The sequence below is a fragment of the Anoplolepis gracilipes genome, chromosome 4 (genome assembly GCF_047496725.1).
Source record: "Anoplolepis gracilipes chromosome 4, ASM4749672v1, whole genome shotgun sequence".
In the NCBI taxonomy this organism is placed as follows: domain Eukaryota; kingdom Metazoa; phylum Arthropoda; class Insecta; order Hymenoptera; family Formicidae; genus Anoplolepis; species Anoplolepis gracilipes.
Genome location: NC_132973.1, coordinates 16,917,747 through 16,989,835, shown reverse-complemented (window position 1 = coordinate 16,989,835; position 72,089 = coordinate 16,917,747). Strand labels below are relative to the sequence as shown.

Genomic DNA, 72,089 nt, shown 5'->3' with positions numbered 1-72,089 from the left:
ATAATGTCTCGCACGTGCTCGAGCACAATGTCACTCGCATCTTCCAAAAATTGACGAGGTTCGATGTGATTATAATTTATAACCGCACCAGTCAAGATGCGGCTCTCAAACGCCGTATCAATCTCTCGCCATATGAGTCTCTCCGAGTTATTTTCACTACTATAATCACCACCACTGGGTATAAACTGTCTCTGCAATCGAGTTTTTGCACCCTCGAGTCGCGCAATTCTTGTCACCAAAGATTGTCTATTTCCGATTGAGAGTCGCGGACGCTTGACACGGCTGCGTTCTTCAAGCTCTTCGATAAACTCCTCGCAATGCTGCAGCCATCCAAAATATTCACCCAATGTGGTGACTTAGTGGGAACGCTCCAACAAGTCGCGTTCTTTCTGCTGCACGTTTTCCATTTTTCTCTTTCTATTTTTGTGTGCAAACATAACACATATTACGCGACATTATTATATGTAATAAAATTTGACAGCTACTGCACCATCGCATATCCACCTCATCGGGCGATGTAACTTTATGTCTCCGTATTTCGTATATTAATCCGATGTCATCTCGAAAGGTGTCCATACACGAAGCACAGAGAGCTAGAGCACCACCCGTTGAATAATAAAAGTGTATGGCGCAAATCTTACGTTGATTTTGCGCACGGAGTTGTTCATTTTCTACTACGTTGTCGTCAAAATCGGTATTACTGCAATCACTAATATAATTACTATCGTCCGACAACGCATGCTCTTCGTCTGACGACTCGTCTATTATCACTTCGAAATTAATATTTTCCATTTATTCACTATTCACTGTCACTAACAATTCTAATGCCTGACAGTAACCACTCAATTTTTTTTTTTTTCCACAGCTTCCTCTATGCCCTTTCAAATCGTACTATGGTTTGATGGGGCTCTCATTCTTCTTATATTTCGCCTAATGCTGTCTTAACACATCCTACCGAACGTCAACGCTTTTGCATCTATAAAAACGTTCCGACATGTTCGTCGCAGCGTCGGCCAAAATTTCTATTGTTTTCCCACGACTTTTATCCCTTCTAAAATGTCCCCCGGCTATAAATCAACCACAAAGATAAACACCTTGCAGTTGCAGTTCTTTCCCTAAAAATTTCGGAAGATGTTTTGCTCCAGTTTTATGGAAGATTTTCCGCGAGGGTACAAAGCTGCCGAACGTCGGCGCTTAAAATCTCTTTTTCCATAATATTCTAATGGTCATAAAATGATCATAAAAATTAGAAAAAAAAGAAAAAAAACACTTTTATGGTTTCTAAAATGTCCCCCGGCTATAAATCAACCACAAAGATAAACACCTTGCAGTTGCAGTTCTTTCCCTAAAAATTATGGAAGATGTTTTGCTCCAGTTTTATGGGAGATTTTCCGCAAGGGTACAAAGCTGCCGAACGTCGGCGCTTAAAATCCTAATGATATAATGACCATAAAATGATCATAAAACTAGAAAAAAAAACAATTTTATGACTTCTAAAATGCCCCCGGCTATAAAATCAACCGCAAAGATAAACATCTACTTTCGAACGTGTGTAGGACCCTTCCCCCCCCACCCCCACCCCCTTTCCCTAACATCAGACCCCTCGCGCCTCCCAGATACCCCCGCCCCCGCACCCCCCTCAGCGCCCCATGGCTTAGAATCCCCACTATAACACTACTTATACATATATTTACGAAATCTCATTGTGCATTAATATCAAAACGTACTTGAATCCAGTCCGCATTTTTTACGTTCGGCGTCATATTAAATTTCAATCCGACCCTCAACAGACTTGGTTTCGACCATTAACCAAACCAGCGACGTAGCGGTGCAAACAATTGCACGCTCGTTACTACCCCTACCCAGCCGATATCGTGCTAATACTCTGCACATACGGCACTCCTACCCTAAGACCAAACTTATATCTTCTCCTGATAGCATCGTGCTAATATTCTGCACATGCCACCTCCCTATCTCAAAACCAATGGTCGAACCAGCGAACACGCGAAACTAATTTGATCTTTTTGTAGATGCCAAAAATAAGAAGAGGCGGACACAAATTCCACGCGCGACGCTTATATTACGAATACAAATACGCCCCCGTCAGTGAAGCAGATAGTGAATTCCTCGGGACGGATCATCTATATTTTGACTTAGAATACGAGGCGTACTTTAACCTGGCGTTACGAACAAAACAGGTCAAACCTCCGAGGATGGACATCCGCACAAAGTCTATGGGATATTTTCCGTGGCCGCGCAAACTGATACCGTTGGACACGCAGCTACTGTTCCTCCCTCTGCCGCCCGCGAATTACCGGGAGATCCGAGGAAGACCCGCTACCTCCAAATACGTGACGAAATATTATACCTAAATTACGGGTGTCCACCCCCGAGCACTGGGGTTCCGCGGAACAACCGATAATAATAGATTAATAAAATTATATAAAGAGCTCCGATTAATAAATAAGTAAATAATAAAGAGGCAATAGGAGCGAGGAGATGTGAATATAAAATTGTAAGTTTGTTATATATAGATGATATGTCGCACTTGTATTGACAATAAGTACATTAGTAACATTCTATAGAATGACGGAAATTACAATAAAAATTTGAACGTTTCGATTCATGTTTTGAATCCTCTTCAGCATAATATATGAATTAAATAAATTAATTATAAATAAAAAAAAAAAAAAAAAAAAAAAAAGACGAAATAAGTTGGATCGTATTATATATATGTAATTTTATACAACTAACATGCGATAAATATGTACAGCGGTTCTGAGGCAGTGACCCTTTTAATCATGCGAATACGATCACTGATTTTATGTTCACACATGTCTTACGCCTTTATTACACGATGTTTTATCATTAATTTAGTTTTTTATTACCACTTTTTTATTTTTATTAACACTTACGCTGACTTCCTCAGAGGTTTGAGAAATAGAAACATCTATTACTATTCGTTAGCGGAACCATTCCCGAGGAGTTCACATCACACGACTTCCCTTAGTCGGTAATCGCCATTTCCCTTTTCGTTTGATACTGCCGCAACATTATATACACAGTAACACCACCGCCATATCCCTATTACTTCACCTTTGGTAAGGGAAAACATCCATCATCCGGATAAGCCTAGTCGCGGGGAATCCCCAGAAGCTTAGCTTCTGAAATACGCAATCGGTCAGGCGAAGGGTCCGACCACTCTTAGGAGCCGCGACCCCGCTTGACGTAACAATATGTATAATTTATTTATGTAAAATTTCTATATGTTCGGATTGTTATGGATGGGAAAAGTCTATTGTAAGAAAGTTTGGAACCCTTTGATATGATATATGATCTCTTTTTCTGTCGCCGCTTTTTACTCTGTTTCGCTTTCATACTCGGCGAGTCGCGGCTCGGAAAGATATAAGCATCAGTCCTAAGAATTTATCGGCTTTCGGACAAAATTTCGGAACTCTTTGATGATAGATCATTGCGCTGTGTACCTGTCGCTCTTTTGTGTCTAGCGACTTAGCAATCAAAACAATTTTAATACATTGCCTTTAAATACTCTGCCTGTGAGACGAGTTATATCAGTCTGTCCGAGACCGTGAAGCAGTATCGACAGCGAAAATTTAGAAAAAAAATTGACAGAAGTTAAGTAAGTAATATTCATTATTAATTTAGTAATACATCATTATATACTTATATAATGTTTGTTATATATTTATTAATATTTATATATACACGCACAAACACACTCGCACACATTTATAAATGCAAATAATCTCTATATCTGTTGACATTTTTATTTTTGATATTCTTTGAGCGATAATGTTGCAACCGTCTTCAAATCAAATACTTTTTTAATTATCAAGTTTTTCATTTTCAAAAGCAATTAAATTATTCTTTCTTTATAAAGAAGAAAAAATTAATTAAAAAATAATACACATTGAATATTAAGAAACAGATATCAATTAACAGATAATATTAACACTTAACATTCTCAAATCATATATTGTTTCTTACATATTTGTTCATATATAGAATATATTAATTAAAAGTTCTATGAAATCTTTTTAGTCTTACATTATTTTTGTATATGCTTAAATCATTATAAATAAAATATCAGTCTGACGACATGAATGATTCCCGAATAATTTTCGAAAAAAGAAAACAATATATATATGCAAAAAATTTTGTTGAACAAAATTTTAATAACGGGTTTCATCTTTCTCAGAATATAGTAGTTTTATAATTTTATTTTAATCTAATGTACGAAGTTTAAACGTCACAAAGGTTAAAAATGAAAAACACATTTTCAGTTTTGTATATTCAAGAGATGTTTAATATTTTATATATTATCTAATATTATAGTTTTCTCAAGTTAAAATATGTGTATAATTTTATATTTTAATGTGGAATAATGTTACATGAATTACATTTAGTTTTTTCAACTTTTCTACATTTTTACATATTGATTAATAACACCAGATCATTAACCAGATTATTAACTCTATCTCGAGAACGTATTCCAATCAATCAAACCTTCTTTTCATAAAAGAATTCTTATACAAACTTATATAACAGTAGCTTTATTATCAGCGTTTCATAATACAATACATATGTATGTATATGTATGTATATGTATAAATAAGTTATACAAATACTAGTAGAATTATAATAAGTGTTTTTAATTATAGAATGGATAAGAAGGATATTAAAAGAAAATTAGAAGATTTGATGGAAAGGGAGGAAAAAATAAAAAAAAGAAAAAAGGAATTAAAAATCTTATTAAATGAATATAGCGCCGATGACGAGGCAGACGATATCGAAGAAAGGTATTTATGCTATAATTATATTTTAAATATTATTTATTTTTTATCTATATTTATATATATAAAATATATATATATGAATATATTTTTTACTTGAAAATAAAAATATTAATAGTATAATTTATAGTAAAAACTATGCCCAGTTTTCGCCCCGAGTGAATAGTTATGAATTATACATATATTAATCGATTAAGAGACGTAGTTACAAAGTACAAAACAATAGATTTTAATTGTTTAACTAATGCAGAGAAATTGAGCGAGATCAGTGGTAAATAGTCATAATAACGAACTTTAGACAGTTCTAGAACTCAGGAGATTCATTTTACAAAATTATGCTCATAGAACTTTTTAATTTTCTTTTGATGCCCTACAATCATAGCCATGTCTAACGCTGTTGATCAGAGATCCCCAAAAAATTGGGTATACTTTATAAAACTTTGCAAAAATGGTTATCTTATTTTTAAATAAATAAATAAATAAATAAATATATATATATTTATATTTATTTATGTATTATTTATGTTTATTAATAATTTTTTTCAAATTTATTGCAACAGTCAATCACAAGGACAGGAGCCGGAAGAACCGGAACAGCATCAGCAGCAGCAAAACAACAGCCAACATCGGGCTGGCGTAAGACGCGCCGAACGTGATGCGAGGTATATTTATTAAATTTCGAATTATATATATATACATATATATATATGTATATATATGTATATATACATATATATCTGAATACATATCTTTCAAGATTTTTTAAATAATTATATGAATGAGCTTCAGATTTATACACATACTAATATTTCTCTTTTTAATATATTTGTTTGTTATGTTTTATAGATATAAGTGGTCAGCACGCAGAAAAGCGTATGATTTGAATAGAGAAAGAGAAGAAGGAAGGGAAAGAGGACAAATAATAAGAAGAGGAGGACGAATGATGAGAAGAGAAGGAAGAGAAAGAGGTAGAGGAGGAAGGGGAAGAAGAAATGGCGGAATGAGAGGAAGGGGAAGAGGAAGTGAAGAAATGAGAGAAAGAGGCGGAGGAAGAACCAATTTCATTTTTTATAATTTTTAAGTTTATATTATATACAATATTTTTTTACGTATAATAAAGTATACATGTATATATATATATATATATATATATATATATATATATATATATATATATACGTATACATATACATATATATAATGTTAATATATATATATATATATATATATATATAAAAATATTTTAAACTAAAATTCTCCCTTATTGTTTTTTTAATGTACCTTTATTATCTTTTACTTTTTATTTTTTATTATAGATTACTTGTAGAAAATGACTTATTTTTAAGTTCATTTGTGATTTATTATAAATAAATAATAGTATTATAAATAAATAATTGTGTTGCATCCGCGGATCCATCTTTATATCTCGTTTTCACTTTCAAACTTCTACACTCAACTCGTGCACAAGCAATTATAATTGATACTTTCTAAAAAAGCCAACTAACCTTGTGCAAATAATTAATACAGTAATTCATAAAAAGATACACTTTAGAATCAAAATCTTTCTTATTCTATCTCAACTTAATTCTCTTATATATTATCTCATCTCCCCGCGATGATCGCTCTTCTGTCATCACTTACTATGGGGACCTTACGACGTGATACCTATCGATTTCAATGAAACTTATTGTATCGATAGGTCATCATGTGAAGGGGTTTTGGGTAAAGGAAGATGCAGTTCTCAAGCGGTCGCGAAAAAATCGAAATTAAAAAATTCCAAGCGTTTTATCTACCTATGGAATAATCCGTATTTTCGAAGAGCGCGTAGCGTAACGGCAGAGCGTCAGACTCGTGTTAACAATGTTGCTGGTTCGAGTCCCGATGAGTAAACTTTTTTTTCAAAGTATATTTTTTTTGTAATAAAATGCAATCTGTCAATTATTATTACAAATATATGTATTATTATTACAAAAATGCATCTTCCTGTTTGCATTCTTTAGAATTCCTAGAAAATTAGTTCATAGAATAGCTATACTGTAGAAATAAATAAATGTAAATATTGATTGTAATATATATCATTTAAAAATTATATATATTATATTGTTTGCGAGACGCGGCGCGCTTCGATATATCGCAGGGTTGTATCGCGGATGTAACAAATCTACATATATATTAATATTAATATATAATATGTTTATTTTACATATGTGTGTGTGTGTGTGTGTGTATATGTGTGTAAATATATAAAATAATTATATCTTTATCTTTATCAAGCTATAATATATATGTTTCTCTCTATGTTTTATAGATATAAATGGTCTGCGCATAGAAGAGAAATGAGAGAAGAGAAGTAGGAAGAGGAAGAGGTCGCGGACCGATAATTTTTAATTTTTTTAATGTAAATAAAATGTTTTTAAAAATATTATGAAAAATTTTTTATAATATATAATAAAAGTAAATTATATTTAATAAACAAAATATATGTAAAAAATAAAAATTATATATAATATATTAAAATATAATAAATTTATTAACATTTAATAAGAGTTTAATTTTATTTTATATTATATTATAATATTTAAGACTGTTACTGATTATTATAGTTATTTTATTTTATTATTTTATTGCACTTAATATTATTTTATTTTAATATGCATTGTAAAACGTTATTTTTACAAATATATAAAAATGTGATTTTTTAAATTAAACAATTTATTTTATAAATACATAAAACAAATCCTTACTTTCTAAAATTACATTTTTATATATTTATAAAAATAACATTTTATATATTAAAATAAAATAATAATATTAAGTATAAAGAAATAATAAAAAAAGTAACTAAAATATAATAATGTATATATATATATATATATATATATACAGGGTGGACCATTTTAATCCATCCAGTCGAATATCTCGAAAACCAAGTCTGGGAGAGAAAAATGTTTCAGACAAAAGTTGTATGGTTTCGAAGGGACCATAAGATGATACCATTGGTTTGACCTTGAAATGTCATTTAAAGGTCACGTGAAGGTCACTTCAAGTTTTTTAAATGGAACACTCTATATATTTTTACATATTCTTTAGCTCATCTCGAGAGCTTTCCAAAACACTTATGACTAAGTATTTTTCATTAAGTATTTTTTGAGTTATAAGGCTTCAAAGTTGCAGTATTTTGACATAAAATACAAAATATCTCGTAAAATATTCATTTTTTGATTATCTTACTTTAATACTTTTATGCACAGAATAATGAGACGAATCAATTGGTGTAAAGAAAACACATAATTATGTTAAAGTAAAAATGTGTAACTGTTAGTTGCAAATTCAGATTTTTACTTTAACATAATTATGTGTTTTAATTATATCAATTGATTCGTCTCATTATTCTGTGCATAAAAGTATTAGAGTAAGATAATCAAAAAATGAATATTTTATGAGATATCTTGTATTTTATGTCAAAATACTGCAACTTTGAAGCCTTATAACTCAAAAAATACTTAATGAAAAATACTTTGCCATAAGTGTTTAGCTCTCGAGATGAGCTATAAGAATACGTAAAAATATATAGGGTGTTCCATTTAAAAAACTTGAAGTGACCTTCACGTGACCTTCAAATGACATTTCAAGGTCAAACCAATGGTACCATTTTATGGTCCCCTCGAAACCATACAAATCTTGTTTGAAACATTTTTCTCTCCCGAACTTGGTTTTCGAGATATTCGACTGGATGGATTAAAATGGTCCATCCTGTACATATATATATATATATATATATATATATATATGTCCAGGGGCAGTTTCCATGACACTTTTTTATATAAAAGGGTAGTTTTGACGACCGTCGTCAAAAGTATTGCGGTATTGAGGCAGCTCTGACGACAGTCGTGAAATCTACCTATATACTGTTAAAATATTGAAAATCTAATTTTTCTTATGTATACGTAATATTATTATTCGTATACTATTATTTTTGTTATTATATAACAGAATATATCTTTTGATGATTAATATAAATAGGTTTATTGTCAACAGTAATATATTTGTTACTTTGTCGTCAAAACTACCAATCTGTCAAAATCATTGTGATATAAAGGTTGTTATGACGACAGTCTTGAAATCTACTTATATACCATCGGAATATTGTATATTGAATTTCTTTGTTGCCAAAATTATTAATCATTGTAATATAAAAATTATTATTTTGACAGTTATCGTAATTCAGTGTAGGCAATCCATTTTGCCACCATTCGTGCTGAAAATATACACAGAGAGAGACGTTTCTTTGAATTTAAAATATGTATTTGTTTGACTTATATTTATTTCATTGAAATAACATTCGTTTAGAAGGAACAAAATTTTATTAAATAGAAATTTGATTGTTTTGTTGCATTAAATCATATTGTTTAATGAAAAAATAACCATTATTTGAAAAAATACTTCAAATTTGTTCAATTAAAAAAAAGCGTGTTTTGTTTCAATTAATTTATTATTTGGAATGATGCAACATACACACTTAAATTATTAAGTTCATATAGACTTATATAAATAAATTATATTCATAAAGATCATAGCATATAATAATATTTTACCAATAAGCCTTAAGCTGTTCGAATTATTTTTCTTTAAATATCCTATCATGTTTAATTGTTTCATAAGTAAATATGTCGTATACATATATGTGTATATATATATATGTGTATATATATATATATATATATATATATATATATATATATATTTTACTAATAAACCTTAAGCTGTTCGAATTATTTTTCTTTAAATATCCTATCATGTCTAAGTATGATTGTTTTTCGTTGCCATGCAATCCGCGTGACACTCGCCGCTGCAATGCCTAGAGAGTACGGTCTATGGTCTACCTGCGAAAAGCGCGCGCTTATTCGCCAATCTTTTTTAATTAATATTTCAATAAATATTGCGAAAATTGTAAAATAGTAAAGAACTTTTCTGTTCAGTTTAATGCGCTCTACCTGTTCACGAACGTTGATTCAATCTTTATGGGACACTCTGTATATGTATGTCACATGTTCGTAAGTAGGTCAAGTCACGAAAAGTCGGTCATGATCAACTGCTGTGAGTTGAGCGCATGCGCACATAGAAAAGTTGGCTGTGCTATCATCGGTTAGCGCCTAGGCCCCGGGTGCCGAGTGTAGTCTCGCGATCCACTGTTATCGTCCACCTAAGTGTCAATACCAGGGTTGCTCTCTATTTAGTTTTTTAGGGCAACCTGTTTAAACCGGCTATACCCAGGGAGTCGCCGAGAGCTAAGTCTTGACCTTTTTGATAATCAGGAGATTTTCTTTTACTGATCGGGAACTACTACAATTGAGGCTTAGTTCATAAGCTCAATAATAATATCGTCTAAATTATAAATAATGTTTTCTTTATTTTCTTCCAAAAATTGTATTAATATTTCTAGTATAGTGTCAGGTTCTTGGGAAGTATTCTGTTGTATCTCAGCGTCGGTTACTTGTGGTTTCATTAATTATCAATTTATTTGAGGCCAATATAAAGAGATAGAGATAAAAATTTTATGTTTGTTGTGTGTACGTATTGAGTATATTGTAGATATTGAAATTTTAAATTTCTATAAAATCAATGATTCTTAGACACCCGGTATATATATAGTGGCTTTAAAGTAGGATTTTGTCTTTATTATTTAGTAATGACTGTTAAGAATTATCCTAACTTATTATTTAAGAAATTTTATAACTCTTATAATTAATTCATTTAATTAATTATTATAGGGACTGATTTGGAGAGGCGAGATTAAGGACAGATTATCACCAGTTCAAGTCTTTTATAATGGAATTAGTCTGGTCTTCTCAGGATGAACCAGTAAGAACAAGATGGCTGACGTCTTATAAGCAAATAGAAATATTTGGTAACCGATTAGGGGTGAGTTTACGAAATTTTGGTTATAAGATCTACAGGGAATACTGCATAAAATAAACTAGTTAAAGTTGTACCCTTACAGGTGCAAAATTGTGATCTATTGAATAGCAAAATTCTAAAGTTGTCTTTGTTACGTCCTGGATCGTGAGCGAGGTGCGGTTGCGGTGGTTGGTGTACGCGGATCGCGGTGGCCGAGCGGTAAACCTGTCACGATCAGCGTAGCGGTGCACCGAAAGCTAGCGGTCGGGAATAATGGGTAATGGGGAGGATGTGAAGTGAGTAGACAATGAGTACAGATTGTTTACGTATACTAATTTTTATGTATTTATCATTATTTTATACTAAACATATATGTACAGTGATAATTTATTATATTTTACAAGACGATTAGACAACTAAATCACGGACGAGTATCGGGAGGCGAATTGATAGGTGCTTCAGCGGCCGGCAGGATGCATACTCGCCCGAAGAAAGGCCGGAAGGAAATGATCCTCGGTTGCGTAATCCCGAAGTCTATCAACGGCGGGGGTACGGGCCACGGACGGTATTCGATAGGCAGTAAGGGCCTATGTGAGGAAGCGATGGCCCCGCTACTGGATGCCGGTGGAGTGACAGCGTCGTGGAACGGGTCAGGAGCTGACGACTCCGATGTATGGTTTCCCGATGGAGGGTATGTGAAGTACCCGACGGATGCTGGGCTCTGACTATCTGGTAGAGACGCAGCCGTTCGGACCGTTAGATAGGAGCCGCCTTGGTATAATGACCGGATGAGGCGCTTCAATTGATGAGCACGCCCTGCTCGACGTGACCTACCCATGACGCAGCTAAAGAGGTAAGCGAAATTATAATCAACGCCATAGTTGAATACGCGGAGGGATATAGACAGGGGTTAGCAATAGTAACGCGAGTGATGAAAAAGAAAAAAGAAAGAAAAAAGAAAAAAAAAAAACATATAGGCGTTAACGTAAATTGCTAAACGAGTTGACCTTATCTGACGGGTTGCGGGGACAGGGTGAGCCTTAATGAGTTTACTTTAATGTAATATTTATTTTATATTTTAGACCGAGAAGAGCGATCAGAGGAATTGTGAGAGACGCCCTGAGAGAGGCACGGTTCGTGGACTGAGAGAAGGCAGATCGCCCTGAGAGAGGCGCGCTGCACGCTAAGAAGCGGAATGCCCTGAAAGAGGCGCTCCTCGGAGATAAGAGTCGTTCGCCCTGAGAGAGGCGTGCGACGTAGATAGAGGTAGTCCGGCCCTGAAGGAGGCGCACTACGAAAGATGAAGGCAGAACCGCCCTGAAAGAGGCGCACTGCTAGAAGGGACGTAGAGTCGCCCTGAAAGAGGCGCACTACGTAGGAAGGATGTAGATCGCCTGGAGGAGGCGCCCTACGGTGTAGGTAAGGATGGTTATCGCTCTCTGTCTAATGACACTCCCTATGAAGACGTCGATTGCTCGGTATCCGATCCCGAGCATGTCTTTCGATTTTGCTTTGGCATCCATCATCTTCGACGTACTCTTAGCACCCTTTGGGATCACCCGGGGGTTGTGGATCTTAAGACTCGACAACCACATCGGGATCTCCCTCCAGGTGAGCCCCCTCCACCACATCAAGGTGGTGCGTCGTCAGAGGGGTCGCACACCCAACTTAACCTTGCAACCGACAGGTGGTCGCAGCCCGGATTGGCGGAAATCGCCGAGAGATCCCGATCCAGAAACATATTCTTATAGCTTACCTCAAAAGCTTTCCAAAACGCTACAATAAAATATTTTTTTATTAAATACTTTCCGAGTTATAAAGATTCAAAGTTGCAGTATTTTGACGTAAAATACAAGATATCTCGTAAAATATTCATTTTTCGATTAACTTACCTTCCCAGATAGCAAAATCTGTTCTAACAGACGTCTGTTATAAATTTTTGTCGGCAGAAAGATTGCAGATTTAATACAGAACCTGTTATATCAGACACTGATAACAGAATGTCAGCAGAAAAATTATAAAACCTGCTGACATAATTGATAACAAATTAGTAGCAGAAACCGAGCAGAATTTGTACAAAATTATAAGAGCAAATTGATAGCAAAAAGAGGATAAGATATGCATAATTTAAATTAAGATAAGATATGCATAACACAGATTTGATGTCAGATTGTCACCAAAAATCGAGCAAGATCTGCGCGCGCGTAATTTGACGTCAAATTGGCAGCAGAAACCGAGCAAGATCTGCTAACATGATTTGATTTCAAATTGTTACCAAAAATCGAGCAAGATCTGCGCGCGCGTAATCTGACGGCAGATTGGCAGCAGAAACCGAGCAGAATCTGCTGCTTTAGACCATTTATAAAAATGGGACATTTAAATATATTTAAAGGGTTATCCTCTAGATTATTTTTTTTTATTTAAATTAAGATAAAATGCAAAAAATTAAAAATTTATTACAATATTTTTATTAATAATTTTTATAATATATTTTACTATTATATATTCTACTGCGCTCTCTCTATTTATCTATCTAATTTTACTAAATTATAACTATATTTACAAAAGAGATTATACAATATAATAAATATAAAATTCTCACGTACAATTAAAATTAATATTAATTAAAATAAAATATAATCTAATTAATCTAATTAATCTATAATTGAAATTAAATCTAATTTTAATTGTTTTAGTGTTTAAAGAACGGGAAAATTGTTTATGTGTATTGAATGCTTATGTGCTATTTATATATAGCAAATTCGGTTGGATTGCACTAATGCGCACTGATACACACAAAGATTATCATACAAAAATTTACATTAACAATAAGTAATTAAAAAAACAAAACAATTTTTACAACTATTATTATTATTATTATTACCCAATACTAAGAAGAAAAATATGTATACTACTACAATTATCTTAATGTATTTTAATTACTTATATTTATATTGTAAATTTGTGTACGATAATGCTTTAATGTGTACCAGTGCGCACTAGTGCATCCAACCAAATTTGTTCTAATTTAAGTGTATATGCAGAGACGATGTGTGACAGCCGGATTGTTGGATTTTCCGATGAGCGCATTTTGATAAACCTAAACAGAACAGAAAATTAAAAATTAATACGGTACACAATTCACATAATTTCACGCTGTAATATTTTTTTATCGCGCGTGTCAATATTTTCAAATAAATGAGTATATATTTTTAAAAAAAAACTATACTTATTTATTTGTATTTGCGACACACGATATAAAATATATACGAGAAAACTTTGATAATATTAATATTATAGTCGTAGAACACTATGAAGAGCGTTACGATTATAATATTAATATCGAGAAAAGAAAAGTGTCTAGCACTAAAAAGTACCGATTTATATATGTGGGAGATAGTTCCTGTTAAAATTTTTGCGCTGAAAAATGCCGATTATTGCGAAATCTGGATGATCCAACTTGGATAAATAAAAAAGGTACTGAAAAGTACCGTTTGCTCTTCTTGGGAGAGATGTGACCTACTCAACGACACATATATATATATATATATATATATATATATATATATATATATATATAGACTAAGAATTCTATCCAGCAAGTGAAACCGAATAAAACTGAGATAGATAGTTGTTTTATAAGTGGAATGAACACATAAAACAGCTATTTATTTTAATCATATCCGGCTTCACTTTTTTACAGTATAGAAAATATAGAAATGTTATATATAATATATGCCGTTGAATCCACTAGTCACGTAAAGAATATATTAATAGGTCTTCAATTGCATCTTCTTCGTTCTTCTTTCCTTTTCGATCTTATTTTTTCTATTTGCGTTCGATTTGATGCTACAAGTGTTTTTGAAAGCGCTTCAATTAGTTAAAATAAAGTCAGTTAAAATAAAAGGAAAATTCAAATAAGAAATTCATAAAAAAATAAAATGCAAATAAAAAAATTCATGAAAATAAAATTTAAAATAAAAAATAAGTAAAGCTTACGTAAGTAAATATAAAAAAGAGAATTATTTATTTTAAATTAAAAAATCAAACGCTTTCCAGCACTTGTAGGACCAAGTCAAACCTATATCCTCGATCCTTCGTATGACAGCATCTTGTTTCAGTTTCTGTATTATCTAAAGATGTACATAAAAAGTTATACAAAATTATGACAAAATTGCAAGAGAATTAAAATAAATAAGGACACCGACATTATTTTAGATTTAAGCGAGAATTAAACATGTGTCTATCTTTATCTTTCTTTCTAAATAAATAAAGACAGACATATTTAAGTCTCGTTTAAAGCCAAAATAACGTTGGTGCCATCGGACCTAAGAAATAAATAAATCAAAGTTATTACATACTTTTTCTAATCGTTTAAAGGTTCTTGATCCGTATTTTCTTCGTTCGACCACTCGTCGTTCCATAGGTTTCGTCGGTCCCGCTGATTCTTTGCGCCGCCGTCACGTGCAACAATATTCTTGCGTGATCTGCTCCTATGTCTCTCCTTCGACATTCTCAGCGCCTCCCGCATTTGCGCTTGAAATTCAGAACGCGTTGGCTTCTCAAAATGTTTGTTTTGGCACACACCCTCTAAAAAAATAAACACAAATTGCATCGTTAACGACATGCAAAGTAATACCAACAACTATGCGGAAATAAATATCTTAATCGATTTCGTACTCGTACCATAAATCGCCATGATAAGACGAGTATCATATAACGACAGGTGTCCTGCACGTCTCCACCAAATAAAAGACGGCGTAATGGAATCCTTTAAACTTTCCTTCAGACAGACGTTCACAGCTTCTCTCAAATTGAAAAACCACCGATGTAGCAGAAATAATTTACCTATGTATCGAAGAAGATAAATGCAGTTGTATATAAAAATAAGTACAATTTCTCTTTTCACTTACGGCGTTGGAATATCCATCTTCATCGATCCTTTCAAAAGCATCCATGTTCGGAGTGATGCTATGGGGAAGATAGCCGGTTTCCGTGGTGCGCAATGACGATCTTGGACGCATCTTAAGATTTTGTCTAGATTAGAATTCACTCGTCTGTAAATAAAATGTGAAAACAAATCAGTATACGCATGCGCGCACGCACGCACATACAATGAAAATGTCACTGTATGCCAGTGTATTAATAAATATGATATTAACATCTTGACAGCATACATACCCAAAAGACGGCCTCTGTGAAGTTGGCATCGCATTTTTTAAAATCGTAAATTTCAGCGAGAGTTCCGTTTGCACCCCAAGTAGTTCTACAGTTCTTGATAGGTTTTAGAAATAGTTCCGGCGAAATACCATAAAAAATGGCATTTTGAAAATATGAGGTGGTGCTAACTTCTCGTGGCACCGCAACATGCGAAAAATAGCATTTATCATCAATCATGCTATCTTATAATTCTCGAAGAGTTCTATAGTTCCTGATACTTTTTAACAGTGGTTCTGACCGTTAAATATTAAAAAAAATTTTTTTTTAACTCGAAAACGGCACCTCATTTTTCGATAAAAGTGGTCAAAACTTTTTTGTTCTTGGTTCTACAGATTCGAGCCTTAATAACTTTCGAGAGAACTCGTCGGGGTGCAAACGGAACTGTCATCAGAACGCCAGAAATGCGAAAAAAATTTCACCCCCTTAGGGACTTAGAAATTTTCGGACGCGTATAACTAAAAATGGTCATAACTTTTTTGTTCTTGGTTCTACAGCTTCGAGCCTTCATAACTTTCGAGAGAACTCGTCGGGGTGCAAACGGAACTCTCATCAGAACGCCGGAATTGCGAAAAAAATTTTACTCCTCCAGGAACGTAGGAAATTTTTGCCAATCTTAGGTACTACATTTAAAAAATAAACTAAAATCTATCTTTAAATCTTAAAAATAATATATATCAAAATAATGAAAATAAAAATTTTTAACTAAGAGATAACATAGTTATAATCTAAATCTATATTGCGTACTACTCTTACATGCTAATTTAAAATATTAAAATTTATTTATCTAATCTTTGGTATTAAATTTAAGAACTAAAATCTATCGTAAATTCTTTAAATCTTAAAAATAATATTAGTTAAAATATAATAGAAATAGGAGTTAATACTAATTATGAAATTTTTTTAATTTTTTTTAGAATTTTGAATATTATAAAAAATTTTTTTTAAATTTTATGTTTGATTGGTATCTATACCTACTGAAATGTTATGGTTTTAAAATTAAATAAAACTTAAATTCTGCAATTTTAAACAATCAAAATAATAAAATAAAATCGTAAATATTTAGTCACATCTCACATATAGAATCACATGAGGATTTATTATCTGGGTAGATTTTGCAATCATGCGCTTCTTTTGCAGATCATCATATTCGTACCATCGCGTACCTGCAAGTGCAAAAGCGCTATAATGTCCATTTTTATCACTGTATTGTATGTAGTTTACTATACCTATCAAAATATAATTTATGTTATTCAAAACAATAGTTTTCGCTAATGAATTTAGATCATGCCTAATGTCCAGTCGTCGATTAGTATATTTATGATTTGTAAATATGGATGTGTCAATTATTATATGTTTTCCGTAGGTAATATTATATTCTGCTGCGGCATTACATGTACGACATTTTGATTTCAAATCTTTTGCGTCGTCAATAGCTTTTTGTATATATTGTAAACCTTCTTGTAAGAGTACGTCTACGTTGATACTGCACGTAATTGTCTGACGAGTATTTACAACATTGCAAGAGCAAGATTTGTTGTAAGTACAACTCGGTTCGTTATTGAACAGATATTCTGCTAAATGAGCAGCGTTACAATTTGCATTTAATCGTTTAATACCACGAGTGTACGTCGTTAAAGCATCGTTAAAGAGAGATAAATGTTGTAAAATTGTAGCGCGTTAATTATAACGTATCGATAATAATCTGCCATGTTCCAATATAGATTTTGCGAATTGGAAAATATCATTCGAGGATGAATTAATTGTATCGCGATATGTTGCATGGGTTACGATTCCACTGATAACAAGTTGTAAAATGGAATCGAAAGCACATGTTTCTTGAAGATTAATAATTAATTTTCCTTGTTTTACAGGCTTACACTTGCTGTCGTTAATAATAAGTGGTAGATTTAAAGGAAGACTTACTGTTTTTTATGAAATCCCATTCAGAACATTTGTCTAAATAAGACGGTTTGGTCCGTTTCTTTGGAACATTTTGTTGCGAACATTCGACAATATTAGATGAGCTTGTCAAACCGTGCCAGTTCTCACATACATTCCAAACATCATCCTTTTCATTTAAATTATTTAATTTACTGAGATTTATTTCAGATAAACTCAGGCTTGTCTCGTGTAAATCTGCGACGTATTCAGTGTCAATACTTTTTACTGAAATTTCTGATGTACTTTTAAAACTGTCAATTATGTCTGAAATATTTTGTAAAGGTGGTTCTTTATATTTATTATTTTCATCTTCAGATTTTTTTGTATTCTTTGTCTATGCTAAGTGTACTTGAATTAGTTATATCATTTTTACTAAAATCGTCATGTGTGATGTTTTGCTCACTTGACGTGAGTAATGTGTTATTTGATATATTTATATTTGATATATCTTTTTTATTAGAGGCTAAGGTAATTTTTGCATCCAGAAGATCCAAATGTTGTATGACAAATTTGTCGACTCTCATGGGAAGTTGACCCTTAAACCCTCGACTTTTCATATCTGAGAATTCTGCCTCGATTGCAGAAGAAGTAGCAATTTCGCCAGATCTTTTAAAAAATGGTCGCATTACACCGATCCATACAGGTATATATGGCAATAAACGTATTTTCATTTGTTTCGCAAATTCTGGGTTGTAACACGCATTTATAATATTGCCATATGCCGATTCTTCGGCGATTTTTTATGCAAATTTTAAAACAGAATCACTCCAATGTGTCCAATCAGTAATATCGGAGTTTCTTTCGTAGTTATTAAAATTATTGATAGAAGGTTAAGAAACTTCTTCGTTTGTATCATTATTTACAATTGTTTTTATTTTAATATTCATATCATTTCAAAAATGTGTGTATACAAAAATATTATAAATGCGTGTTACAACCCAGAATTTGCGAAACAAATGAAAATACGTTTATTGCCATATATACCTGTATGGATCGGTGTAATGCGACCATTTTTTAAAAGATCTGGCGAAATTGCTACTTCTTCTGCAATCGAGGCAGAATTCTCAGATATGAAAAGTCGAGGGTTTAAGGGTCAACTTCCCATGAGAGTCGACAAATTTGTCATACAACATTTGGATCTTCTGGATGCAAAAATTACCTTAGCCTCTAATAAAAAAGATATATCAAATATAAATATATCAAATAACACATTACTCACGTCAAGTGAGCAAAACATCACACATGACGATTTTAGTAAAAATGATATAACTAATTCAAGTACACTTAGCATAGACAAAGAATACAAAAAAATCTGAAGATGAAAATAATAAATATAAAGAACCACCTTTACAAAATATTTCAGACATAATTGACAGTTTTAAAAGTACATCAGAAATTTCAGTAAAAAGTATTGACACTGAATACGTCGCAGATTTACACGAGACAAGCCTGAGTTTATCTGAAATAAATCTCAGTAAATTAAATAATTTAAATGAAAAGGATGATGTTTGGAATGTATGTGAGAACTGGCACGGTTTGACAAGCTCATCTAATATTGTCGAATGTTCGCAACAAAATGTTCCAAAGAAACGGACCAAACCGTCTTATTTAGACAAATGTTCTGAATGGGATTTCATAAAAAACAGTAAGTCTTCCTTTAAATCTACCACTTATTATTAACGACAGCAAGTGTAAGCCTGTAAAACAAGGAAAATTAATTATTAATCTTCAAGAAACATGTGCTTTCGATTCCATTTTACAACTTGTTATCAGTGGAATCGTAACCCATGCAACATATCGCGATACAATTAATTCATCCTCGAATGATATTTTCCAATTCGCAAAATCTATATTGGAACATGGCAGATTATTATCGATACGTTATAATTAACGCGCTACAATTTTACAACATTTATCTCTCTTTAACGATGCTTTAACGACGTACACTCGTGGTATTAAACGATTAAATGCAAATTGTAACGCTGCTCATTTAGCAGAATATCTGTTCAATAACGAACCGAGTTGTACTTACAACAAATCTTGCTCTTGCAATGTTGTAAATACTCGTCAGACAATTACGTGCAGTATCAACGTAGACGTACTCTTACAAGAAGGTTTACAATATATACAAAAAGCTATTGACGACGCAAAAGATTTGAAATCAAAATGTCGTACATGTAATGCCGCAGCAGAATATAATATTACCTACGGAAAACATATAATAATTGACACATCCATATTTACAAATCATAAATATACTAATCGACGACTGGACATTAGGCATGATCTAAATTCATTAGCGAAAACTATTGTTTTGAATAACATAAATTATATTTTGATAGGTATAGTAAACTACATACAATACAGTGATAAAAATGGACATTATAGCGCTTTTGCACTTGCAGGTACGCGATGGTACGAATATGATGATCTGCAAAAGAAGCGCATGATTGCAAAATCTACCCAGATAATAAATCCTCATGTGATTCTATATGTGAGATGTGACTAAATATTTACGATTTTATTTTATTATTTTGATTGTTTAAAATTGCAGAATTTAAGTTTTATTTAATTTTAAAACCATAACATTTCAGTAGGTATAGATACCAATCAAACATAAAATTTAAAAAAAATTTTTTATAATATTCAAAATTCTAAAAAAAATTAAAAAAATTTCATAATTAGTATTAACTCCTATTTCTATTATATTTTAACTAATATTATTTTTAAGATTTAAAGAATTTACGATAGATTTTAGTTCTTAAATTTAATACCAAAGATTAGATAAATAAATTTTAATATTTTAAATTAGCATGTAAGAGTAGTACGCAATATAGATTTAGATTATAACTATGTTATCTCTTAGTTAAAAATTTTTATTTTCATTATTTTGATATATATTATTTTTAAGATTTAAAGATAGATTTTAGTTTATTTTTTAAATGTAGTACCTAAGATTGGCAAAAATTTCCTACGTTCCTGGAGGAGTAAAATTTTTTTCGCAATTCCGGCGTTCTGATGAGAGTTCCGTTTGCACCCCGACGAGTTCTCTCGAAAGTTATGAAGGCTCGAAGCTGTAGAACCAAGAACAAAAAAGTTATGACCATTTTTAGTTATACGCGTCCGAAAATTTCTAAGTCCCTAAGGGGGTGAAATTTTTTTCGCATTTCTGGCGTTCTGATGACAGTTCCGTTTGCACCCCGACGAGTTCTCTCGAAAGTTATTAAGGCTCGAATCTGTAGAACCAAGAACAAAAAAGTTTTGACCACTTTTATCGAAAAATGAGGTGCCGTTTTCGAGTTAAAAAAAAATTTTTTTTAATATTTAACGGTCAGAACCACTGTTAAAAAGTATCAGGAACTATAGAACTCTTCGAGAATTATAAGATAGCATGATTTAAATGCTATTTTTCGCATGTTGCGGTGCCACGAGAAGTTAGCACCACCTCATATTTTCAAAATGCCATTTTTTATGGTATTTCGCCGGAACTATTTCTAAAACCTATCAAGAACTGTAGAACTACTTGGGGTGCAAACGGAACTCTCGCTGAAATTTACGATTTTAAAAAATGCGATGCCAACTTCACAGAGGTCAAAAGACGTTCAGAGGACATTCTAAAGACGTCTTCTCATTCAAAGACATTTTCGGGATGTTCTCTGAATATCTTTTGGATATGCATGTCTGGCTAGATATGATTCTTACTTCATTTCTGCTTCTACGCGATCTAAACGTTCGTGTATTTTCCTGTAAATATTAAGTAATATTTAGTAGTACGTAGTTTAGTAGATTATTCATGCTTCTATAAAGATATGCAATTTATATATGCCTTATAATATATATTTTTTCACTATGAATGTATTTTTAATAGTTATTTTAATTTATAGTAACAAGTAGATATATATAGAGAATTAATCTAAGACAGGGATCTGAGGGAGGTGAGGTAAGCGGGGGAAACCGCTTAACTCACCTGCCGGTACTGATATTTCCGGGGAGGGGTACCAAAAACCCCCTGATTGAGGGGGGGTATACATATGGTTCCGCACGTTGAGGAAGTGTCCTCTCCGACTGATTGCGGAGGTCTGATGGTGAGAGAGAGGAATGTTAACTGTTATAGATATAAAATATTCATCCCACTCTGTTTATCCGTAATGTATATTTGCAATAAATAATTAGATTAATATTAATAAATTTTTATATCCCCATGGTAACGACGCGATAGACGTTCGCAACGCGGTAGAGAGAGACGGTGCTATAGACGTTCGCAACGCGGTAGAGGGAGACGGTGTTATAGGCGTTCGCAACGCGTTAGAGGGAGACGGTGCTATAGGCGTTCTATATAGCGTAGAACAAGGAGAGTATGATGGTAGGAAAAAGGAGAGCATGATGGTAGGAAAAGGAGATATGGGTGCGAGAGAAAGAATAGAGAGAAAGGAGGATAGCGAGAAGGAGAGCGTGTTATGGGGTGCGAGAGAAAGAATAGAGAGAAAGGAGGATAGCGAGAAGGAGAGCGTGTTATAGGGTGCGAGAGAAAGAATAGAGAGGAAGGAGGATAGCGGAGGCTAAGGCGTACGCGAGAAAAAGATAATTTTTGTATGTAGTTAAGTTTTTTTTAGAATGTTAAATGTTATCTTATTATATATCTTATTATCTAATTATATCTAAAACAGTGGTAGAAGGATGGGATAGATGATGAAGGTGGAAATAAGTAATAAATATATATAAGTTTAACATACATTTTTATTTAAAAAGTGTGTATGTGTATACATAAAAAGTGTGTGTGTGTGTGTGTGTGTGTGATTTAAAATTAAATATTTAAAAAGATATAAAAATTTTTAAAAATATAAAAGATATAAAAATTTTAAAAAACTAAGTTTGTTGGGGCGAGGCGCCAGGGGCGCTCCCAGTAGTTGCGTCTGTAACAGGAAAGAACATTTTTTATTAGTACTTTTAAAAATATTTAAAATTTGCGCATACTTACATTACGAGGGGCTCCTCTTCGAATAGCATGCGGAGGCCGAATATATCCACGTATAAATGCTGATACTCCACGTCGAGATCTCAGACCCCGGAACATCACGCACCCATGCGTAACAATAATAGTTTTTGATGTTTTCACACATAAGTCCTCGGTGTATGTGCGACACTTACACAATAATAGTTTTTGTAGTATTCACACACAAGTCTTAAGTTATACAAATGGGACACATATTACAAGGTAATATTTGATATAATGGATTTCGACACTCGCTACAAAATAGTCCGAGAATTAATGAAAAAATATTAATTGAGTGTTCCCGCACAGCACGAATCTCATCAAAAAGTTCCGCCACTCATAAAACATGATGCGCAGAAGTATGTGCCATCTATAGTTGCACAATAAAAATATATGCAACACATCCTTTTTAGTCCATCATATGAATTAATTTCCGGTAAGTCTATATCACGATAGATTCTTTCCTCACAAAGTGAAAGTGACAAAAACACTTTCGTCACTCTCATAATCACTGTCCTCTAAGGGTGGCACTTCAATGTCCAATCCCTCTTCGTCAGAATTGTCCATATTATTATCATTATTTTCAATATCATCTAAACCGATATTTCCAATATTGTCATTATTTTCATCATCATCACTAGATAGTTCTAAGAGTGGCACTTCAATGTCCGATTCCTCTTCGTCAGAAATGATCATTAAATAATCATCACCATTATTTTCATCCATATTCGGAAGACACAAGCACAATGCACAGATTTACTCGCGACACGAGCACAATGCATAGATTTACTCGCGACACGAACACGTAATAAACTTTTTCTTAGAGAAAAAACTAACCACGCGCCACGCGCATTTATCTCAAATATATAACACGAGATCTCATATCTCATCTCTTTCTAAATAGAGTATCTCTTTCTAAATAGACTATGCATATGATCCAATGAAAGGTATACGTCTTTGTTTGACTGAGACTAAGATAGCGCGAGGAGGAGGAAGAGTCGTAGAAGAATAAAATAGTGTGAAGAGAAACATTAATGTTAATAATTTTTTATTTTTTTATTTGTTACAAGTATCATAAAGTATATCATTTATAGCACACGCCAACAATTCGCAATCTACGAGTGATCCACTATCGAACGCGTCACTCTCGCGAATCGCTTTCACAGTATCATTTACATTAGTAATATTGTTACGTTGCAAAACGTTACAAAATTGTTTAAACTTTTCATTCACGAGATGTGTATTTTGACACAACCATGAATGCATATGATCGATACAATCTTCAAAATCGAATAAATGTAATAATGTTTGAGGTTGCATGTACAAAGACTTATTAGATAATGTTAATTTAATAATCCTCGATCCGTTTAATTTAATCATTTGAATAGATAGATCGCAGATCCATAATGGTTGACTTTCAGTTGATTGTACATGTCGTTCAATGTCTGTACGTTTCTGCATCAATGAGTGCCAGAGTACGATAGGCAATACTAATCGATTGCCTCGGTTGTCACCAAGTATCAATTCCACATAAGACATAGCTCCAACGCTTATTCCAATCTCCAAATATTTGTAAGATGTCGGGGTTAAGGTATACCTTCTCCCAAGTATGCAAACCGCACGACGAGATGAAACGCTATATAAAATATTAAAATATATTAAAAAATAATATTTAGAAAATAATATTTAGAAAATAAATGAAACTTACATTTTCTTTGATTGAATTTCACCGTTCTCAATCGGAATGTAAAAATTCATCTTGTTGGTTTCTTTTGTGTACATTTTTTTTAGCACAACCTTATGCATGAACAACTGATGCGATACTAAACTATTCAAAGTACTGCGAGCAATTTGTAATATCGCAAAACGTAATGAGGAGGAAGTATTTGTGACGTAATTTTGCAAGCGCCAATGTAAGACTGCGAGTAATATCGCAAAACGTAATGAGGAGGGAAGTATTTCTGACGTAATTTTGCAAGTGCCAATGTAAAGCTGCTAGTAATATCGCAAAACGTAATGAGGAGAAGAGTATTTCTGACGTAATTTTGCAAGCACCAATGTAAGGCTTCTAAAAATCGCGTCCCCACGTGCTTTCTTGAGCGCCGTGTGTGGCTGCCGTATGATGAAATCGATTCAAATATTCAAATGTATATGATGATTGAAATATTCGGTTACAAATGTATACGACAAAGCGTGAGATAAAATTTTTGCTAAATGATAACATAAACAGAACGTCGACAGTACGGATGTTTGCGCTAAAGAATAACGCGCCTATAGTACGAATGTTTGCGCTAAAGAATAACGCGCCGACAGTACGAATGTTTCCGCTAAAGAATAACGTTTCGCATAGTGGCTGGGCATTATCATGTATATTTGACTATAAATATAAATAATAAATATAACCCTACGCGTACAGGATGTCATATTATATTACATTACCATGAAATATGTGTGAGATAAAGAGATATGATATTATAGAAATGACGTATGTTTACACGAAAGAATAACGTTTCGCAACGCGAAAAGAATATAACGATTAGATATAAATCAGAACAGAGAGTCACATCTCGCCATTATTGTCGAAGCTTGCGCGAGTGTACCTTATATGTAAAAAATGGAGCAGGTTTTAATACATCAATCCACCTTGATAAATTCGGTGGAGGAGTACTTTGCGTGGGAGGTGCGATGCGATGATTATATCAAGTCGTTGAAAGAACAGAGTCGAATTAAACGACCGCGAATATCGATCGGATATCAACAATTGTTGATCGCAAAGATCGCGCGACTCGAAGGACTGAAAAATGCGTTGCGCAAACGTTTCGTACACGTGGGTGCCGGACACAGCGCGCATCAAGCTGCACTATTTTGGCGAGAAATTGATACAGCGTTCGAGAACCATATATCGACTGGTGCGATAATCAATATCAATTATATCGAACCTCGCCAGTTTCTCGAAGACGCGAGTGATATCGTGCTCGAACATGTGCGAGACGCAATCAAAACACACTGCAGTGTGAAAGTGAATACTGTGTTTAACGGTGAGTTTGTGGCGGGTGAAAAGCACGACAATAAAAGTGTAAGTACAAAAAACTGTGAACTCTTTCGTACATCTGATTTACGCGAATGGTACGAGCAACGTGTTATCGAGCCCACTTTAGCATCTCTCGAAGAATTTCAAGAACGTGATAGTGGGTGGGCATTATCGCGTATACTTAATTTGACTGTAAATATAAATAAATATAATCCTATGCGTGCGGGATTTCATATTATATTACTGCGAAAGATAATGATGAAATGAGCGGTAGTTAACGTGCGATCCAAAGACAATGCATGTTTTGCATGGACAGTGACTGCTGCTATGTACCCCGCTGAAAGAATCGTTGAACGAGAATTATCGTACCCGCGTTATACAGATGTGCTAAATCTTCGAGACATTGAGTTTCCAGTGACTCTTAATCAAATTAAAAAGTTTGAAATTAACAACAATATTTCAATCAATGTGTATACCATCGAAAACGAAAATATTGTTCCTGTTCGTCTTTCGGAGCAAAAGAGGGACAAGCACGCCAATTTGCTCTACATTCAAGATGCGCAAGATATCGGACATTTCGCGTGGATCAAGAATTTATCCCGACTCGTGAGTTCGCAACTCAATGGACAAAAATATATCTGCGATCGGTATGTATATTTACTATTATTGATTTTTTTCAAAATAAATATATAATTATTATTCCTATTTTATAGACGTTAAAATATATATATAATTATTATTTTTATTTTTTATAGTTGTCTACATTATTTTTATTCGAATGAGAAACTACAGTTACATACTGTAGACTGTGGGAAGATGAATAACTGTGCTATTCGATTACCGAGCGATAAAGATAAGTGATTAGCTTTTAACAACTATAACAGGAAGGAGCAGGTTCCTTTCGTCGTGTATGCCGACCTGGAATGTGTTTTGAGAAAGACGGACAAAGAAGAAGCAGAAAAAAATTTATACCAGCATCATCAAGTGTTTAGTATCGCTTATTATGTACATTGCTCGTACAAATCGTTATCCGCGTATCATTCATGTCGGGATAATAATTGCATTGCATGGTTTGCTGAAGAATTTAAAAATTTAGCAACGCGCGTGAAAACAATTTTATCTACAAATCTTCCCATGATAAATTTGACGCGTGAAGAATTGGAAAAGTTTAACAGCGCTACTCAATGTCATATATGTGAGAAACCATTCGTGGAAGACGATACGCGTGTACACGATCATTGTCACCTCACTGGACGGTACAGAGGTCCCGCGCATTCAAATTGCAATCTAAATTATAAGGAATCCTTTTATATTCCAATTATTTTCCACAATTTATCCGGTTACGATTCACATTTTATCATCGAGGAAATAGCCACAGCGTTCGAAGGAAGAATCGATCTACTTCCGATAACTAAAGAAAAATACATTTCATTTACGAAAGATGTTAAACTTACGGAAGACAATTCGCGAAATTACATTAAATTACGTTTCATCGATTTTTTTAAATTTCTCACAACAAGTCTCAACAAATTAGCATCTTTTCTCAGTAAAGATAAATTAAAAATTTTACAATCTGAATATGAAAATTTGCGTGTAGAAGACTTTGATTTGTTAACGCGAAAAGGTGTCTTTCCGTACGAATATATCGATTGTGTAGATAAATTGCACGATACATGTTTACCTCCGCGCGAATTATTTTACAGTTTCTTGACCGATAACAGTATCCGAGAACGATTACGCGCACGCCGAGACTGTTTGGAACCGATTCTCCATTAGAACGCTAGGCGAATATAGCGATCTATATTTAAAAATTGTCTTGTTAGTCGATGTTTTTAAAAATTTTCGTGACAATTGTATCAAGAGTTGCTCGATCCTGCGCATTACTATACTCTTCCCGGATACACGTGGGATGCCATGTTGAAGCATACAAACATTAAGTTTGAATTGCTCACTGACATCGATATGAAAATGTTTATAGAACGAGATATACGTGGTGGTTTGAGTCAATGTTCCAACAGATACGCGCATGCTAATAACAAGCACATGCAGTCATACGACCCATTGAAACCGTCATCGTATCTAATGTATTTCGATGTAAATAATTTATACGGATGGGCAATGTGTCAACCTTTGCCTTACGCTAATTTTCAATGGGTCGACAATATATCCAATTTTGATCTATCATCGATCGCGTCCAATTCGCCTACAGGCTATATCCTCGAAGTCGATCTCGAGTACCCGCAACATCTTCACGACGCACATACTTACTTACCGTTTTGTCCGACACGTAACAAACCACCCGGCAGGCGAGAGAACAAGTTGCTCGCAACCTTATACGATAAGAAACGATACGTAATACACTACCGCAATCTGCAGCAATGTATGCGACACGGTCTTCGCGTTACAAAAATTCATCGCATATTACAATTCGCGCAATCTCCATGGTTACGTACATATATTGAATTAAACACGCAATTTAGAACAATGGCGAAAAATGATTTTGAAAAGAATTTATACAAATTAATGAATAATGCAGTTTTTGGCAAAACGATGGAAAATGTGCGCAATCGCGTAGATGTTAAACTTATAACAAAATGGGACGATAGGCGCAGAGGCGATGATCGCGAAACCAAATTTTAATAGCAGGAGTGTTTTTTCGGAAAATTTAATCGCTGTGGAATTGCGTAGACTCGAGGTGAAGTTTTACAAACCAAATCTATGTAGGTATGTGTATACTTGATGTATCCAAGATGTGTTTGTACGAATTTTATCACGATTACATGATTCCAATGTATAAAGAAAAATGTAAAGTCATGTACACCGACACGGATAGTTTCATATATCACATTGAGTGCGAAGACGTGTACGAGAATATGAAACGCGACATCGGCAAGTTCGACACGAGCGACTATGCGATAGACAATGCGTACGGTATACCGCTCGTGAATAAAAAGGTACCGGGTCTGATGAAGGATGAAAACAACGGTATGATAATGACAGAATTTGTCGGGCTTAGAGCAAAAATATATGCGCTAAAAGTAGATGGTAAAAAGAATACGTAAAAGGTAAAAGGTGTCAAGAATAACGTTGTCGCGAAAATGATAACATTTGACGATTACATGCAGTGTCTGAACGAAGGAATTAAAATGACGCGACAGCAATCGACTATAAGATCAAAAATGCATAAAGTATATACCACGCGGCAGAAAAAAATTGCTTTAAGTCCACACGATGATAAACGGTATTTAATACCTAAAAATATCGATACGCTACCATGGGGGCATTACAGAATACCGTTGTAAAAAGAAAAAAGTGTATATAAGTAGATAGGATAAGAGAGTTCTAATCCAGGGATCTGAGGGGGGTGAGGTAAGCGGGGAGGAGACGAGGCGAGGTACCTCGCCTCCCGTACTGACCGGGGAGGAGGCCAAATGTCCCCCTAGACTGAGGGGAAGGGGGATGTACCAAATGTCCCCCCCAGGTTAAGGGGTAAGGTTGGTACCAAACACCCCCCTGATTGAGAGGGGGAGGGGGGAAGGCATACATATGGTTCCGCACGTGGAGGGAGTGTCCTCTCCGACTGACTGCGGAGGTCTGATGGTGAGAGAGGAATGTCAACTGTTATAGATAAAATAATCACCCCACTCTGTTTATCCATAATGTATATTTGCAATAAATAATTACGTTCGCAACGTGGTAGAGGGAGACGGTGCGATAGACGTTCGCAACGCGGTAGAGGGAGAAGGTGCGATAGACGTTCGCAACGCGGTAGAGGGAGAAGGTGCTATAGGCGTTCGCAACGCGTTAGAGGGAGACGGTGATATAGGCGTTCTATATAGCGTAGGACAAGGAGAGTATGACGTGGTGTGAGAAGGAAAGCGCTGTATGTGTATGACAAGAGAGTGCATGATGATAGGAAAAGGAGGGCATGATGGTAAGAAAAGGAGAGCATGATGGTAGGAAATGGAGATATGGGTGCGAGAGAAAAGAATAGAGAGGAAGAAGGATAGCGAGAAGGAGAGCGTGTTATGGGGTGCGAGAGAAAGAATAGAGAGGAAGGAGGATAGCGGAGGCGCGATAAGACGGAGGCTAAGGCGTACGCGAGAAAAAAGATAATTTTTGCATGTTAAGTTTTTTATAATGTTAAATGTTATCTTATTATCTAATTATATCTAATACAGAGGAAGAAGGATGGGATAGATGATGAAGGTGGATAAGTAATAAATATATATAAGTTTAACATAAATTTTATTTAAAAAGTGTGTATGTGTATACATATAAAGTGTGTGTGTGTGTGTGTGTTTTAAAATTAAAAAAGAATAGAAATTGTAATAGAAAATTTGCAAAATTAAAATAGTTATATGTTTAAATATAAAAATATAAAAAAGAATTAAAATTATAGTAGAAAATTTAAAAAATTAAAAATCTGTAGGGGCGATGCGCCATGGGAACTCGTCATAGCTGCGTCTGTAACAGGAAAAAAAAACATTTTTATTAGTACTTTAAAAATATTTTCTAAATTGATAAAAATTATAAATACTCACAATCTATTCGGAGTCTCTCTCATCTGACGACCTGGAGTCCTCCTGCAGAATTTCGGGGAGCCACGGTTCCTCTGTCTCCCACACCTCATACGGAAGCTCACCAAAGAGTTTCCGCAAACAAAGACGATAGATAAAAGATTCTTTGAGCCTTTTTCAGTTTTTTTTCAACACATGTGTGTGTGTATTAAATGAGTTATGTACAAGTCGCTTTCTTCTTTCTTCTAAAAAGTCTATCCTTCTTTCTTTTTTTATCTGTAGCAGCCTCTCTTTTCGAAGATACTTTATTTCCACAACAACAGGATCTTCAAATTGCATAAGTTCTATATCGGTATTTTCATCGACCACATCACATAAAAAATCTATATCGTCACGGATCTCGAAAAACAGTTTTAACGATCTTGCATAAGTCTTTGGTAAACCAATTTCACGATTTTGTAAAAATTGCACTACAGAATTCATGGCACTACCGAAGGCGTTGTAGTTTATGCGATACTAAACTATTCAAAAGTTATAGCACCGTGTGTGCGGCTGTCGTATGATGAAATCGAATCAAATGTATACGATGATTGAAATATTCGGTTACAAATGTATACGACAAAGCATAAGATAAAATTTTTGGCTAAATGATAACATAAACAGACCGTCGACAGTACGGATGTTTGCGCTAAAAAATAACGCGCCGACAGTACGAATGTTTGCGCTAAAGAATAACGTGTCGCATAGTGGGTGGACATTATCATGTATATTTGACTATAAATATAAATAATAAATATAATTAGGCGTTCTATAGTACGATGTGGTGTATGTGTAGGACAAGGAGTGCATGACGATAAGAAAAGGAGAGCATGATGGCAGGAAAAGGAGATATGGGTGCGAGAGAAAGAATAGAGAGGAAGAACAGCGCGCATGGTGAGAGAAAGAATAGAGAAGAAGGAGAGCGCCCATGGTGAGAAAAGGACAGCGCTATAGAAGTAGGACAAGGAGAGTATGATGTGTAAGGAAAGGAGAGAGCATGATGGTAAGGAAAGAAGGTGACAGTAAAAGAAATATAAATGTATAAAAATTCCAAATTTATTTAAAATTAAAAAAATTTAATTACAGAATATAGAAAATAATACTTGAACTATAGTTTTTAATGTAAATATGGGTTGATTAAACCTTCATGATGATGATTCGATCACCAATTGAATATTTTAAATACATTTTGTAAAGCGCAATTTCTTACATGTTTATCGTAGTGCAGAGTAACATTAAATTTATCTAAAGGAGGAACGTCTTCATAGTTATCCAATCATCGTTATCCAATGTCTCGATAATAAGGCCGATTCTCGCATCATCTGCCAGTAAATTTGCCAACCATTCTCGTTTTTCATGCCCCTTAACATACACTCGAGAAGCTACATCTTTCAACGTCACAGTTTCAGTGATTAAACGTTTAGCCATGTAGTATGGAATGTTTCCATCTTCCCATTGCAGATTGTGATGTTTTCCAATCGAAAACGAATAAAACGAGCGTTTCTGCTCGGTTTAAGAGCGCCTTATAACTTCATATAATATTCGGCGTACAATTTTGGTTGTAGGATAGATTTTTCTTGTATCGCAAGTTTTAACATTGGAGGGGATAATTGCTGATTCATGTAATTTTACGTACTACGTTCGTTAGAGGATTGTCACATTAAAGAATAGGCGAAGAAAGAAATAATAAAAATCAGTAATGAAAAAGACAACTGCCTCTCCACACAGCATTCATACAGATAATTATAATAAAACAATTATTGAATCACGACACAATCAAATAAACATTAAACAGACATGTATCGAACATTGATCAACATCAATTGAAACATCGATCCAACCATGTTCGAACCACAATCATACATCAAATAAACATCAAACAAACATCTATCGAACCGCGATGAACATCGATCCAACCATGTTTGAACCACTATCGTACATCAAACGAACGTCAATCAACATAAAATGTATCATGATCAATTATAATAAACAAAAATCAACTATTTGTACTGTTTAAGAGACGTTAATTATTTTAATATCGTGAATCGAAATATAGTACCAGATGCAACTGCATCACGTACTGAAATATAATACGATATAATACTACAGAGATGGACAAGAAAAAACTCTCATTTTCTTCTAACTCGAGTATCACGTCTCATCTACATAAGTATTTTTCAGCATCTTTAGCAGAATGAATTTAGATCCAACTATACACAGGATACGTTTTATAAAGAATAGGCGAAGAAAGAAATAATAAAAATCAGTAATAAAAAAGACAACTGTCGCTCCACACAGTGTTCATACAGATAATTATAATAAAACGATTATTGAATCACGACACAATCAAATAAACATTAAACAAACATGTAACGAACATTGATCAACATCGATTGAAACATCGATTCAACCATGTTTGAACCACTATCATACATCAAACGAACGTCGATCTCAACATCAAATAAACCTCAATCAACATTAAAAACGAACCATGATCAGTTCGTAATCAACTGTCATTGATCGACTACTTGTTTAAAGATGTTAAATATTCCACGTCTATTGTCTGCTGAAAATGCAAACTAACAGAAAAATGCATCACGTACTGTAATATATTATTCACCACACAGATGTATACAAGGATAAGGTATATAATACTTGCTATAAGGAGAGGATAGAAAAAAAGATAATAACGCATATGTATTTTGACAATAGTTTATTATAAATATGGATTGATCAAACCTTTATAATAATGCTTCGACCACCAATTGAATATTTTGAATACATTTTGTAAAGCACAATTTTTATATGTTTATTGCAATGCATAGTAGATTCGATTTTATTTTCAATCGCGTCCAATTTAAATAATATTCTATTTAACTTTTGAATAGTTTAGTATCGCATAAACTACAACGCCTTCGGTAGTGCCATGAATTCTGTAGTGCAATTTTTACAAAATCGTGAAATTGGTTTACCAAAGACTTATGCAAGATCGTTAAAACTGTTTTTCGAGATCCGTGACGATATAGATTTTTTATGTGATGTGGTCGATGAAAATACCGATATAGAACTTATGCAATTTGAAGATCCTGTTGTTGTGGAAATAAAGTATCTTCGAAAAGAGAGGCTGCTACAGATAAAAAAAGAAAGAAGGATAGACTTTTTAGAAGAAAGAAGAAAGCGACTTGTACATAACTCATTTAATACACACACACATGTGTTGAAAAAAAACTGAAAAAGGCTCAAAGGATCTTTTATCTATCGTCTTTGTTTGCGGAAACTCTTTGGTGAGCTTCCGTATGAGGTGTGGGAGACAGAGGAACCGTGGCTCCCCGAAATTCTCAGGAGGACTCCAGGTCGTCAGATGAGAGAGACTCCGAATAGATTGTGAGTATTTATAATTTTTATCATTTTAGAAAATATTTTTAAAGTACTAATAAAAATGTTTTTTTTTCCTGTTACAGACGCAGCTATGACGAGTTCCCATGGCGCATCGCCCCTACAGATTTTTAATTTTTTAAATTTTCTACTATAATTTTAATTCTTTTTTATATTTTTATATTTAAACATATAACTATTTTAATTTTGCAAATTTTCTATTACAATTTCTATTCTTTTTTAATTTTAAAACACACACACACACACACTTTATATGTATACACATACACACTTTTTAAATAAAATTTATGTTAAACTTATATATATTTATTACTTATCCACCTTCATCATCTATCCCATCCTTCTTCCTCTGTATTAGATATAATTAGATAATAAGATAACATTTAACATTATAAAAAACTTAACATGCAAAAATTATCTTTTTTCTCGCGTACGCCTTAGCCTCCGTCTTATCGCGCCTCCGCTATCCTCCTTCCTCTCTATTCTTTCTCTCGCACCCCATAACACGCTCTCCTTCTCGCTATCCTTCTTCCTCTCTATTCTTTTCTCTCGCACCCATATCTCCATTTCCTACCATCATGCTCTCCTTTTCTTACCATCATGCCCTCCTTTTCCTATCATCATGCACTCTCTTGTCATACACATACAGCGCTTTCCTTCTCACACCACGTCATACTCTCCTTGTCCTACGCTATATAGAACGCCTATATCACCGTCTCCCTCTAACGCGTTGCGAACGCCTATAGCACCTTCTCCCTCTACCGCGTTGCGAACGTCTATCGCACCTTCTCCCTCTACCGCGTTGCGAACGTCTATCGCACCGTCTCCCTCTACCACGTTGCGAACGTAATTATTTATTGCAAATATACATTATGGATAAACAGAGTGGGGTGATTATTTTATCTATAACAGTTGACATTCCTCTCTCACCATCAGACCTCCGCAGTCAGTCGGAGAGGACACTCCCTCCACGTGCGGAACCATATGTATGCCTTCCCCCCTCCCCCTCTCAATCAGGGGGGTGTTTGGTACCAACCTTACCCCTTAACCTGGGGGGGACATTTGGTACATCCCCCTTCCCCTCAGTCTAGGGGGACATTTGGCCTCCTCCCCGGTCAGTACGGGAGGCGAGGTACCTCGCCTCGTCTCCTCCCCGCTTACCTCACCCCCCTCAGATCCCTGGATTAGAACTCTCTTATCCTATCTACTTATATATTTGAATATTATATATTTATATATATGTAAAGTTTATATAATATTTGTTATATTTTTACAATACATTATTTTTATGTATCCAAGAATTCCGTGAACTATCGAATCCCAACCATTTCACAAAAACTTCATCACCCCTCTTCCTCAATATCTTTTCCACAAGATATATAACGGGATTAGCAACGCGTTGTAGTTCGTATTCGTAAAATTAACCGGCGACGGGATTTCCGCGCGAAACTTTTAATATATATCTCACGGAATTAGTTTTCTGTATCTTAACAATTTCAAACACTTTGGTGGTCCAATTTAGTGTGTAGCCTTTTTGGGAGCGCCTCATTTGACCAAGTTGTTATTGACCACAGAAACTTTTGACCACGTTGCATTTGACCACGTTACGATTGACCACGCGTTGCATTTTACCACGTTGCGATTGACCACGCGTCGCAATTGACCACGTTGCAATTGACCACGTTGCGATTGTCCACGTTACTATTGACCACGTTGCATTTGATCACGTAGCTTTTGACCACGTTGCGATTGACCACGCGTCGTATTTGACCACGTTGCGATTGACCACGTTGCGATTGACCACGTGTTGCGATTGACCATGTCGCAATTGACCACGTTGCGATTGACCACATTACTATTGACCACGTTGCATTTGACCACATAGCTTTTGACCGCGTTGCGATTGACCACGCGTCGTATTTGACCACGTTGCGATTGACCACGTGTTGCGATTGACCACGTCGCAATTGACCACGTTGCGATTGACCACGTTGCGATTGACCACGTTGCGATTGACCACGTTACTATTGACCACGTTGCATTTGACCACGTAGCTTTTGACCACGTTGCGATTGACCACGCGTCGTATTTGACCACGTTGCGATTGACCACGTGTTGCGATTGACCACGTAGCAATTGACCACGTTGCGATTGACCACGTTGCGATTGACCACGTTGCGATTGACCACGTGTTGCGATTGACCACGTCGCAATTGACCACGTTGCGATTGACCACGTTGCGATTGACCACGTTGCGATTGACCACGTTACTATTGACCACGTTGCATTTGACCACGTAGCTTTTGACCACGTTGCGATTGACCACGCGTCGTATTTGACCACGTTGCGATTGACCACGTGTTGCGATTGACCACGTAGCAATTGACCACGTTGCGATTGACCACGTTGCGATTGACCACGTTGCGATTGACCACGTGTTGCGATTGACCACGTCGCAATTGACCACGTTGCGATTGACTACGTTGCTATTGACCACGTTACGATTGACCATGCGTCGCATTTGACCACGTCGCGATTGACCACGCGTTGCAATTGACCACGTTGCAATTGACCACGTTGCGATTGACCACGTTGCGATTGACCACGTTGCGATTGACCACGTGTTGCGATTGACCACGTCGCAATTGACCACGTTGCGATTGACTACGTTGCTATTGACCACGTTACGATTGACCATGCGTCGCATTTGACCACGTCGCGATTGACCACGCGTTGCAATTGACCACGTTGCAATTGACCACGTTGCATTTGACCACGTTACAATTGACCGTGCGTCGCATTTGACCACGTCGCGATTGACCACGCGTTGCCATTGACCACGTTGCGATTGACTACGTTGCTATTGACCACGTTACAATTGATTACGTTGCATTTGACCACGTTACGATTGACCACGCGTTGCAATTGACCACGTCGCGATTGACCACGTTGCATTTGACCACGTTACAATTGACCGTGCGTCGCATTTGACCACGTCGCGATTGACCACGCGTTGCCATTGACCACGTTGCGATTGACTACGTTGCTATTGACCACGTTACAATTGATTACGTTGCATTTGACCACGTTACGATTGACCATGCGTCGCATTTGACCACGTCGCGATTGACCACGCGTTGCAATTGACCACGTTGCAATTGCCCACGTTGCGTTTGACCACGCGTCGCATTTCACCATGTCGCGATTGACCACGTTGCATTTGACCACGCCTCGCATTTGACCACGTCGTATTTGGCCACGTCACGATTGACCACGCGTCGCATTTGACCACGTCGCATTTAACCACGTTGCATTTGACCACGTCGCATTTGACCACGTCGCGATTGACCACGCGTTGCCATTGACCACGTTGCGATTGACTACGTTGCTATTGACCACGTTACAATTGATTACGTTGCTATTGACCACGTTACGATTGACCATGCGTCGTATTTGACCACCTCGCGATTGACCACGCGTTGCAATTGACCACGTTGCAATTGACCACGTTGCAATTGACCACGTTGCATTTGACCACGTTACGATTGACCATGCGTCGCATTTGACCACGTCGCGATTGACCACGCGTTGCAATTGACCACGTTGCAATTGACCACGTTGCATTTGACCACGTTACAATTGACCATGCGTCGCATTTTGACCACGTCGCGATTGACCACGCGTTGCAATTGACCACGTTGCAATTGACAACGTTGCAATTGACAACGTTGCAATTGACAACGTTGCAATTGACCACGTTGCATTTGACCACGTTACGATTGACCATGCGTCGCATTTGACCACGTCGCGATTGACCACGCGTTGCAATTGACCACGTTGCAATTGACCACGTTGCATTTGACCACGTTACAATTAACCATGCGTCGCATTTTGACCACGTCGCGATTGACCACGCGTTGCCATTGACCACGTTGCAATTGACTACGTTGTTATTGACCACGTTACAATTGATTTCGTTGCATTTGACCACGTTACGATTGACCATGCGTCGCATTTGACCACGTTGCGATTGACCACGCGTTGCAATTGACCACGTCGCAATTGACCACGTGTTGCGATTGACCACGTCGCGATTGACCACGCGTTGCAATTGACCACGTTGCAATTGACCACGTTGCATTTGACCACGTTACGATTGACCATGCGTCGCATTTGACCACGCGTTGCAATTGATCACGCATCGCATTTGACCATGTTACGATTGACCATGCGTCGTATTTGACCACGTCGCGATTCACAACGCGTTGCAATTGACTACGTTGCTATTGACCACGTTACAATTGATTACGTTGCATTTGACCACGTTAGGATTGACCATGCGTCGCATTTGACCACGTCACAATTGACCACGTCGTGATTGACCACGTTGTGATTGACCACGTTGCATTTAACCACGTTGCGTTTGACCACGTCGCGATTAACCACGTTGGCCGCCACACACATAGGCCGGTATTCATAGTCCGTTCTTATATATAAGATCATTTTAAGATATGTTTTTAGTTGACTTAAGACTACGTTCAACCAATCAGATGGCCGAATAGAATTTTAAGACTTTATTTAAGACGAGCTTGAATATAAGAACGGACTATGAATACCGGCCATAGTGCGCGCTTCGTTTAATGCGTGTGATTTTTTTCGTCTTAACACCTTATACTACCTGTAACATTTTTTGCTCAGTTTAACCTACTCTACCTGTACCTGACGGGTGGTTCGCGAATTATGGGACACCCTGTATACGCAGGGTATCTTACACACAACACGCGACATCATCATCATTTTACTATTACTGAAAAAACAAAATAATACTTTTCGGTGCAGTATCATATGTCACGTGTCACATCTCCGTCACTCGCCGCTCCCGTGCGGTTACCGCTTCTCACGTGCCAAGACAATTTTGTTTATTACTTTTAATAATTATTGCGAATTTTCTTCTCAGTTTAACATACTTTATCTGCTAACGAGCGGTTAAACGCGAACCACTACGGACACCCTATATACAGAGTGTCCGATTACTGATTGTGAGTAGAGTCCTATATAACAGAGAAGCGACATCGATCCCCCACCACCACCTCCAGCACCGCCATATTGTGCTCGCTCCAGAACTTTAATAAACACATATTCCGTTTATATGAGGTTATAAACGTGTTACAGTTTTTTTATTAAATATATCTGATAATCTCTCTCTTTCTCTCTCTCTCTCTCTCTCTCTCTCTCTCTCTCTCTCTCTCTCTCTCTCTCTCTCTCTCTCTCTCCCTCTCTCAAATAATAATAACAATTAAAAATGTTACGCAAAAATATAAGTGTATAAATGTATTGCATATGCAATCATTTTAATTATATTGAATATATATATAATCTTAATCCTTAACCTTCCCGAACAAGACAACCAAAAACTTCGCACACTCGTACCATCTCTTTATATTTATTATATTAATTTTTATATATTTAGAGACTGAAAGTTAAAAAATAAACGATATAAATTAAATATATATTATACATTAAATACATATATATTATATGATGTCTATTTCTAATGACAATTACAATATTATATCTAACCTAAACACTGACTAAACACATGCTGCATGCTGCATAAGTTTATCTTCACTTTGGGGCTCAATATGGCTGCTTCAATTAGGTGGGGGTATCACCAATCAGAAATCGCGACGCCGATGTCGCTTCTCTGTTTATATAGGACTCTAATTGTGAGTAAAAACGAAATGTGATGGTAGATTCCGTCAAATCGAAGTGTGTTATACGTCCACTTGTCTGACGTTGCTAAAATACTCCAGTATGTTATGTTAACAAAGATTTTTTATCCAAAGTTATATCGTGGAAAAGAACAACATCCCATAAACTTTATGCCTAGGGTCATCAGCAACGATTAACCAATCAGAAAGTCTCGTTTTAAACTGGCCAATTGACGACGTGGTCAATAGATTCCCACCCCAAATATTTGATACAAAAAATACAAAATATAGTCGGACCATAGACTTTTATAGACAGAGCCGTTAGGCCCTATTTAGGGCGAGAGGGGCTCTGATGATACGGGGAAGAGAGCATCGGTGCCAACTCGGTTTATTTCGTTAAGACTCGATAATGTTCGGCCAATATCTAACCTAACATATATGTTGTGTTAAACATGGTGTTAAATAGTAGTGTGAAGAACATACTAACATCGAAGTTTAGAGATATAAAAATGAGTTTTGTGTTGTGTATAAATGTAAAAATCGCAAACACAAAAATAAATAAAATGTTGAACAAGTAGAGATGGAACGTGTTCTAAATAGGAACATTTCATTTCATTTGTAAGTAAAATATTTTAAATGTAGATTATGTAAATTAAGTATTTGCAAATAAATTGATGTAGTTAATTTAATATACTTATATAATAAATATAATTTATATATGAAAATATATATATATATTATTTTAGTCCCTATTTCCATGAAAACAAACGTGGTATACAAAATTAATTGTCTAAATTGCGACGCTTCTTATGTTGGTTAAACAGGCAGAAAGTTGAATACTAGGATAAAAGAACATAAGACCAACATAATGAAGCTCAATAACAACAAATCAGTGTTCACTGACCACCGCCTAACATACAATCATGACTTTGACTGGGACAATGCACAAATACTAGACAATGAGCCCTATTACACAAAAAGACTGATATCTGAAATGTTATATATCAAACGACAAATAAACAGCATAAATCTACAAACAGATATAGAATGTTTGCCAGCTATTTACGATGATATAATAAACAAACTGCCTAAGATTTAATGTCACCTATCTAACTCTTTCCATCTTAAATGTATTTTTCGCCCTTGAGCTCATTACCATCTGTACCATCGGCATAACCACACGTTAAACATCAGTTGCGCGATATATATACCATAGATTCAACAACACACAAACGGAATGCATATCCTGTAAGCTTTTTCTGAGTCACCACCATTATACACAAACTAGCGGTAAATAACTTTATTACAAACAGGTATTTATTATACTCATTTTATTAATACAGACTTAACCCCTCAATCTAACTGCATACCTCCCTCGGTCTGGAAACCTCGGAGAATTGCCTTGCGGGATTATTATGCAAGCCGTACAATAAAAGAGCCGAACAAGTTGGATCGTTTTATATATATGTAATTTATACAACTAACATGCGACAAATATGTACAGCGGTTCTAAGGCATTGATCCATTTAATCATGCGAATACGATCACGATTTTTAGTTCATACATTGCTTACGCCTTTATTATGCGATGTTTTCTCATTAATTTCATTTTTATCTATTTGTAATTCACTTATTTATTTTATTTTATTTTATATATTATGCTGAAAAGGATTCAAAACATGAATCGAAACGTTCAGATTTTTATTATAATTTCCGTCATTTTATAGAATGTTACTAATGTACTTAATGTCAATATACCTGCGACACATCACCTATATAAAAAACTTATAATTTTGATTCACATCTCCTCGCTCCTATTGCCTCTTTCTTACGTACTTATTTATATTATTTTAGGTTTCCTCAAAATATGGAGATGCGCAAGAAATGGCTCGAAGCCTTACATTTGCAAAATTATGAGCCAAAAAAATCTGCTGCAGTTTGTTCCGTTCATTTTAGAGAAACGAATTATCAACTTGATCATAAATATTGCAAATTAAAAAAAGTTGCTGTTCCACATGTATATATACATATATAATGATATTTATATAATATTTTATTTCTTAAATGTAACAATTATAAAGCCCATATCAGACTACGCATTAAAAATTGAAGAGTAAAGATTAAAGATTAGAATTTGACAAATCAGAACAAAATTTCTTTGTCCTAATTGGTCAAATTTTAATCTTCAATCCTAAATTTAAATCTTCAATGCATAGTCTGATACAGGCTAAAGAAATATTATGCTAACTTGTCTTTTTCAGTTACTTGAAATAGAAATGCAATCTGAATATACAATTCACACAAATGTAGATAAACCTCCAATTCAGACAAATTTAGATAAGCCTCCGATTCAGAAAAATTTACATGAGCCTCCAATTAAGACAAATTCAGATGTGCCTTCAATTCAGATAGATTCAGATGATCCAGTACTTCAGACAGATTCAAATAATCCTCCTCTGCAGAGAGTTTCGAGTGATTTAGATCATCAAAATACTTTTATTGAAGAAAATAACACTGGTTAGTATAAATAAAAAATAAATATATAAATAAATATATCTGCTTATGCTATAAAATAAATAATACTACTATAATGAATATTGTATATCGTTACAGGTAATACTAATAAAATGGTGCGTCGTTCTACTAGTATATCTCCTGACAGAATCATGAATTCACCAATAAATACTAAAATTCGAAAAATGTACAAAGATAACATTAAACATTTAAAAAGAAAACTATCTATAAGTCATTATGAGCGTAAAAAACACGGCTGAAATTATCTACACTAAAGAATGTATTAAAGGATCTGCAGAAACAGAATCTACTAACAGCAGAAGACAGCGATATTTTACAACATTTAGATGCAGGTATCAAAGAATTAATAAAGCGTGAAATAAGGAAACGGAAAAAATTGCCTGTATCTAGAGTGTATAAGCCTTGCTTGCGACAGTTTGCATTATCTCTTCATTATTACTCTCCAAAAGCATATAATTATGTTCGGTATAAATTTTATAACGCATTGCCACATCCAAAAACATTAGTCAGATGGTATCGTTCAGTTGATGGAGAACCTGGTATTAATACTGAGGCTATAGAGGCTATTAAACGACGCGCATATTCAGTTTCTTATAGATTAGTAGGTGCGCTAATGTTTGACGAAATGGCAATACGGCAGCATGTCGACTATTGTAAAGATAAATTCGTTGGATATGTAGATTATGGTATGCATGTGGAATGTGATACGACAAAAATTGCCAAAGAAGCGTTAGTTTTTCGTGTTGTGTGCTTAAATCAAAATTGGAAATTACCTATTGCTTACTATCTGATAAACGGTATTACTACAAAACAAAAGCAAAATTTAACAATACAATGTTTAACTGCACTGTATGAAGCTGGCATGTTAATAGTATCAGTAACGTGTGATGGTTTGTCAAGTAACATTAAAATGTTTCAGAATCTTGGTTGTAGCTTAGACATAAAATCAAATAATTTCCAAACATGGTTCAAACATCCAACCGCAGACACCAAAGTCAATGTATTTCTTGATGCTTGCCATATGTTAAAGTTAAGAAGAAACATTCTTGGCACTATAAAAGAACTTTTAGATAGTGCTGGAAATATAATAAAGTGGGAATATTTTGAAAAGTTACACCAATTACAAGAAAAAGAAGGTCTCCATCTTGGTAATAAATTGAGAACTAAACACATAGATTTTTATAAAAACAAGATGAAAGTCAAATTAGCGAGTCAATTATTAAGTACATCAGTTGCAAAAGCATTGGAATTTTGCAAAAATTTGTTACAATTACCACAATTTAAAGATTGCTCAGCAACTATAAAATTTACTTTTATTATTAATGATTTATTTGATATTTTCAATTGCAAAAATATAAGACAATGTGGTTTCAAAAAACCGATAAGTGTTGACAATAATGTAGAAATTTTTGAAAAAATTAAGAAATATAGAGAGTATATTAAAACATTAAAACTTATTAAAGAGCAGAAAAAAGTAAAAGTACTTAATTCGAAAGTTAAAACAGGTTTTCTCGGGTTTTTAATAAATATAGAAAGTTTACAAAATATGTACAAATTTAATTGCATTGATAATAACTTTTTAGAATATATTCCAACGTATAAAGTTAGTCAAGATCATTTAGAGTTATTATTTAGCAGTATACGTTCTCGTGGTGGATATAATAATAATCCTACTGTAAAACAATTTAAAGCTATTTTTAAAAAATTAATAACACACAGAAATACGAAACACAGCAAATGGTAACTGTATATCTCTAGAAAATATTCCAATATTACATACACCGTCAACGGATGATCCTGTTAATGTTATATATGCCACAATAAATGAAAATTTATATCAAAACTGGGTTAATGTTTTTGACACAAAAATTACTGATCACGATTACAGTTTAAATGTGCAATATCCGTTTTTTACTACGGAATATAAAAACGAAGTTATCACTTACATGGCTGGATATATATTAAAAAGACTTATGAAAACTTTACGTTGTTCTGAATGCATTGAAACATTAATAATGGAACCAAGTACAAATATTAATTGTAATTTAATAAATATTAAAAAGAGAGGGTTATTATTATATCCATCAGAGAGTCTTGTGTACGTATGTAAACAAATTGAAAATAGTTTGATCACTTATATACATATACATAAGACACTTGATAAATTTAATATGAATAAGTTTATAAATGATATTTTGATATATTTCATAGATAAAAATATATTTTCGAAATTAAAAGACCATATTAACGATCAAAATTTTTTTATTAATCACTTTAATTACTTATTACGTGCCATTATACAATTATACACAAAAACAAGATTGACATATTATGTAAAAAAAGTAGAATTAAGTGATAGACATAAGTTTAATAAATTAATATTATTTAAAGGCCAATGAAAGTAATAAATATACATTTTACAATAAACATATATTTTATTTTATTTACTCTTTTATAAAAATTAAGTGCTAATATATATTAGAATAATAATATATATAACATATGTATATATATATATATATATATATATATATATATATATATATACAGAATATTTTATAAAATATTTATTTAATAATAATATATACAATAAAAGATATAAAAATATTTAAAATGTGATTGTATCAGTGGGTCTAAATTTTTTTCGTATTACAATTTTTTTACGTTATATTTTTCTTGATTAGAAAAACTATTTGATTTAAAAAAAATTACAAAAAAGATTTTATAGTATTTATTATCATGTACAATATTTGAAATGACGCAAATAAAACATTTAATATATTAATTATAAATATTTTGATTAATAAAGTTAAGTTGAGAATCAGTAATTATATATGGAAAGCCGAACACATCCGATCGGTTACGAAAATGGCCGACCTGGCACCGATGCCCCCTTTACCGCGATTATCAGATGCCCCTCGTAAAACGCTCTGTCTATAGAAGTCTATGAGTCGGACCTCTTATCCTACGACATTTTTGGTCCGGAATCTTCCCCTTAAACCTCTGATCCTACGGCAAAATTTGAGAGTGGAGGTATAATTCCCCTTTCGCAGTCGTAGCATGAGAGGATTTTTTTTCGTAGGATAAGAGGGTCGTAAGATAAGAGATCCGACTGTATGATGTTAGACTGAAATCACATGGTGCGGAATAGAAGTACGGAATAGAAAATGCGTCATAGAAACAGCCAATCAGAGCTTAAGGAGACATTGCGGCAAAGTTCTAATTGGCTGTTTCTATGACGCACTCTCTATTCCGTACTTCTATTCCGCATCATGTGATTTCAGCCTTAAAACAAGAACAAACGCGAGGTTAGGATATCTGTTATATCTGGAGTAGGCATAGCAGAACGTTATGTTAGAATATTTTTAATATTTAAATAATAAAGTATTATTTAATAAAATGTAGGAAATAATAAATTATTATTTAAATAAAAACGTTCTCTTACATAGCGTTCTTCTACAATACCTACTCTAGATACGACAGATATTCTAACCTCTGTTTTAATATCATGATTGAAATAATAGAAATATTCTAACAGAGCGTTTATCTAGACACCTACTCCAAGTGACAGATATCCTAACCTCGCGTTCGCCCTTGTTTTAATATATTTCGTGTTTTTAGTATTAAACATTTGAAAGCTCTTTACGGGATATTGCATCTTCTTACGATATGATAAGCAATCTGAGTTAACATACACGAGTATTTTAGCAACGTGAGACAAGTGGATGTATGTGTAAGACACAAGTAATTAAAAGTAAATATTGTTTATGTTATAATGTTTTATAGTGTCTAGGTAATAATAAAGGGTATTTAACATAAGTTTAATAATTTTTTAATTAATCAACATTTTTCTATTTACAGAATTTTCTCTAGAAATAATGTATGCTGTGCAACATACATATCAGTGCTGGGATAATACGGTGTAAGTACGTTAGGAAATATTTTTATTTTGTTATTTTATGGTTTGTTGAATCTAAAATAAGCCTGAATTACTATGACAGTTGTACGGGTAAGATTTCAGTTATACAGAGAAAGAGAAGACATATCTTGTCTTCACGCTGCTTATTAATATTGTATCATTTTTATTTTTATTTTAGCATAAGACTGTGATAGATTTATAATAATCAGCAAACCAGATTCAAGATGCACCGAGTGTCAAGAGGGAATCCATTACAAACTATGAGAATCTGTTAAGCGAGAGCTTAATATTAAAGTCTCCGCTAATAGAATCTTGTTTTATGTAATGGAATAATCAACGGTCGGTCACTAATGCAGTGATTGTAAAATCAATAATGGTTTTGTATTATTAATATGTTAGAAAATTGTGTAACATTTGTAACTTTCACGATATGTAACTTTTTAGTTAGTGAATATATCAGTGAAGATTGTAATTTAGCACTATAGTCAAATGCAACGTTTTGTATATTTTCTGAATTAAAATATCTAATAATTTGTTATTTTTAACTGATTTATTAAATTTACTATATTTATCTTGAAGTATTTATTGATGGATACGTATTTTTTTACAAAATAATCCTGTGTATTAATATAATATTTAATTTTGTTAATAATATTGATATTATATTTGTATTAATTATACTTTGAGTTTTACATTTATATGTACTGTTTTACATAATGCATAATATTACTACTGTAAATGAGTATATCGGTTTGTTCAGCGACAGTACAAAATTATGTATAATAGCACATTATACTTCAGCTATTTTAACAACACCATTTTTTCCATAAAACGATTATTTTAGCGACACTCCAAAAGTAAATAAAGAAATTCTTCTTTTGAATAACCATGATTCATCGTATATACAATCAATCAAGATATACATATGTACAAGATAGACAAATATACATATATCTTGATTGATTGTATACATATACATATGTACAAGATAGACAAATATACATATATCTTGATTGATTGTATATACGATGAATCATGGTTATTCAAAAGAAGAATTTCTTTATTTACTTTTGGAGTGTCGCTAAAATAATCGTTTTATGGAAAAAATGGTGTTGTTAAAATAGCTGAAGTATAATGTGCTATTATACATAATTTTGTACTGTCGCTGAACAAACCGATATACTCATTTACAGTAGTAATATTATGCATTATGTAAAACAGTACATATAAATGTAAAACTCAAAGTATAATTAATACAAATATAATATCAATATTATTAACAAAATTAAATATTATATTAATACACAGGATTATTTTGTGAAAAAATACGTATCCATCAATAAATACTTCAAGATAAATATAGTAAATTTAATAAATCAGTTAAAAATAACAAATTATTAGATATTTTAATTCAGAAAATATACAAAACGTTGCATTTGACTATAGTGCTAAATTACAATCTTCACTGATATATTCACTAACTAAAAAGTTACATATCGTGAAAGTTACAAATGTTACACAATTTTCTAACATATTAATAATACAAAACCATTATTGATTTTACAATCACTGCATTAGTGACCGACCGTTGATCATTCCATTACATAAAACAAGATTCTATTAGCGGAGACTTTAATATTAAGCTCTCGCTTAACAGATTCTCATAGTTTGTAATGGATTCCCTCTTGACACTCGGTGCATCTTGAATCTGGTTTGCTGATTATTATAAATCTATCACAGTCTTATGCTAAAATAAAAATAAAAATGATACAATATTAATAAGCAGCGTGAAGACAAGATATGTCTTCTCTTTCTCTGTATAACTGAAATCTTACCCGTACAACTGTCATAGTAATTCAGGCTTATTTTAGATTCAACAAACCATAAAATAACAAAATAAAAATATTTCCTAACGTACTTACACCGTATTATCCCAGCACTGATATGTATGTTGCACAGCATACATTATTTCTAGAGAAAATTCTGTAAATAGAAAAATGTTGATTAATTAAAAAATTATTAAACTTATGTTAAATACCCTTTATTATTACCTAGACACTATAAAACATTATAACATAAACAATATTTACTTTTAATTACTTGTGTCTTACACATACATCCACTTGTCTCACGTTGCTAAAATACTCGTGTATGTTAACTCAGATTGCTTATCATATCGTAAGAAGATGCAATATCCCGTAAAGAGCTTTCAAATGTTTAATACTAAAAACACGAAATATATTAAAACAAGGGCGAACGCGAGGTTAGGATATCTGTCACTTGGAGTAGGTGTCTAGATAAACGCTCTGTTAGAATATTTCTATTATTTCAATCATGATATTAAAACAGAGGTTAGAATATCTGTCGTATCTAGAGTAGGTATTGTAGAAGAACGCTATGTAAGAGAACGTTTTTATTTAAATAATAATTTATTATTTCCTACATTTTATTAAATAATACTTTATTATTTAAATATTAAAAATATTCTAACATAACGTTCTGCTATGCCTACTCCAGATATAACAGATATCCTAACCTCGCGTTTGTTCTTGTTTTAAGGCTGAAATCACATGATGCGGAATAGAAGTACGGAATAGAGAGTGCGTCATAGAAACAGCCAATTAGAACTTTGCCGCAATGTCTCCTTAAGCTCTGATTGGCTGTTTCTATGACGCATTTTCTATTCCGTACTTCTATTCCGCACCATGTGATTTCAGTCTAACATCATACAGTCGGATCTCTTATCTTACGACCCTCTTATCCTACGAAAAAAAATCCTCTCATGCTACGACTGCGAAAGGGGAATTATACCTCCACTCTCAAATTTTGCCGTAGGATCAGAGGTTTAAGGGGAAGATTCCGGACCAAAAATGTCGTAGGATAAGAGGTCCGACTCATAGACTTCTATAGACAGAGCGTTTTACGAGGGGCATCTGATAATCGCGGTAAAGGGGGCATCGGTGCCAGGTCGGCCATTTTCGTAACCGATCGGATGTGTTCGGCTTTCCATATATAATTACTGATTCTCAACTTAACTTTATTAATCAAAATATTTATAATTAATATATTAAATGTTTTATTTGCGTCATTTCAAATATTGTACATGATAATAAATACTATAAAATCTTTTTTGTAATTTTTTTTAAATCAAATAGTTTTTCTAATCAAGAAAAATATAACGTAAAAAAATTGTAATACGAAAAAAATTTAGACCCACTGATACAATCACATTTTAAATATTTTTATATCTTTTATTGTATATATTATTATTAAATAAATATTTTATAAAATATTCTGTATATATATATATATATATATATATATATATATATATACATATGTTATATATATTATTATTCTAATATATATTAGCACTTAATTTTTATAAAAGAGTAAATAAAATAAAATATATGTTTATTGTAAAATGTATATTTATTACTTTCATTGGCCTTTAAATAATATTAATTTATTAAACTTATGTCTATCACTTAATTCTACTTTTTTTACATAATATGTCAATCTTGTTTTTGTGTATAATTGTATAATGGCACGTAATAAGTAATTAAAGTGATTAATAAAAAAATTTTGATCGTTAATATGGTCTTTTAATTTCGAAAATATATTTTTATCTATGAAATATATCAAAATATCATTTATAAACTTATTCATATTAAATTTATCAAGTGTCTTATGTATATGTATATAAGTGATCAAACTATTTTCAATTTGTTTACATACGTACACAAGACTCTCTGATGGATATAATAATAACCCTCTCTTTTTAATATTTATTAAATTACAATTAATATTTGTACTTGGTTCCATTATTAATGTTTCAATGCATTCAGAACAACGTAAAGTTTTCATAAGTCTTTTTAATATATATCCAGCCATGTAAGTGATAACTTCGTTTTTATATTCCGTAGTAAAAAACGGATATTGCACATTTAAACTGTAATCGTGATCAGTAATTTTTGTGTCAAAAACATTAACCCAGTTTTGATATAAATTTTCATTTATTGTGGCATATATAACATTAACAGGATCATCCGTTGACGGTGTATGTAATATTGGAATATTTTCTAGAGATATACAGTTACCATTTGCTGTGTTTCGTATTTCTGTGTGTTATTAATTTTTTAAAAATAGCTTTAAATTGTTTTACAGTAGGATTATTATTATATCCACCACGAGAACGTATACTGCTAAATAATAACTCTAAATGATCTTGACTAACTTTATACGTTGGAATATATTCTAAAAAGTTATTATCAATGCAATTAAATTTGTACATATTTTGTAAACTTTCTATATTTATTAAAAACCCGAGAAAACCTGTTTTAACTTTCGAATTAAGTACTTTTACTTTTTTCTGCTCTTTAATAAGTTTTAATGTTTTAATATACTCTCTATATTTCTTAATTTTTTCAAAAATTTCTACATTATTGTCAACACTTATCGGTTTTTTGAAACCACATTGTCTTATATTTTTGCAATTGAAAATATCAAATAAATCATTAATAATAAAAGTAAATTTTATAGTTGCTGAGCAATCTTTAAATTGTGGTAATTGTAACAAATTTTTGCAAAATTCCAATGCTTTTGCAACTGATGTACTTAATAATTGACTCGCTAATTTGACTTTCATCTTGTTTTTATAAAAATCTATGTGTTTAGTTCTCAATTTATTACCAAGATGGAGACCTTCTTTTTCTTGTAATTGGTGTAACTTTTCAAAATATTCCCACTTTATTATATTTCCAGCACTATCTAAAAGTTCTTTTATAGTGCCAAGAATGTTTCTTATTAACTTTAACATATGGCAAGCATCAAGAAATACATTGACTTTGGTGTCTGCGGTTGGATGTTTGAACCATGTTTGGAAATTATTTGATTTTATGTCTAAGCTACAACCAAGATTCTGAAACATTTTAATGTTACTTGACAAACCATCACACGTTACTGATACTATTAACATGCCAGCTTCATACAGTGCAGTTAAACATTGTATTGTTAAATTTTGCTTTTGTTTTGTAGTAATACCGTTTATCAGATAGTAAGCAATAGGTAATTTCCAATTTTGATTTAAGCACACAACACGAAAAACTAACGCTTCTTTGGCAATTTTTGTCGTATCACATTCCACATGCATACCATAATCTACATATCCAACGAATTTATCTTTACAATAGTCGACATGCTGCCGTATTGCCATTTCGTCAAACATTAGCGCACCTACTAATCTATAAGAAACTGAATGTGCGCGTCGTTTAATAGCCTCTATAGCCTCAGTATTAATACCAGGTTCTCCATCAACTGAACGATACCATCTGACTAATGTTTTTGGATGTGGCAATGCGTTATAAAATTTATACCGAACATAATTATATGCTTTTGGAGAGTAATAATGAAGAGATAATGCAAACTGTCGCAAGCAAGGCTTATACACTCTAGATACAGGCAATTTTTTCCGTTTCCTTATTTCACGCTTTATTAATTCTTTGATACCTGCATCTAAATGTTGTAAAATATCGCTGTCTTCTGCTGTTAGTAGATTCTGTTTCTGCAGATCCTTTAATACATTCTTTAGTGTAGATAATTTCAGCCGTGTTTTTTACGCTCATAATGACTTATAGATAGTTTTCTTTTTAAATGTTTAATGTTATCTTTGTACATTTTTCGAATTTTAGTATTTATTGGTGAATTCATGATTCTGTCAGGAGATATACTAGTAGAACGACGCACCATTTTATTAGTATTACCTGTAACGATATACAATATTCATTATAGTAGTATTATTTATTTTATAGCATAAGCAGATATATTTATTTATATATTTATTTTTTATTTATACTAACCAGTGTTATTTTCTTCAATAAAAGTATTTTGATGATCTAAATCACTCGAAACTCTCTGCAGAGGAGGATTATTTGAATCTGTCTGAAGTACTGGATCATCTGAATCTATCTGAATTGAAGGCACATCTGAATTTGTCTTAATTGGAGGCTCATGTAAATTTTTCTGAATCGGAGGCTTATCTAAATTTGTCTGAATTGGAGGTTTATCTACATTTGTGTGAATTGTATATTCAGATTGCATTTCTATTTCAAGTAACTGAAAAAGACAAGTTAGCATAATATTTCTTTAGCCTGTATCAGACTATGCATTGAAGATTTAAATTTAGGATTGAAGATTAAAATTTGACCAATTAGGACAAAGAAATTTTGTTCTGATTTGTCAAATTCTAATCTTTAATCTTTACTCTTCAATTTTTAATGCGTAGTCTGATATGGGCTTTATAATTGTTACATTTAAGAAATAAAATATTATATAAATATCATTATATATGTATATATACATGTGGAACAGCAACTTTTTTTAATTTGCAATATTTATGATCAAGTTGATAATTCGTTTCTCTAAAATGAACGGAACAAACTGCAGCAGATTTTTTTGGCTCATAATTTTGCAAATGTAAGGCTTCGAGCCATTTCTTGCGCATCTCCATATTTTGAGGAAACCTAAAATAATATAAATAAGTACGTAAGAAAGAGGCAATAGGAGCGAGGAGATGTGAATCAAAATTATAAGTTTTTTATATAGGTGATGTGTCGCAGGTATATTGACATTAAGTACATTAGTAACATTCTATAAAATGACGGAAATTATAATAAAAATCTGAACGTTTCGATTCATGTTTTGAATCCTTTTCAGCATAATATATAAAATAAAATAAAATAAATAAGTGAATTACAAATAGATAAAAATGAAATTAATGAGAAAACATCGCATAATAAAGGCGTAAGCAATGTATGAACTAAAAATCGTGATCGTATTCGCATGATTAAATGGATCAATGCCTTAGAACCGCTGTACATATTTGTCGCATGTTAGTTGTATAAATTACATATATATAAAACGATCCAACTTGTTCGGCTCTTTTATTGTACGGCTTGCATAATAATCCCGCAAGGCAATTCTCCGAGGTTTCCAGACCGAGGGAGGTATGCAGTTAGATTGAGGGGTTAAGTCTGTATTAATAAAATGAGTATAATAAATACCTGTTTGTAATAAAGTTATTTACCGCTAGTTTGTGTATAATGGTGGTGACTCAGAAAAAGCTTACAGGATATGCATTCCGTTTGTGTGTTGTTGAATCTATGGTATATATATCGCGCAACTGATGTTTAACGTGTGGTTATGCCGATGGTACAGATGGTAATGAGCTCAAGGGCGAAAAATACATTTAAGATGGAAAGAGTTAGATAGGTGACATTAAATCTTAGGCAGTTTGTTTATTATATCATCGTAAATAGCTGGCAAACATTCTATATCTGTTTGTAGATTTATGCTGTTTATTTGTCGTTTGATATATAACATTTCAGATATCAGTCTTTTTGTGTAATAGGGCTCATTGTCTAGTATTTGTGCATTGTCCCAGTCAAAGTCATGATTGTATGTTAGGCGGTGGTCAGTGAACACTGATTTGTTGTTATTGAGCTTCATTATGTTGGTCTTATGTTCTTTTATCCTAGTATTCAACTTTCTGCCTGTTTGACCAACATAAGAAGCGTCGCAATTTAGACAATTAATTTTGTATACCACGTTTGTTTTCATGGAAATAGGGACTAAAATAATATATATATATATTTTCATATATAAATTATATTTATTATATAAGTATATTAAATTAACTACATCAATTTATTTGCAAATACTTAATTTACATAATCTACATTTAAAATATTTTACTTACAAATGAAATGAAATGTTCCTATTTAGAACACGTTCCATCTCTACTTGTTCAACATTTTATTTATTTTTGTGTTTGCGATTTTTACATTTATACACAACACAAAACTCATTTTTATATCTCTAAACTTCGATGTTAGTATGTTCTTCACACTACTATTTAACACCATGTTTAACACAACATATATGTTAGGTTAGATATTGGCCGAACATTATCGAGTCTTAACGAAATAAACCGAGTTGGCACCGATGCTCTCTTCCCGTATCATCAGAGCCCCTCTCGCCCTAAATAGGGCCTAACGGCTCTGTCTATAAAAGTCTATGGTCCGACTATATTTTGTATTTTTTGTATCAAATATTTGGGGTGGGAATCTATTGACCACGTCGTCAATTGGCCAGTTTAAAACGAGACTTTCTGATTGGTTAATCGTTGCTGATGACCCTAGGCATAAAGTTTATGGGATGTTGTTCTTTTCCACGATATAACTTTGGATAAAAAATCTTTGTTAACATAACATACTGGAGTATTTTAGCAACGTCAGACAAGTGGACGTATAACACACTTCGATTTGACGGAATCTACCATCACATTTCGTTTTTACTCACAATTAGAGTCCTATATAAACAGAGAAGCGACATCGGCGTCGCGATTTCTGATTGGTGATACCCCCACCTAATTGAAGCAGCCATATTGAGCCCCAAAGTGAAGATAAACTTATGCAGCATGCAGCATGTGTTTAGTCAGTGTTTAGGTTAGATATAATATTGTAATTGTCATTAGAAATAGACATCATATAATATATATGTATTTAATGTATAATATATATTTAATTTATATCGTTTATTTTTTAACTTTCAGTCTCTAAATATATAAAAATTAATATAATAAATATAAAGAGATGGTACGAGTGTGCGAAGTTTTTGGTTGTCTTGTTCGGGAAGGTTAAGGATTAAGATTATATATATATTCAATATAATTAAAATGATTGCATATGCAATACATTTATACACTTATATTTTTGCGTAACATTTTTAATTGTTATTATTATTTGAGAGAGGGAGAGAGAGAGAGAGAGAGAGAGAGAGAGAGAGAGAGAGAGAGAGAGAGAGAGAGAGAGAGAGAGAGAGAAAGAGAGAGATTATCAGATATATTTAATAAAAAAACTGTAACACGTTTATAACCTCATATAAACGGAATATGTGTTTATTAAAGTTCTGGAGCGAGCACAATATGGCGGTGCTGGAGGTGGTGGTGGGGGATCGATGTCGCTTCTCTGTTATATAGGACTCTACTCACAATCAGTAATCGGACACTCTGTATATAGGGTGTCCGTAGTGGTTCGCGTTTAACCGCTCGTTAGCAGATAAAGTATGTTAAACTGAGAAGAAAATTCGCAATAATTATTAAAAGTAATAAACAAAATTGTCTTGGCACGTGAGAAGCGGTAACCGCACGGGAGCGGCGAGTGACGGAGATGTGACACGTGACATATGATACTGCACCGAAAAGTATTATTTTGTTTTTTCAGTAATAGTAAAATGATGATGATGTCGCGTGTTGTGTGTAAGATACCCTGCGTATACAGGGTGTCCCATAATTCGCGAACCACCCGTCAGGTACAGGTAGAGTAGGTTAAACTGAGCAAAAAATGTTACAGGTAGTATAAGGTGTTAAGACGAAAAAAATCACACGCATTAAACGAAGCGCGCACTATGGCCGGTATTCATAGTCCGTTCTTATATTCAAGCTCGTCTTAAGTAAAGTCTTAAAATTCTATTCGGCCATCTGATTGGTTGAACGTAGTCTTAAGTCAACTAAAAACATATCTTAAAATGATCTTATATATAAGAACGGACTATGAATACCGGCCTATGTGTGTGACTTCAGGTTGTCAATGCAGAGCGTTCCTCTCACCGCACTAATCGTGGACAATCGCAACGTGGTTAATCGCGACGTGGTCAAACGCAACGTGATTAAATGCAACGTGGTCAATCGCAACGTGGTCAATTGCAACGCGTGGTCAATCGCGAAGTGATCAAATGCGACGCATGGTCAATCGTAACATGGTCAAATGCAACGTAATCAATTGTAACATGGTCAATAGCAACGTAGTCAATCGCAACGTGGTCAATCGCAACGTGGTCAATCGCAACGTGTTCAAAAGCTACGTGGTCAAATGCAACGTGGTCAGTAGTGATATAATGAGGTTTCTAACTCGAGAGCTCGAGGGGGGTGCGGGGGCGGAGGGGACCCGCGGGCGCGGGGGAGTGACGTCACGCAGGTCCGCGACGCGGTTTGTTGACGCGGGGTACGCGGGGAGGGGAGAGAGATCTGCGATACAGCTGTAGGTCCGCGACGCAGCCGGTAGACGAGGGGATTGCGGAGAGGGAAGAGAGGTCCGCGATGCAGCCGGTAGACGAGGGGATTGCGGAGAGGAGAGAGAGGTCCGCGGCGCGGCCGGTCGACGAGGGGTTTGCGGAGAGGGAAGAGAGGTCCGCGAGTAGGGAAATGGATAGAGAGAGACAGCGCGATAGGCGTTCGCAACGCGGTAGACGGAGACGCGTGGTATAGGATAGGATAAGGAGAGCGCTATGCGCATTGTACATAGCGTAGGACAATGAGAGCATGATGTGGTGGGAAAAGGAGAAGATTACAATAGGAAGATAGCGTGAGAGAGAAGGAATGAGGATGAGGGGAAAGGATAGCGGGACCGCGATAAGACGGAGGCTAAGGCGTACGCGAGAACGCAGATTAAATTTTTTTTTTATATTATTATATTATTATTATATATTATATTATTATTATATATTATATTATTATTATTATTACTAATTATATATATTAAATATAATCTAATCAATACTAAGTGGAGGAGGAAGAAGGATGAGATAGATAATGAAGGCGCAAAACATATACACATATTTATCATAAACAAAATATTTAATTATAAAAATGTGTATTTTTATACATATAGTGTGTGTGTGTGTATGTGTGTGTATGTGTGTGTTTGTGTGTGTGTGTGTTTTAAAAAATATAGAAGATATAATATAAAAAATATTAAAAAATGTAAAATATAATATAATATATATAAAATATAAAATATGAAAAATCTAAAATTTAAAATTATAAAATATAAAATATAAAGAAAAAACTAAAAATAACTAAAAATAAGGCGGCAGGGTGACGGGGAACGCGCGACGGCTGCTTCTGTAACAGAAAAATGAACATTTATATTAGTACCTTAAAAATACACAAACTTTTGAGCGTATTATATAGAGATACTTACAATAGGGCTCCTCTCCGAACAATCTGTGGAGTATCCGAAATACGTTGACATTTTCTGCCTCCGCGTCTAAAAAAGCGGGAGCGGGGGCTGTAACAGAAAAGAAAAATAAACTTTTTTTTTTTATTAGTACCTTAAAAAATAAATATTTAAAATTTGAGCATATTTACGATAGGGTTTCTCTCCGAACAATCTGCGGAGACAGAAGATATCCGCGTCTAATTCGTGGGAGTAGGGATTATCGGCCCACAAATTTTCCCACTTCGCACACTCCTTGCGATAGGCCCGCACCCAGCGCACTTCCTGCATGTGCGCTATGCTGATGTACCCAGGGATCGGATCAACACCTATTTCGAAAATCTATTAAAAAAAAACATAAATATATTATAAATAAAAAAGCGTATAAAAATAATAAAAACTACTTACATTTCCAAATAGGACATCCAGTAGCGCCTGGAATAGGGCGCGGACCATATTTCGCGCTCTTCGGAGTGCACGGCGATGGTATCGGCGATATGGCACCCATTCAGGTACCCGTAGGTTGCGGTACCCCGTCTCAAACATCGCCTCAATAAACGCCATAACTTGTGACATTTTTTAAATCTTTATAAAAAGAACTGCACTTCACAAATCAACTCACTGGATCACAGTCAGATACTTTATGCTAGTTCTAACGAGAGCTAGGTAACGTCTCGGTAAAAAAATGGGTAGGGGATCTGCATGACATAAGAGTTAGCAACAAATGCTTACTCTTATGTCATGCAGATCCCCTACCCATTTTTTTACCGAGACGTTACCTAGCTCTCGTTAGAACTAGCATAAAGTATCTGACTGTGATCCAGTGAGTTGATTTGTGAAGTGCAGTTCTTTTTATAAAGATTTAAAAAATGTCACTTACTCTTCACAGCTGACAAAAAAATTAAAAGCTGACGCGGACTGTCGCTCTACACAGCATTCATACAGATAATTATAATTGAATAGCATAAAAAATATAAAATATACAATATAAAATAGATAATATAAAAGATAAAAAAAAATTAAAATAAGGATAGGGAGGGAGAGCGCACCACAGCGTCTTCTGAAAAAAACATCATTATTAATATCTTTAAAATTTTATAAATGATAAATACATACACAAATCATGCAGAACTTTTTTGTTTACCATATGTGTGTATTAATTGCGTGAGAGGCAAATTGCTTTCTTCTTTCTTCTAAAAAGTCTATCCTTCTTATTCTTTTTATCAGTAGCAGCCTCACTTTTCGAAGATACCTTATTTCCGGAACATCTTCAAATTGCATAAATTCTATCAGTATTTTCCTTGACCACATCGCATAAAAAGTCTATTTTGTCACGGATCTCGAAAAACAGTTTTAACGATCTCGTATGAGTCTTTGGCAAACCAATTTCACAATTTCGCAAAAACTGCGCCACAGAAGTCACAGAGCCACCGATGGCGTCGGAGTGTTCTCTCCACTGCATCTTATCGCGACACTTACACAATAATAGTTTTTATTTTTAATGCATTAGTCTTCTTTCGTACAAAACGGACAAAAATTGCACGATATTAATTGATACAGCGGTCTCAGACATCTACCACATTCATATAAATCATGGATTTGCTGATAAATTTCACTTTAATGTGTGCGCACCACATCATTCCCAATCTGTGACCTTTCCGGTAATAGCATGAAACACGATATACAATGTTTAACAGAAATCCCAGGTTTATAATAAAAAGATATAATGCACAGCCGTTTCATTTCATTATATATACGAACTTGTACATCGTCTAACGTATGAATAATAGGTTCCACAACATCACTGAAATCACTAGAATTACCGTCAAGAACACTATCGTGTAAGGATTCTACATCCGAATCAGAATGCTCGGACGAAAAGTCCATCGAATCGGACGACTCGGCAAACTCGAACGAATCGGATGAATCGGATGAAATGTTCACCAAGAGTGAATCAGGCGACTCGAACGAATCGGATGAAATGTCCATCAAGTCATCCATAAGCACAAAGTTTTTATCAGATATATAAAAAAAATGTCACAAGGATGACCGCAAACTCGCGTTTTCTTCCAAACTCGCTTTATCAGATGCGACAAGATTGTCACAAGGATGGTCGCAAACTCTTTTATAGCACACGCTCCACCCAAATATATATATTTTAATCTCACATCTCTCATCTCCGTCTAACTCGAGTATCACGTCTCATCTACATCAGCATTTTCAACATCTTTAGCAGAATGAATGTAGATCCAACTATATACATCATACGTTTTATAAAGAATAGGCGAAGAAAGAAATAATAAAAATTAATAATAAAAACGGTAATTTATTTATTGCAAACATTATAGAGTAAATCATTACAGCACATGTTAACAATTCATAATCTATGAGTGATTTGCCGTCAAACGTATCACTCTCACTTTTACCGCATCGTAAACATTAGTGATATTGTTGCGTTGCAAAACGCTAACAAATTGTTTAAACTTTTCATTAATAATATATGTATTCTGACACAGCCAGAAATGCATATGATCGATACATCTTCAAAATCGAATAAATGCACCAATGTTTGCGGATGTATATACAAAGAATTATTAGACAATGTTAATTTAACAATCTTGGAATCAGTTAATGTAATCATTTGGATAGATAGATCGCAGATCCATAATAGCTCACTTTCAGTCGATTGTACATGTCGTTCAATATCGGCACGTTTCTGCATCAATGAGTGCCAGGTAACGATAGGCAATACTATTTGATTGCCTCGGTTATCACCAACAAGTAATTCCACTTATGACATAGCTCCGACGCTTATTCCAATCTCCAAGTATTTGTATGATGTCGGGGTTAGAGCATATCTTCTTCTCAATATACGATCCGCGCGACGAGACTCGGATGAAATGCTACAAAATTTTAGAAAAATGTTATTAAAAATATAATATTAATATATAAATATTAAAAATATTATTTAAAACTAATATGAATAATAAAAATATTATTTAAAAAATAAAACTTACTCTTTCTTTGGCAGAGTGTCCATAATCGGGACGTAATAATTCATGTTGCTTCCTTTAGCAGAGACCACAAACGATTGACACGATACTAAATTATTTTAAGTATTAAAACACAATTTAGCACTACATACTGCAATGTGAAGGGGGTTATTGTTCACAATTTAGCACTACAAATTGTGATGTGGAGGGAGTGATTCATACAGCAAGTTTTTTTTCTCCAAGCGCCTATATACAGCTGCTAATTAATAATTACATCTCCAAAGATTTTAGTTGAATGCGCTTAAAATTTTCCATGCGTCGAAGTGCGACAACATTTTCTGATGAAATCACACCTAAATATTCTAAATGTACGTGACAAATTATCAAAAAGTAACTCGCAGCTGTATGTAATTTGAAACTACAAATTATCCATGCGCTAACGAATCTTACTAAAATGTTTAAAGTGTGCGTGATAAATCCGCAGCTGCATGTAATTTAAAACTGCAAAACTTTCGAGCGCCGATGTGCAGCTGCTAATTTTCGAAATACAGCAAAAAAATTTTTTCGGCATAACGTCATCGTTAGATGACAAATCCGCAGCTGCATGTAATTTGAAACTACAAATTATCCATGCACTAACGAATCTTACTAAAATGTTTAAAGTGTGCGTGGCAAATCGCGAAATGACAACTATATGTAATTTGAAGCTGCGGATCTTCCGAGCGCCGATATACGGCTGCTAATATTGGAAATATGACAAATCTTTGAGATGACGTGACCCATAGGTGACAATCCAACGAGATATCTGCAGCTACATGTAATTTGAAACTGCAAAACTTTTGAGCGCCGATGTGCAGCTGCTAATTTTCGAAATACAGCAAAAAAATTTTTTCGACATAACGTCATCGTTAGATGACAAATCGCGACATGCGTGATAGAAACGTCTATGAATCGCGATATAAAATCGCTGCAAAGAGGTGCACCTCCATTATTTTCGAGTCGTGCATCTTGTTCGGTCTGAAAAACATGGCGGAGCAAATTGTGTAGGAGCAATCCACCCGGGTAAATTCAGTGGAGGAGTACATTGCGTTGGAGGCGCAATGTAACGAATGTATCGAGTCGTTGGAAGAACAAAGTCGAATTAAACGACCACGATTATCAATCGGAAATCGACAATCACTGATTGCTCGAATCGCGCGACTCGAAGGACTGAAAAATGTGTTGCGCAGGCGTTTCGTACACGCGGGTGCAGGATGCAGTTCGCGAGAAAATGGATTGATTTGGCGAGAGATCGATATGGCGTTCGAAGATCGTATCTTGACTCTGGTGCGGTTATAAATTATAATCATATTGAACCTCATCAATTTTTGGAAGAGGCGAGCGACATTGTGCTCGAGCATGTGCGAGATGTTATGCAAAAACACAGCAGTGTGAAAGTGAATACAGCGTTTAACAGCGAGTTTGTGGCAGGCGATAAGCGCGCCAATAAATCAATCAATACAAGAAACTTTGAACTCTTTCATACATCCGATTTACGCGAGTGGTATGAGCGGCGAATCGTCGAGCCCACCCTTGCATCGCTCGAAGAATTTCAGGAACGCGATAGCGGATGGGCATTATCGCGTATATTAAATTTGACTGTAAATATAAATAAATATAATCCTATGTGCGCAGGATGTTGCGTGCATTAAATAAACAATTACCGCGAAAGATAATAATAAAACGAACAGTGGTTAACGTGCAATCTCAAGACAATGCATGTTTTGCGTGGGCGGTGGTGGCTGCTCTGTATCCAGTTGAAAGAAACACAGACCGACAATCATCGTACCCACATTATACAACAGTACTGAATCTCCAAGATATTGAGTTTCCAGTTACTCTTAATCAAATTAAAAAATTTGAAATTTATAATGACATTTCAATCAATGTGTATACCATCGAGAATGAAAACATTATCTCGTTACACCTTACGGAGCAAAAGAGGGACAAGCACGTCAACTTGCTCTACGTGCAAGATGCGCGAGATATCGGACATTTTGTGTGGATCAAGAATTTATCCAGGCTCGTGAGTTCGCAACTCAGCAAACACAAGAATAAAAAATATATCTGCGATCGGTATGTATACTTAATAAAACTGTCTAAAAATATTTAAAATAAGGATATAAAAAAAAATTTTAACTTTTATTTTACAGATGTATGCACTATTTTCACTCGGACGAGAAACTACAGTCGCATACAGTAGACTGTGGAGAGATGAACGACTGCGCTATCCGGTTACCGAGCGATAAGGACAGGCGGCTCGCATTCGCCAACTACAACAGGAAGGAGCGACTATCTTTCGTCCGATCTGGAGTGCGTTTTGGTGAAAAAAGAAGAAGAAAATTTTTATCAACATCACCAAGTATTTAGTATCGTTTATTATGTACATTGCTCGTACGATAATTCATTATTCGCGTATCATTCTCGTCGCGAAGCCAATTGCGTTGCGTGGTTCGCCGACAAACTTAAAAATTTGGCGCAACGTGTAGAAAATATTTTAACAACCAATGTCCCCATGGTAAATTTAACGCAAGATGAATGGAAAGAATTTCGAAGCGCGACTCAGTGTCATATATGTGAGAAACCATTCGTGGAAGATGATAATACGCGCGTACGCGATCATTGTCATTTGACCGGACGGTACAGAGGTCCCGCGCATTCAAATTGCAATCTAAATTACAAAGAATCTTTTTACATTCCAATAGTATTTCACAATTTATCCCGTTATGATTCTCATTTTATAATCGAGGAAATAGCCACAGCGTTCGAAGGGGGAATCGATTTACTTCCGATAACAAAAGAAAAATATATTTCATTTACAAAACATGTTAAGGGTACGAAAGACAAACCGGAAAATCACATTAAATTACGTTTCATAGATTCATATAAATTTCTCACAAGTCTCGACAAATTGGCATCTTTTCTGAGCAAGGATAAACTCAAAATTTTACAAATGGAATTTAAAAATTTATCCGCCGACGATTTCAATTTACTGACAAGAAAAGGCGTCTTCCCGTACGAATACATTGACTGCGTAGATAAATTGCAAGATGCGTGTTTACCATCGCGAGAATCATTTTACAGCTCCTTGACAGGTAACACAGTATCCGAGAGCGATTACGCGCACGCTGAAATTGTGTGGAAGCGATTCTCAATTCGAACGCTAGGCGAATATAGCGATTTATACCTCAAAACTGATGTCTTGTTATTAGCCGACATTTTTGAAAATTTCCGCGAGAGTTGTATCAAGAGTTATGGGCTCGAGCCCGCGTATTATTATACTCTTCCCGGCTACACGTGGGACGCCATGTTAAAGCATACGAAAATTATATTTGAATTACTCACAGACATTGACATGGTTATGTTTATCGAACGAGATATACGCGGTGGTCTGAGTCAATGTTCCAACAGGTACGCGCGTGCTAATAACAAATATATGCAATCGTATGACTCATCGAAACCATCAACGTACTTGATGTATTTCGATGTTAATAATTTATACGGATGGGCAATGTGTCAACCATTGCCCTATGCCGATTTTCAGTGGGTCGATAATGTTTTCAATTTTGATATATCATCGATCGCGCTCGATTCGTCTACAGGCTACATCCTCGAAGTCGATCTCGAGTATTCGCAACATCTTCACGATTCGCACATTGACCTACTGTTGTTTTTCTTTTCTTGCATGTTTGATCGTGGCATATTTCATAATAATGTAAAAGTTCATGTATAATTCTTTATGTATCTTTTCCTGAGTCAACCTTGCGTCAAAGCCGGCGCTAGTCAGACACAGAGCGTTATCTCGCACATACGTTCTTAGTAATCCGTTCCATTCATAGTATGCATTATTCGACATACCGAGCAATACTCCAAATTTATTAATTGACATTTCAATACGAAATGTTTTGACAGAATGACTAGTATCGTCAACATGTTGTTTAATTTATAATAAGACCCGCCTCGCGAAGCTCTTCGATAATTGACATGATTTCATTGCCGTGAGCATTGTTACCTGCTCGACGCGAAGTTTCCAGCAGCCGCAAACGATCTACCAATTCGTTGGGATCGTTCCAATGCACGTATTCAATTTTATTCTCACTCAGTGTCATAGTGCGTGGTAGGTTTATACCTTTCCCAATTTTTCTTTTGATAGGAAGTAATGAAGCGATTATATATTTATATTTGTATCCTTTGTTACCTAATACTGGATTACGCACATTACTATCACGTCTATGCGCGTTTGTTGCCAGTAATATACTTTTATATTTATGCATATCGTTCTCTGTATATACAGCATCGTCGGGAATTCTCTTAAAAATTAATTCATAGAGACCCGGCGTCCCCGCATATTTCATTCCATTGATGATTATATTATCATTCTTATCCACTTCGAAATGTTTATCGCCGAGCATCATTCCTTCATCGGAAAATTTAACACCGTATATGTAATCCATCTCGTTATTTACATCTTGGCCTAAAATTGCTCCGATATATCTTTGTCCGAGCGGACCAAGATGTTCTCGCAACATATTCAGACCTTCGGATGTTTGTAATTGACGTTGAACCGACGTCACAACCGCTTCGGGTGTGGTCTCAAAAATTTCTTCGACGGAAGGAGACGAGATTATTTGAGGTTGTTGTACAGCTTTTATCGGAGTCGATTGTTTCATTCGCTTTGATTGATTTGGTGTAGAAGTTATCAATGAATCGTTTGATCGTTTTCGTCCCCCATTTGATATTTTTTCATAAGTTAGTGAAATGTTTGATCGTTTCTGCTTTATGCTCTCTTGTTCTTCTCTGGGTATACCAAACGACTCCACTTTCGATGCATCAGATTCTACATCGATGGTATTCTCAACAATTTGTTTTAGAGGTTCAGCGATTGGCTTAAAATGTCTCTCCAAAGCGACGTCTTCCTCAATTTTACCAGTTTTTAAAGCGTGATATTTTTTGCGAATTGATTCGCTCGTTTTTGCAATCTTTCTCACAATCTTTTCACGTTCATCATCAGCATCATTGTTGTTTATCATGATGAATATTTTGTAGACGTTGTTAGACTGATGTGTCGACAGCGACTAACCTCTCTACGGTATCGCAAATTCATTAAATCCTTTTCTATATCGTCCATTGGTCAGCGAGCTGTCTTTATCAATAACTACGAATCCATACTTGTGCTGCCAGCATTTCTGGCATAATGCGTGAAAATCGTTGTATGACATGTCAGTATTTACATGATCGTTGTACACATGTTTCAGGTTTGTACTATCCTGTTGAAATAAAATCAACAGATTCGCATTGTCGCGTATAAGATGCTTGGGTATCTTGGCATACGTTTGATAAAGATAGAAACAGTCGACGCTCGAGTGTCGACCCATTGCAAAGTACTCTCTTATCGTATCTTGTTTATCGCACGCCACCTCATCAAAGATAAAAATGGAATTCAGAAGCGCCTCGCTTGAAGCAACGACTTCACTATTATTAGAGAATGTGAAATAACCAATTTCGTCTATCGGTGTCAATAAATTTTCCAAATATTGATATTCCTGGATATCAGTTTTGCGGACCGGGAACTCGTTTAAAAGAACGATTGGCTAGAGGCGATCAAGGTATCAATCCATTGGACGCTGCGTGTCGCGACCACGATATAGCTTACTCGCGAAGCAACGACCTCGGCGAACGACACGTTGCGGATCGTATACTAGCTGTGAAGGCGCAGGAACGTATTACCGCGAGGGATTCGACTCTTGGTGAAAGAGCGGCTGCTACGGCTGTTTGGACGGCCATGAAGGCAAAAACGAAATTTGGTATGGGAATGAAGATGAAAAAATCACCGAAAAAGAAAAAGATGTTAAAAAAACGAATACTTCCAGTAGCGAAGCGTGGTGGTATTTTACCGATTTTACCATTGTTGGGAGTAGTCGGTTCTTTGGCTGGTGGAGCAGCGGGAATCGCAAAGGCTGTAAACGATAGCAAGGCTGCGCAACGCCAATTCGAAGAAATGCAACGTCACAATCGTGCTATGGAAGGTCGTGGACTTTATCTCGCTCCATACAAGCGTGGACAGGGGTTCTCAACGACTGCTAAGAAAAAAAAACATTAAAAATGCCTGCGGGTGTAACAACTAATGTACAATTGGAACAACTTGCAAGACGTATGCATATACCGTTCTTTAGAGGCGTTTTCATGCGCAATAATTTACCGATAAGCGGCGTGCGACGAAACGAGAGCTGCATTGTCAATTTGGATGACGTTGAGGATCCTGGTACTCATTGGGTAGCATACGCAAAGAGAGGAGATAATGTTGTGTATTTTGACAGTTTTGGAAATTTTCGACCGCCCGAGGAATTGGTGCAATATTTTGGACAGAATGTAACAAAAATTGAATACAATCATGCGTCTTATCAAAATTATAATCAGAGTATTTGCGGACAATTGTGTCAACAATTTCTTCAAACGATTAAATTTAAAGCCTAACACTCTACTGTCGTGACTCAGTATTCGACATGTCACTGACACTTACGTTGACTGGTAAGAGTAGCGTTCTTGCCGTAAGCTACTTTCCAGCCATAGATTTGAACGATGATGATTATGAACTTGGTTTAACGGATTTGAAACTTATCATACGATACCGAACGTGAATTCCTCGAATAATAAATTTTACTTTGACAACGACGACAAGGAAATTACGATTCCTGAAGGATCGTACGAATTGCATGGTATAAATGAATATCTAACGCATGCAATTTTACAATACGATTCCCACAACATTGTTAATAACAATGATGAGAAATATCCAATAGTGATTTGCGCTAATCATAATACGTTGAAAAGTGAAATTAAATGCATATACAGAATAAATTTTAATAAGCCCAACAACATAGGATCGTTGTTGGGATTCTCGAATCGTGTATTGCAACCGCGGAAATGGTACGAATCAGATGTGCCGATAAATATTATTAACATAAACATTATTCGTATAGAATGCAGTGTGACTTCTGGTGCATATAGCAATAGTAAGCGCGTACACACGATACATGAATTTTCTCCGAGCGTACCACCGGGATATCGGAAACGCCCGCGCAAATCATTTATCTACCAATCGTCGTGCAAAGCATTACTGATTTAACGATTCGTGTTGTGGATCAGGAGGGTCGATTGCTCGATTTTCGAGGAGAGGAAATTACCGTACGATTGCACGTACGACGACGTCAAAAATAGTATGCTCGTGTTGAATGAAACGGAGCACGCGAGAGACATCTTTACGAGGGACAATACTTTTGCGAGGAGACGAGCGGTGTCTGGTGACAATAATCAGGTGTCTGGTTACGCTAAAAAAGAGCTCAGCGCGTTGAATCGTGAATTTTTAAAGTCTTTGGGATTTGTCGTACGAAATAATTGAAAAAATAATTGACATTTTGAACATTGGAAACGAACTGATCTTTGACGACCGTATAGTAAAGATTGAAACTCATACGTACAATCCATACGCAAATACAACACTTGGATATAGCGATGAGATACGGATACCTATACAGCATCAGGATTTGTACACGTTACCGTGCGAAAACTTCCTTTACGTCGAAGGAAAATTGACGATAAGAAAAAAGGATGAACTAATGATATTGGGAAATAATTGCGTTGCATTCATGTTTGATGAACTTCGATATGAACTCAACGGTGTGGAAATTGATCGCAACAGAAACGTTGGAATAACTTGCACGATTAAAAACTACATTTCCTTTACACACGAGAGAAGTAAAATCTTGCACAATGCTGCGTGGAATATAGTTGAAAATAATGGTGCTGAAGGTTACTTCAATTTTTGCGTGCCGCTCAACATGTTGCTTGGATTTTGCGAGGATTATAAGCGCGTTGTAATTAACGCTCGTCATGAATTGATTTTAATACGTTCACGCAACGACTACAATTGTCTATTTGGAGCTCAGGCTGCTGAAGCTGAGATTGAATTACACAAAATACAATGGCGTATGCCTCACGTAATATTGAGCGAAATTAGTAAACTGTCCTTGCTACGAGCGTTGGAGAGCGGTAGATACTTGAACATGAGTTTCCGCTCGTGGGATCTATACGAATTTCCTATGCTACACAGTACGACTAAGCATTCGTGGACTGTGAAAACTGCCTCTCAGCTGGAGAAACCGCGATACGTAATCTTTGCACTACAGACTAATAGAAAAAATGTCGCGTTGAAAGATATTACCAAATTTGATGACTGCAAATTGACAAACGTTAAACTCTATCTGAACTCTGATTTTTATCCGTATGATGATTTAAATTTTGATAAAAAGAGATACGCTATCCTATTCGACATGTATGCGCGTTTTCGTAAATCTCATTACGGATGCAATAATGATAATGTATTATTTACCATGGCAAAATTTCTAGAGTGCGGTCCTCTCACAGTCATTGACTGCTCGCGACAAAACGAGTCTGTCAAAAATGCTACCGTGGACGTAAGAATAGAATTTGAATGTAAGTTAGATGTACCCGCAAATACTACCGCATATTGCCTCATCTTGCACGATCGCATTGTCGAATATAACCCGTTGCCAAATGTTGTCCGCAAAATTACATGAATCAGGAATAATCCCCTCCAATGTTATAACATTATAACATTATAAAACTGGCGATACTCGATGATCGACATTAGTTGTCCGTCATAGTTCTCACCAATATCATTTCATTATGGTTGTGCCAACGTTTGTGGATCTCCAAGGATTTATCGTTGGAGGAAAGTTTATCGTGAAAGAAATTGCGATTCTGACAAAGGGCTCTGTACTCTCTCATTATATTTTTACGAGTCTTACACCATTCCGTTTGCTCACGAGATCTGAGAGATCTTAAGTTGCATGGTTGATTGGAAAACATCACAATCTGCAATGGGAAGATGGAAACATTCCGTACTACAGAGCCAAACGTTTAATCACTGACGCCGTGACGTTGAAAGATGCATCTTCTCGAGTGTAAAAGGACATGAAAAACGAGAATGGTTGGCAAATTTATTGGAAGACGATGAGAGAATCGGTCTTATTATCGAGACATTGGATAACGACTATGATGACGTTCCTGCTTTAGATAAATTAGATGCTACTCTGCACTACGATAAACATGTAAGAAATTGCGCTTTACAAAATGTATTTAAATTATTCAATTGGTCGAATCATCATCATAAAGGTTCGATCAATCCATATTTATAATAAACTATTGTTACAATACATGTGTGTTATCTTTTTTATCCTCTCCTTGTAGCATGTATTATATTACAGTACGTGATGCATTTTTCTATTAGTCTGCATTTTAGCAGACAATGGGCGTGGAATATTTGACATCTTTAAACGCGAAAAAATATTAAAATTCATGTCGTTCATGGTTCGCTTGAGGTTGATCGACGTTCGTTTGATGTTGATCGACGTTCGTTTGATGTACGATAGATGTTCGTTTGATGTTGATCGACGTTCGTTTGATGTACGATAGATGTTCATCGCGGTTCGATAGATGTTCGTTTGATGTATGATAGTGGTTCGATAGTGGTTCGATAGATGTTCGTTTGATGTTCGATAGATGTTCGTTTGATGTACGATAGTGGTTCGATAGATATTTGTTTGATGTGGTTGGATCAATCTGTAGCAAGTATTATATCTCTTAGCCATGTATACATCTGTGTGGTGAATATTATATTTCATGGTGCAGCTGCATCTGGTATTATATTTCAAGTCAGGATATTAAGATATTTATTTGATGTATAATAAGGTTTAAACATGTTTAGATCGATGTTAATCAATGTTTAGATCCATGTTGATCAATGTTTCAATAGATGTCTGATGCTTATTTGATTGTGTCGCTATTTAATTATAATTATAATTATCTGTATGAATGCTATGTGGAGCGACAGTCCGCGTCAGCTTTTAATTTTTTTTTTGTCAGCTGTGAAGAGTAAGCATTTGTTGCTAACTCTTATGTCATGCAGATCCCCTACTCATTTTTTTACCGAGACGTTACCTAACTCTCGCTGGAACTAGCATAAAGTATCTGACTGTGATCCTGTGAGTTGATTTGTAAAGTGCAGTTTATTTTATAAAGATTTAAAAAATGTCGCAAGTTATGGCATTTCTTGACGCGATGTTCGAGACGGGGTACCGTCGCCTTTGGCTTTCCGAAGGGGTTGGCAGGCGAAGCCACCGCCGTGCACTTCGCTGGGTTAAAAATTTGGCTCGCAACCTATTCCGAGCATTGTTGGATGTACTGTTCGAGGATGTAAGTAGTTTTTATTATTTTTATACGCTTTTTTATTTATAATATATTTATATTTATACACTTTTATCTTTTACAGTGTTACCAATATCGGTGCTACCACATCCCACTTGGTGATGTAAGTAATGTTTATTATTATTTTATATGCTTTTTTATTTATAATATATTTATGTTTTTTCTTTTACAGGAATATCTATGTTACCACAACCTCATCCCGGGGTATATCAACATTGCGCACATGAAAGAGGTGCGTCGGTGGCGGACCTTCAACCGCGAATATGCGGAATATGAGGATTTGTGGGGCGATGGCCCCCCCGTGCTCGCCTCTTAGACGGGTTCTTCCCTTATCTGTACGTGGACATTTTCTGTCTCCGCAGATTGTTCAGAGAGAAGCCCCTCGTACTGTAAGTATCTCTACATAATACGCTCAAAAGTTTGTGTATTTTTTAAGGTACTAATATAAATGTTCATTTTTTTTCTGTTACAGAAACAGCCGTCGCGAGTTCCCCCTCCGCCTCTCTCCAACTAATTTTTAGTTTTTTCTTCTTTATATTTTACCTTTTTATATTTTATATTTTATATATTATATATTATATTTCATATCTTTTTATATTTTATATTTTATATTATATTTTCGATTTTTTAATATTTTTTATATTATATCTTTTATATTTTTTAAAACACACACACACACACACACATTCACACCCACACACCCACATCCACACCCACACCCACACCCACACCCACAGCCACACACACACACACACATACACACACACACACACACTATATGTATAATAATACACATTTTTATAATTAAATATTTTGTTTATGATAAATATGTGTTTATGATAAATATGTTTTGCGCCTTCATTATCTATCTCATCCTTCTTCCTCCTCCACTTAGTATTGATTAGATTATATTTAATATATATAATTAGTAATAATAATAATAATATAATATATAATAATAATATATAATAATAATATTATAATATAAAAAAAAAATTTAATCTGCGTTTTCGCGTACGCCTTAGCCTCCGTCTTATCGCGTTCCCGCTATCCTTTCCCCTCATCCTCATTCTTTCTCTCTCACGCTATCTTCCTATTGTAATCTTCTCCTTTTCCCACCACATCATGCTCTCATTGTCCTACGCTATGTACAATGCGCATAGCGCTCTCCTTATCCTATCCTATACCACGCGTCTCCGTCTACCGCGTTGCGAACGCCTATCGCGCTGTCTCTCTCTATCCATCTCCCTACTCGCGGACCTCTCTTCCCTCTCCGCAAACCCCTCGTCGACCGGCCGCGCCGCGGACCTCTCTCTCCTCTCCGCAATCCCCTCGTCTACCGGCTGCATCGCGGACCTCTCTTCCCTCTCCGCAATCCCCTCGTCTACCGGCTCCGTCGCGGATCTACAGCTGTATCGCGGACCTCTCCCCCCTCCCCGCGTACCCCGCGTCTACAAACCGCGTCGCGGCCTACAGCTGTGTCGCGGACCTCTCCCCCATCCCCGCGTACCCCGCGTCTACAAACCGCATCGCGGACCTGCGTGACGTCATCCCCCCCGTGCCCACGGGTCCCCTCCGCCCCCGCACCCCCTCGAGCTCCCGAGTTAGAAACCTCATTATATCACTACTGTGGTCAATAGTAACGTGGTCAATCGCAACGTGGTCAATTGTAACGTGGTCAATTGCGACGCGTGGTCAAT

The 72,089-nt window shown here is 34.7% G+C and overlaps 3 protein-coding genes, 3 long non-coding RNA genes and 1 pseudogene across 8 annotated transcripts; 3 read left to right on the top strand and 4 right to left on the bottom strand.

The window, feature by feature from the left end:
- Positions 1–40,467: 40,467 nt before the first annotated feature.
- On the top strand, positions 40,468–43,089 carry LOC140665153 (uncharacterized). Of its 2 annotated transcripts, none has more exons than XM_072890907.1 (5): positions 40,468–40,853; positions 41,417–41,579; positions 41,824–42,079; positions 42,176–42,429; positions 43,017–43,089. In XM_072890907.1, the coding sequence occupies exons 2-4, from the start codon at positions 41,430–41,432 to the stop codon at positions 42,334–42,336; spliced, it is 567 nt and encodes a 188-aa protein (XP_072747008.1). In that variant the 5' UTR covers positions 40,468–40,853; positions 41,417–41,429; the 3' UTR covers positions 42,337–42,429; positions 43,017–43,089. The 2 variants fall into 2 exon arrangements, with proteins under 2 accessions (XP_072747008.1, XP_072747006.1); XM_072890905.1 differs by having other exon boundaries at positions 40,468–40,876.
- Positions 43,090–45,425: 2,336 nt separating this feature from the next.
- On the top strand, positions 45,426–46,529 carry LOC140664952 (uncharacterized). The gene is made up of 3 exons (XR_012046521.1): positions 45,426–45,851; positions 45,959–46,019; positions 46,195–46,529. It is a non-coding gene; the product is annotated as an uncharacterized lncRNA (long non-coding RNA).
- A 511-nt stretch (positions 46,530–47,040) lies between these two features.
- On the bottom strand, positions 47,041–48,532 carry LOC140664933 (uncharacterized). The gene is made up of 3 exons (XR_012046513.1): positions 48,107–48,532; positions 47,939–47,999; positions 47,041–47,763 (listed from the first exon to the last, which is right to left on the bottom strand). It is a non-coding gene; the product is annotated as an uncharacterized lncRNA (long non-coding RNA).
- Positions 48,533–49,841: 1,309 nt separating this feature from the next.
- On the bottom strand, positions 49,842–53,485 carry LOC140665074 (uncharacterized). Of its 2 annotated transcripts, none has more exons than XM_072890786.1 (5): positions 53,078–53,485; positions 52,375–52,537; positions 51,875–52,130; positions 51,525–51,778; positions 49,842–50,937 (listed from the first exon to the last, which is right to left on the bottom strand). In XM_072890786.1, exons 2-4 carry the CDS (start codon positions 52,522–52,524, stop codon positions 51,618–51,620), a joined length of 567 nt encoding a protein of 188 aa, XP_072746887.1. In that variant the 5' UTR covers positions 52,525–52,537; positions 53,078–53,485; the 3' UTR covers positions 49,842–50,937; positions 51,525–51,617. The 2 variants fall into 2 exon arrangements, with proteins under 2 accessions (XP_072746887.1, XP_072746888.1); XM_072890787.1 differs by having other exon boundaries at positions 53,101–53,485.
- A 3,454-nt stretch (positions 53,486–56,939) lies between these two features.
- Positions 56,940–57,323, bottom strand: LOC140664457 (uncharacterized). The gene is made up of 3 exons (XR_012046458.1): positions 57,223–57,323; positions 57,056–57,142; positions 56,940–56,976 (listed from the first exon to the last, which is right to left on the bottom strand). It is a non-coding gene; the product is annotated as an uncharacterized lncRNA (long non-coding RNA).
- A 4,073-nt stretch (positions 57,324–61,396) lies between these two features.
- On the top strand, positions 61,397–63,327 carry LOC140664970 (uncharacterized; annotated as a pseudogene).
- Positions 63,328–64,040: 713 nt separating this feature from the next.
- On the bottom strand, positions 64,041–65,132 carry LOC140664969 (uncharacterized). The gene is made up of 2 exons (XM_072890611.1): positions 65,091–65,132; positions 64,041–65,018 (listed from the first exon to the last, which is right to left on the bottom strand). The coding sequence occupies exons 1-2, from the start codon at positions 65,130–65,132 to the stop codon at positions 64,041–64,043; spliced, it is 1,020 nt and encodes a 339-aa protein (XP_072746712.1).
- Between the last annotated feature and the right edge of the window lie 6,957 nt (positions 65,133–72,089).

What these genes read in the sequence shown, in the direction of transcription:
- LOC140664969 (XM_072890611.1), bottom strand. Translation starts at nt 65,132, where the DNA reads ATGATAAACAACAATGATGCTGATGATGAACGTGAAAAGATT. An exon ending in ATGATGAACGTGAAAAGATT is followed by an intron (nt 65,019 to 65,090) that starts GTGAGAAAGATT and finishes GGTAAAATTGAG; the next exon opens with GAAGACGTCGCTTTGGAGAG.
- LOC140665153 (XM_072890907.1), top strand. Translation starts at nt 41,430, where the DNA reads ATGGAGATGCGCAAGAAATGGCTCGAAGCCTTACATTTGCAAAATTAT. An exon ending in AAAAAGTTGCTGTTCCACAT is followed by an intron (nt 41,580 to 41,823) that starts GTATATATACAT and finishes TGTCTTTTTCAG; the next exon opens with TTACTTGAAATAGAAATGCA. An exon ending in TATTGAAGAAAATAACACTG is followed by an intron (nt 42,080 to 42,175) that starts GTTAGTATAAAT and finishes ATATCGTTACAG; the next exon opens with GTAATACTAATAAAATGGTG.
- LOC140665074 (XM_072890786.1), bottom strand. Translation starts at nt 52,524, where the DNA reads ATGGAGATGCGCAAGAAATGGCTCGAAGCCTTACATTTGCAAAATTAT. An exon ending in AAAAAGTTGCTGTTCCACAT is followed by an intron (nt 52,131 to 52,374) that starts GTATATATACAT and finishes TGTCTTTTTCAG; the next exon opens with TTACTTGAAATAGAAATGCA. An exon ending in TATTGAAGAAAATAACACTG is followed by an intron (nt 51,779 to 51,874) that starts GTTAGTATAAAT and finishes ATATCGTTACAG; the next exon opens with GTAATACTAATAAAATGGTG.